Raw genomic sequence first — 72,089 nt, forward strand, 5'->3', positions numbered from 1 at the left:
TGTTTCTTGAGAATTAAATACTATTAAGAAAAAATAGTTCTTTAATATAAGGGTATAGTTGGAGATAATTACTATTTTTGTCTTGAAGCTAAAGTGACTTATTTTGGGACAATTTTTAATACTAAAGCGATACTTATTTTGGAATTGAGGGACTAATTACATGCTTATATGTCTCCGCATCATTTGATATTGCTAATCCAGCTGTTTGGATATCACTCAAAGCAACAAGCTTTATACAATCTTCAACCTAAAGTCATCCTACCTACCCAGTGTCTTTACTTGGTAACATGGAGCTGTTCAAAGTTTTACTCTTTCACGATAAAAAAAAAAAGTTCACTTATCCTTTTATTTTTATCAAAAAAAGAATTCACTTAATAAATCAAGAAAGAATTAACTTTATTTTTTCATATTTGCCCTATTAAGTGTTATATGATCAAAAATCCCAATGCCTATTTAATTCAGGATAGTTTAGTCAAATTACCTATTTTTGTCTAAGAATTAGTATTTTCTTAAGGAGTGTGCAAATGACTAAGTGAACAAAGAGTACTAAACTAGCAATCAGCAAAATCTTTCCCCACGTGGATGATGATAAAAGGATGCCTTAAGAAGCACTATCTTTTCACTTTTCATAATTGTAGTGTCAGAATCACTTTACGTACATTTCGATTGATCTGCCGAGTATTAGCTACTTTCCATCAGTATAAATATACGATAACTCTGTCTACCAAGATTTAGAAAGAATTCACCTAATTGCTATGGTTCAGAAATTTTTTTGCCCAAATTTATCACTTCCAACTCTCCGATAGCTACATCGCCTCCTCGGAGAAAGGATGCCTTAAAGCACTACACAAAACCATTTGCATTAACAAAAAACATGGTAAGAATTAGCAGCTACACAAGCTGCTTGATAAAAACGATAGCTGCATAAGTCCACAACTTTTGTATTCCTTTCATATTTGAATCATCTGTATACAAAAAGGTCCAGCCTCATGAAAATGCACTTATTCTATGCGAATTGCAAATCAGGGCATTTCTCTGTGTGTGTGTGGGGGGGGGGGGGGGGGGGGAGCGGGTGTTAATGTTCAAAAAACAGTCGTCGAAAACGGGGGCACAACTCAGGTCCTTCCAACAGATGAGGAAATTCAGAACAAAGGTGCCAAACCTTGTCCTGTATTTTTCAGGAAAATGTATAACTCGACAACATTTCAAAACTCATGCCTTCCTAATTCGGGAGAGATCTATCTATAGAGTTCAACTAGATGAGACCCACTATGTTTTGAGTGATTAATTGAGATCAGCAAGGCTCTGCAAAGGCGAAGAAATGATTCACTGACGCCCATTTACCAAATGACTATTATGGTTACCCAGTCTCGTATGAGGATTTCTAAGGCCGGGACATTTTTTTTGGAGGACCCGTTTGGGAATGTCGTGCAACTCCATAACCTGAATTGTCCGCTGCCTCTTGCCTGAAGAACAATACCATCAGATTATGGTTAGATCTTGTAGTGCATCAATCATTTAATTACTACATTGCATAAGAAAACAGTCAACCCCTCTCTATAACGGCTCCTGATACCTTTTGGCTACTATAGCAAAATGTTGTTACGGAGAACGTATAATATAATATAAAATGAAAGATCGGTTCAGAAGAAAACATGGTTGTTATAGTGAAATGTTGTTATAGATGAAGGCTGTTATAGAGAGGTCTGAGTGTATATCTACCAGCATTAAAAGTACACACAAAACTTACCCTTCTCAGCTTCTTGGTAACGCTCCTGGAGCTTTCTCTATGTCGACTCAAGTTTCACATGAGCTGCGTCCTCATCTGGACATTTCAATCTCTAATAACACGAAATTATAAACTGTTAGTTAGAGACCGAAGCTCTACACAGAAATACAAACTAATTCCCTTCAAATACTCACATTTTGTTGGATAGGCACAGGCCTCTTTTGAATTTTGCTTTTGTCAGATTTCTGCAGGAGTTTCCTTTCATCACCATTGAGCTTCCTTTCAAATGTTGGTTTTATCGGTCTTCCAGGTCTTGAATCGCCTCGAGAAGGCTTATTTGGTTTGACAATGTTGAGCTGCCTTTCTAATTTTGGTTTTATCGGTCTTCCAGGTCTTGAATCGCCTCCGGAAGGCTTATTTGGTTTGACAACTAATGTTTTTTTCTTTGGTTGCTCGCCCTTCTTGTCCTTTGGAGCAACAGTGACGCACTCGGTAACCCGCTCCTTCCGGACAGGATTATTGTTCTCCACCGATGCTTTCCGGCCATTTTCATGGCTCTTGTTGAATTCCCCGCTGCTTTGAAGATCTGAAAGAAAATTCCCAATCAGAAAAAGAAAAAAAAAGAAAAAAAAGAATAGAAAAGGCTTATACAGTCAGACCTCTCTATAACAATCATCTTTTATAATAACATTTTACTATAACAATTATGTTTTCTGTGGAACCGATCTTTCATGCTATGTTATATTATATGTTCTCTACAACAACATTTTCCTATAGCACCAAAAAATTATCGGAACAAACAACACTGTTATAGAGAGATTTGACCGTATTTAAAATTGTAAGGACAAAATTTCTACTCACTTCCATCGTCATCCATGCCATCAAAGAACTACATTCATCGGGAATGTGCAAAACGAGTCAGTGTCGATCCTGAAGGCAAGATAAAAGATTTTGTAGAAGAAAGGGAAGATGTTAGGCATACTTTTGAAAACTCGATTGAAGTGGTCTGAGTAGAAACGAAAGCTAAGTCCTCCAAGGGCGGGGAAGGAAGTCCTTCCTCCTCTTCATCAACAACAGATGCTTTCATAGACTCAGGGGTGCTTTCTGTACCAATAATTTGCAATTCACCAACAACGACTACAAACATAGAATACAGAACACAGAATTTTGAAGGAGAAATAACAAGAACCTTGAAATGCTGCTATAGCCTTCACCCACTCGTGTACCATAACCTTCCAGTCCCTGTGATACATGAAAAATGAAAAAATATAAGCAATAAGCAGCTTTGCCAAGACATACATAATCAAACACACAGATCATAACAAGGCGGGATGTCAAACAGAAGAAGTAGTGGTTGAACCGTTCAAGTGCACAACTAACAGGTGAGATAAATATGCTTCTGCTTCTTCTGATGAATAAAAGCACCATTAAAGCACTGCACAGATAAGGAAAGGACCATCATCACTCTATGTATTCCACACTATCATGTAAATTAATAGAAGATATGAATGTCAAATAAAAGCCACAAGCGACTAAATCGTGCCATATCTTGAAAAGAAAATACAACTCAAAACTATATTAAGTGAAGCAAGTTGTAAGAGCCGCAAGATAACAAAATTCTCATGTTCATTTTAGGAAGACAATTAATATTCAAATCAACGGTAAAATGAGATACTTAATAACATAAATTCGATTTCAATTGGCAATCATTTTAGGGTTTATGTCGTAGTTCAACAGCAATAAAGCAAGAGTTCCATACTCGACCAATGTACTAGACAGATGCCGAATATTATTTGAGTTGTGCTTTCGGGGAGCATTAACCGACTTCCTGAGAGCAAGACGTTTCCAAAAGCTTAAAAAGAGGGCAAATCAAGTAATACATGTGTAAGTTTTGAAACTTATTAGGAAAACCACAAACCGAATTCTGTAAGTTTTTCTTCGTCTCAATTTATGTGATATAATTTGATTAGATATAGAGTTTTAAATATAGAGGTTTAACATTCTTTTTTCAAACAGATTAAAAAGGTATCACATAAAATGAAACCGAAGGGATATTATTTTAGCCAGCAGAGAATTAAAATGCAAATTATGGAATAAAAGACTCCAATAACTCTTTTTTTCCAGCCATTGACTGACTTGAGGAGGAAAGGGGAAAAAGAAAGAAAAGCGGGTGAATTGACCCGGAACGGATTTGAATCATTGTTGCGAATACTAGGTTTTTCTTTGTCAAGTGGTAATGTACTTAATTGCTTGGTATCTTTTCTCAGGTCCAACTTGAATTGCATTCAGATGGTCTTTTCTTTGGTCTTGGGCCTCAAGTAAGTGAAAATGGCGGTTGATTTACCCAAATATCCCTTTCTTTAGATTTTGTAAGTTGTGCAAATACTCCTTCAGTTTCAATTTATATAAATCTATTTCTTTTTTAATTTATGTCAAAATAAATAACCTCTTTTCTAATATAAAAATAACTTCACTTTATGAATAATTTATAGCCACACAAATATTCAAGACTTATTTTGAATCACAAGTTTCAAAAGTCTTTCATCTTTTTTTAAATGTCTGCCCAGTCAAATAAGTTCACATAAATTGAAACAGAGGGAGTACAATTTCTAAAATTTGACCCTTTCAGATAACTTAGACCCGATTTAATGTTCGCACATATATTTCTCAACCTTATAGACAAAATATCAAACTGTCAACAATAATGACACACCCATGTAATCTCATAAGTTGGGTCTGGAGAGGGTAGAGTGTTTACATAATGGGGTTTGGAGAGGGTAGGGTGTACGCAGACCTTACCCCAACCTCGTGAAGGTTGAGAGGTTGTTTCAGAAAGACCAACACTTAGATGCAGCAAAATCAAAATAGTCGTGAAAAAAGAAATACAACAAAAAATATTAAACTGTCATCAAACATCTGGATAATTACAAAGTTTTAGATCGTAGTTTTACGTTTTCTCATAAGATTTTCAGTTTACTCAAGAGAAATCTTTACACTGGGATCTAAAAGGTTCATAAATTACTATAAAAGAAGCAAAGACCGTGATCTAAAAGATTCATAAATTACTATAAAAGCAGCTACCCAAAAGGGACAACCGGTGAAAACCGCTGGAAAATGACTTATTTCACTTCGACCTTTAGCTAGCAACATCTCTACACGAACTCAAGTTTATACAATCAATGAATGTGACATACACGTGTCTTTTAAAGTTATGGTAAAGATTTGGAGTTTGAGTACAGTAAAAACTTTTTGAAAAAAATAAAAAATTATACAACCTGTTTAGCAATCACACATTGAACGAAGGAGACTTTCCAAAATCCCCTCCCCAATATTCTCTCTAATTTGCATTTCTACTTTGTATCTTAATACTACTCAATCCTTTATAATATCCACATAATATATCATATACTGACAGGGTTTATAGAAGACTGATAATTCATTTCTTCAACAAAAACACTCAGTCCTTCATGGTACCATCTTCATATATATCATATACTAATAAAGTATCCTAGATGGAAAATTCACTGTAATATTACTCAGTCTTTTATGTTGCCTACACGGTATATATCATTTATTGATAGGATATCATAGAGGATTAATTCATTTCTTTAAGAAAAAACATCCTCTATGATACCCACATGGTGTATATCATCCTAACAAGGTAGCATAGAAGACTGGTTCATTCCTTCAAGAAAAACACAACTCAAATTTTTATGGTACCCACATGATATGTATCATATGCTAACAAGGTATCGTAGATGACTGACCTACATGATATATCATATGCTCGTAAGATATCATAGAAGATTGATTCATTTCTAAAAAAAAAAGAGCTCAGTCATCTATGATACCCGCATGGTATATATTATGTACTGAGAGGGTATCATAAAGACTGGTTCATTCCTTAGGAAAACCTTTTTGAGTCTGATATGATATCAACCCAGCATATATCATTTTTGAGTTATATTTTGTAAAAGGATTAATTTTTATATTATTTTAGCAAGTTTTACTTGTGATAAAAATAAAAAACAGAGTCATATTTTAGATTTTAATAAATAAGTTAGAGATTTTAATATTTTTTTAATATTCTTGTTATAGTCTGATTATTTAGTTTTTATGAGTCTAAAAATAGTTAGCTTATATGTTTATCTTTGTATCTTATTCTTATCTTAAAAAATAGACCCAAAAAAAAAAAAAAAAAAACTAAGTTAAGAAAAAGACAAACAGCAAAAGAGAAAAAGACCGAAAGAAAAGAAGGTATTAAAGCACTCTAATGCCCAACACAGTCACAATCGGCGCCGACGGAACATGCATTTTGGGAATGGAACTAAGAAGGGGTACACAGGTAATTAGCTATAGCCGTATGGGTAGTTTATGTTATTTATTTAGGAGGGGGCACAGGAGGGTAAATAGTTTCTTTCTAATGGACATTCTGTGTTGTCTTCCCTTTCCTTCTGGGCAATTTGCAGGATTTTCTTTCGCTGGGTAGTCTTTAATTTTTGGCCCTCAAATCAATAGTCTTTAATTTTTATCCTTCGCTAAAAGCTTTTTAGTTTTGGGTTCAAACCTTCGCCCAGTCAAAAATTAAAAAGAAAAATTACTCAATCAAAAATTTAAAAGAAAAATTACAAGGCATAAGTTGGGATTCGCATGACATAAGTTGGGTTTCAAACTCTGCCCAAGGTAAAAAAAAATTGCTGAAATTTTACAAACCTCTGCCTTAAGGCCTAACTTTGAGCAAAAATTAGGCCCTAAGGTAGAAGGTTAACTTAAAGTCTAATTTTAGATAAAAGTTTGCCTTAAAGCATAAGTTGGGGTCCAACCTCTGTCCTGTTAATCCCATTTTATGCCTTACGATTTTTATTTTTATTTTTTGACTGAGCCTGAGTTCGAACTCAGGATTTCTGGAAACCATCCCAAAAGAAGGACAATCCGCGCAAAACAATATTTCCTTCTTGGTGATAGTGACTGTTGGGCTGCTATACATATTCACCATATGAGTGTGCAGTTTTTGCATGGACTGTCCTTCAAATGCACTGGTCTTTAGTTTTTGACCCTTATATCTATGGTCTTTAATTTTTGGGAAAACAACCTAATCGCCCATATCATTTTATACAGAAATAATAAATTTGTGTGTGTTTAGCTAACCTACAACATGAAGATTGTAGGATAGCAATATACCCATTTTTTGCTTTCCACAAATATCCTAACCAATATAGTACCAACACACTAATAGGAGGGACTTTACAAAATCAATTCTCTTTTTCCCTCGTCTTTTCTATCTTTCTAGTGTGTGTGGGCGCGGCCGCGGGGGGTGGTGGTGGTGGTTAGCTAACCTACAATATTTTTCTATTTAAATTAAAAGAAAAATTATGTCCCACTCAATTAACTTTTATAAAATTCACACATTGAATCCTATATATAAATGTACACCTCTTAGATTAGGCACAATAATATCCACCTAAATATTCCTACCAAGTCCCAAAGCAATGACAACTCTAGCACAACAATATATTGAATCATCTCTTAAAAAAGATTTACCAAAAAGGAGCAAGGTGGCTGACCATTTGGAGCATGGCTACAATTGGAAGGCAAGTGGTGTTTGTCACCGGTGCATCCGCGGGGCTCGGCTGTGAATTCTGCCTTGACCTAGCTAGGGCAGGCTGTAAGGTCGTGGCAGCTGCTCATCGGGTGGACCGGTTGAAGTCCCTTAGTGATGAAATAAATACAATGGCTAGTTCAAATTCACATTTTGTTATAGCTGTGGCTATTGAACTTGATGTTACTAGTGATGGTCCAACTATTGAAGCATCTGTAAAGAAAGCTTGGGATGCTTTTGGCTACATTGATTCTTTTATTAACGATGCTGGTGTTAAGAGGTACATAAAATACATCTAGAGTATGAGCCAACAAAATGTATGTGTTGTTGGTTTATTAAACACACGAGTTTTGGTAGGACGGAGGACTGATACTATATGCACTTTTTTCACTTTAACAAGGAATCCCTTTCTTTGGATTCGCATTTGAGAAAGAGAGCTATTGTATGATCAGTTCCAATATACAACTTTATTAATAAAGGTAATAGTGAACTTCATATAAGTAAGTAGTTCTGTATGAATTTCATAAAATGTTCATATCTGACACTTGTGGCAACGGAGTCAACAATTCATACAAGGAGATTAAAAAAATTAAGATAACACACACAAGATATGAACTTGTAACTTAAAGCAGTCATAGGAAATTCAACAGCTTATTCATAAATAAATAGAAAAATCTTTTACTATTTATAATACTTGTGTGTTCCTTTTTCTCTTAGTCTTGTTTGGCAAGCTACGGTAAGTTTTCCATGAAATCCTTAATAACATCCTAGAAAATTCATGATTTATTCTTGATCCTCTTCCAGGGACCTCAAATGTGGGGACCGTAGGAGAGTTGCCAACTCCAGTTACCATTTATGATCCATATTAGATCTAACTAATTGCCCATTCTACCTCTTCTACTATACATTCTTGACCACTCATGTTTATCTCAGTAGAGTCTAGATCTCCATTCAATCAATCCAACACACTTTTAACACATGTTCTATGCAGTATAATTTTCCAGGTTGCTTTAACTCTATATATACATAGCATCAATCTATTTTGTGTTTATATAGGTGGAACAAAATCTGCAGTGGATCTTTCTGAGGAAGAATGGCATAACACTATAAGGACAAACTTGGCAGGATCTTGGCTAGTTTCCAAGTATGTTGTAAGACACGCAGGCTGCAAAAAGAGGAGGCTCTATTGTAAATATTTCATCTGTTGCTGCTTTAAATAGAGTTTCAATGCTATAGCCTATAGTTCCTCCAAGGCTGCAATGGATTCTATGACAAAGGTTATAACCTAATTTGGAAAATCATCTTACCTAAGGAAAAAAAATTGAAAAATTAATAAATTGATAACTAGGGTACATTTGGTACAAACAAAAATATTTTTCTGTAATTAAGCTATTATATGGAGTTTGGTTGCTAGAATATTTTCTGGGAAAAACTTTGTCCGCTAAAAGGAGAAAAATGACTTCGCTCACTCTAGAAGTATGACAATTATCTTAAATGATAACTATATAACCGTTTTAACCGACATTTGGAGTGGAAGCACCTTGTCTGTCATAACTGTGCTGAGCCTATACATACTTTCATCCTCTGGCTACAATTGCAAGGAAGACTGCGAACCAAAGATCTACTCTTAAAATGGGGCATGCCTGTGTCTGCTTCGTGTGTGCTCTGTTCCCTGAGTCCGGAAACTGCTGATCATTTATATTTTGAATGCCCATACATTCAAACTTTGTCGAGGGAACTGCTACAATGGCAGAAATGCCAAAGGAGGATACAACACTGGGAAGAGGAATGGCAATGGGTGAAACCGAACGCTAAAGGTAGAGGAGCAAGAGGAGTTATCTTGAAGGCAAGTTTTGCTGCTGTTGTCTACTGTGTATGGATTGAGAGAAATGAAAGAGTGTTCAAGAGCAAGGCTAGACCCTGTGATGTTGTGCTTCATCAAGTTAAGCTAGGACTGTGCATCAGTCAGGGGGAATAGAAGGCTGGAGGAATGTATTAGTACTTTTTAGATTTACCTATTCATTTGCTGCTATGTTTGGATAGTTGTTAGATTTGGTGTCATTTGCTGCTATGTTTGGATAGTTGTTAGATTTGGTGTTTGCTGGTTAGTACATATGATGGTAGTTTCTGCTGAGAAGGGAGGATTAGTATTATCCCCCTTGGCTATGTAATGAGCTCACTTGGTAATTATTAAAATTCTTTTAATTGCCACAAAAAAAAAAAAAAAACCAACTTTTGGACATTATTATCAATTATTAATACTCAAAAGTTTAATTAAAAAACTATTCGATTTGCTAATATTATTATCAACTTTACTAATGCTTATTTCAATCAAATACTGGAAAGAAACTTCTAAGAAAATACTTTCAATAAAATACGCCATTGTCTAGAAAATGACGTCCGTCGTACCAAATACCTAAGTTGCTCGAACTCTCCAAAAATGATGTCGGACCCCTGTTGGATTCTCCAAAAATGCTCTACTTTTGAAGATCCGACACACACTTGTTTACATTTTTGAAGAGTCTGAGTAATATAGCCAAATACACTTTTTTTAATCCATTAAATTGTTTAAATCATACTAATTCTTTATGAACTTTGCAGATAATGACATTTGAATTAGGGAAGCACAACATTAGAGTGAATGCAATAGTTCCAGGCTTTTCAAATAAGAGATCACTGAGAAATTAGTGCAAAAGGATTGGCTAAAAAATGTAGCAAAAAGAACTGTTCCACTGAAAAACCTTGGTACCATAGATCCTGCATTAACTTCACTAGTGAGATATTTGATCCATGATGCTTCCAATTATATATCTGACAATATATTACACTGAATTCCCTATCTTTTCTTCTCTATAAGTATGCAATTGAAAAAAAAGAATAAATTATTGATCAAGCAAATATCTTTGTATTTATATATTTCCAGGAAATTATTATGAAATGTTTCCTAGCATGTGTCGTTTAATATTTTTGTTCTCTTTTAGGTGGAAAAAAAGTAAGGAGAAGCAGCCGTGTTTAGCATATTTTAAATAATTTGCAAATACTGGTTATATTTTAAATTGTAGCTCGAAAGAGAAGTATACTAAACTTCCTAGAAGGAAAAGGCGTACAAGCTAATCACATACATTAAGCAATGGACGTATCTAGAGCAAGAGATCTATTCAAGTTCAATATAAATATTTGATGATCTCTCAATCAACATGTTGAATTTGATATTCTATCAAAAAATAATTATAATTTGTTTAGATGGAAAGAACATCATTTTAGTATTATTCGTGTACTTTTAAATTTTGTATTCAAAATGTGATATTAGTTTGGTTCAAAATGTGCTATTAATACAACTCCTTATGGCACTTGCAAAATCCACAAAATGATGTAATAGTAAATGGTAAGTCTTACTATCACGTACTTGCTTACCTCCCACCAGTATAAGTATTAGATAACTATATCCACTAAGATTTAGAAAAAATTTACTGCCTTTATTATGATTCGAACATTTTGTTCCCCCAAATTATGACTTCAACTCTTCGACACCTATGTGTCACACCCCATTTTTTACCCGGAGGTTAATGTAGAAGTATGACGTATTGGAGATTCCTGTTTTTTTGTTATTTGTTTAAGGAGTCGCCACCTAATTATTTATGGTGAATTAGGACACCTAAAGTTTATTAAAGTTATTTTTTAAAGTTAGCTCTGTTTAAGGTCTGCGAAACTTAAGATTCTAGGTAAGGGTTCAATTAGTCTAAAGGGAAGGTATTAAGCACCCTTTAAGACCCATTAACAATGGTTAACCGACCGGACTAAAATTTAATTAGGCTAAGTGTAAATGTAATGTTTTAAATGTTTAAGAAAATATCTTGTAAATATTCCTTAAGTTATTTAAAGTAAAAAACTTGTAGGAAAATAATAGTTGCATAAAGAGTTTAAAATAAACTAAAAGAAGCAGGACATGTGATATGTATTTGAAGGAAAAGTGAGTTATGCCGACTCACAAATCGAAAGAGTTATTGTAACATTAATGTTAAATAAATTTTAAAAGTTTCATAGAAAGACTATTAATTTTAATGTATGTTGTGCGAAGGTTGTTTCAAGTGTTGGAAAGGAAACTAAAGTGAAAAAGTTATCCGTTGAAACTAATTTGCTTTTTATTTCTTAGAATAAGCTGAATTAGTGTAAAATTTGGGGCGTTCTAAAAAAAACTTCTAAAATAGTAAGTATAATTTGGTTCCCTTAGTCAAAAATATATAGTCATGATACTTTGAAAATAAATTATTCTAAAAGATAAATATTATGGATAATAAATAATTTCGACATAAACTAATGACGCTAATTGTTAATTTTCTCTTTGAATTAACTACCCACAACTAAAATAAAATCCTTAATGTTACTAAAGTCTACCTCAATTAGCAAACACAATGTTAATCATAAAATACACGTTAAATGCACATAAAAAATAAATAGAATGATGCAAATGGGCTCAGCCCATTAAAGAATATTGCTGTCCACTACTGTTGTTGTTCACACCGATTGGGCTTTGGCCCAAATTTTATTTCCTGGTTTGGCTGACTTGAAGAGGAGAGTTGTGTTGGGCTTTTAGCCCGACGCCAAAATGTGGGAGATGACGGGTCGTTTGGATTCGTATGCGATGTTCATGCATAAGAATGGAAAGAAAGGATTAGTGTACAATCAATAAACAAAGTCAAACATGTGAGGTACAAACTCGAACAAATCAACAGACTGTATACATACTGCGTATATTTTGGTATATTTGAAATATATCTTATATATACGTAGATATACAACCTCAGTACCTTAACAGAATCGAAGCAATTGTACTGAAAATATTCTAACCAGCTAATTAGGCTGAACACAGAGAGAAAAAAAAAAACTCAATTTATAGATATTTCAAACAGTAACAGTTGGGCTTAACATTGAATTCTCATCAAATGAAGCACCTGCTTCCTTTTAAAACCAGTGGTTCACTTGGCATGGTTTTGACATCAAATTGTAGCAGCCAAATGCAACAAAGAAGGAAGAAAAATGAAGGAATTAGCATATGAAACAGGTGTTAATGTAACGCTAATAAATAGGCAAAGTTAGGTGTATGCAAAACAATAGGTAAAAAATGGAATACACACTGTTACTATATAAAGAAAAGATACAACATAGTGACAGCCTTAATGCAACAGCAAATTAACAGCGGTAAATGGCAATAGAAGGGACCAAAATGCACAGTTGTTCGTGGCATCATCTGGCTGCGGCTAGGTGTATCTTAACACATTTGAAGATTTGCCACATTCAAGTGGGGATGACTAAAGCAGGAGGCAAACAGAAGCAACCACAAAGAGGCAAAGTGACAGTATGAACAGTGATGAATAACAAAGGAACGCAAGCAAGGAACAACAGACAATTAAAGGAAGAAAGTTATACAACCGCGTTAAGGAACAGAGGTGAATACGCAGAAACAGTGAGTGTCCAAAGAAGGAGATACTGCAAATTCAGGCACAGTTTGAAACAAAGCAAATATGAAAGCAGGGAGAGAAGGCAGCAGGGGGCAAGCCATATGGCACATAGAAGGTCAGTCTATCTTAATCTATTTTTTTTAGACTTTCAGAATGAGCAGCACCGAACCCGAACATTTATTTTTCTAATCCTTTTACCTATACCAACCTCCTTCGACAACAATCCCAATTTCAGCAACCAAATAGAAGTAAAGCATATCATCTTTATTAAGACAAATCAAGCTAAACATAGTGTAGTCCTTCAACAGAATGTAACCAGAGACCTATATTAAACATGGAAACTAATGGCAGCAAGTTATTGCTGCGAACAACAGCTATGAACCATCATATGCATGTGTATTGATGACCTCAGGCCACAACAGATTAGAATCAAAGCAACAAACATCGATCCACAATATAAAGATACAACAATTCTCAAGACCCAGGCATTATGTTTTGCAGCAAACAAATCAAAAGTTGAAAGGATAAGTACTCTTAGCTAAATAAGATCAACATATTCAAGATTTTAGATGGCAGGGCTGAATTAAACTTTCAGTGATTCGATGCAATCTTAGAATTTGATTGGTATAAAACATATACGACGTAATCCTCTAAATCACAGAAGAACAAATGATCGATACCCACTGTCACTGCCTCCATATTAGCATTAATCAAACAGAAAATTTATTTTCGAGGTGACAGACAGTTATATGGATGGTTCAGTGCCGGTCTTTTCAATCGCATACAAAATATACCTAAGATATACACGTCCCGGTATGTATATCAGATGTGTATCGAGCGTATATCTTTTCTTATCTCGACGACCACTGTATATACTATGTATATTCTGTTCTAGATAGGTTCTAAATCCTAAGAATTCAGTCTAAAGCATCTAGACTACGGCACATCGTTCGAATTTCTTTTAGCGATTACTATTCTATCCTAACAGATTCCCGAACATCAAACAAATAATTGGTCAGACAAAGAAATTACATAATTAACACAAAAATAACAGAACTAAGCTAAGATTCTGACTAAAACAGAGATTGAAGACTAAATCGATGAATGTGTCAGGGTTCACCTTTTTTGCGCGCAGTGAAGTGGGCGTCGACGGCGTCGAATCTACGCTCGAACAACGAAGAAACCGGATCTGAACCCGATTAAAGTGACTGTGGTTTTGAAACAAAAAAAAGGAAAGGCAAATATAGTGATTGTTGGTCGTTTTGTTGATAAAAATTGATGTTGTGTAGGGGATTTTTGAGTTCCAAAATCCTCTTTTGTCGATTTTGATTGTTGGTTTCTCGCTCAATCCCGTCCCCCCTTTCAAGTTGTAAGCCCCTCTCCTTTTATGGATGAGGAGAGAGAGGAGCGGGGAAGTGAGATGAGTGGAGAAGAACGTGGGCGTGGGGAATGGCAGAGCAGGCGTGGGGGACAGCAGTGGAGGTGGCAGGGAGCACGTGGAGGCGAGAAGATGAAAGGAGAAAGAGACGAGAGAGGGAGGCGGCGGGTGAGAAAAATCAGGGTGAAGAGGAAGAGGAAAAAGAAGAGGAAGGGGTGATTTAGGTTTAAAAGTATTGGGTCGGGTCGGGTATGCGGGTATGGGCTGGTCCGTTTGGGCTGGCCCATTAATTTAAATGTGGGTAAAAATACGGGTTGGGTATAAAAATGTGGGTTGTTTATTTGAGTAGGAAATAATATTGTATTGGTATTTTGGGCCATTAATTTGGCTGAAAATTGTTGGTCCTTCCTCCGCTATTTAATTATTCTTTGGGCTTCTAATTTAATAACTGGTATAATATATATATTGTGTAAAGATAATAAATATGTAAAAATAAATATTTTGCGAAGTGTTGTCTTGTAATTAATTTAACGAGTCCAAACCCGAAAAAATGAAATGATGACGAATCATCTAAAATTTGTAGTAAAGTAATACTTGTAATGTCGAAAACAAAAGTAATGATATTAGTAGTAGTGGCAATAAAATATTTTAACAATAAAGTATTTAGCTCGTTAGTAAATTTAGAAACCCGAGTAAATTAAATAAAGGGGGGACAAAATTGGGTGTCAACAGATGCCCCTCTTCGACCGGAGATGATGTAAGAGTCTTCGGGCGAAGAAGTTGACGTAGTAGCCAATTTTGTTTGGACTGACGAATATGAGTTTGTAAGAAAGTACGGTTTAGGAAAATTGATGGAAAATGTGATGAGGTCCGAAGGAATTATGGAAAATTATGGCCGAATCTTAGTTTTGAGTTACCTGCATATCTAGGGTCGCACTAAGGCCATGTCTAGTTCGAAAGTTTTTGTGGATTCATAATCTAGCGGGGGGTTGTAGACAGTTGACGAGAATGTTCAAGAATGGAACATATGCTTATAGCCTCCCAATTATAAATGTGGTGCACAACACACCCCTAAGTAGGACTCTACTAGACACGACGTAAATTCTTCAAAGATGCCCCAGTGTTGAATTATGGAGACACTGGGGATGTAGAAAGGAATATGAGATTGTAAAAAGAGTTGATTGAAATACAGTTTTGGTGGGGAATATGAAAGAGAAATTGACCTATGTATCACGTGTTTGTGGACATAGGCGGAATTGAGTTCGAGAGTAGATTCGTGACCTTTGCTTGTGAGTTTGGTAATCCTCTTCAGCAAATTTGCCCCAGTTCACTGCGTAAGATAAAGTTCCACGTTGTGTTGCGTCCCTGCAGGTTGTATTTTCTGCCAAAACTGAAATTCATGTCAAAATTAGTAATAGAGTTGAAAGTGTAAAATTGTGAAGAGTGTAAAATGACAGTAAATATGAGCGTGGGAATGAAAGTGAAGCCGTGTGGCTAATGTTGTCTCTGATTGTCTTCAGGGACTTGAATGAATGTGTGAGGCGTATGCCGAGGATGTGATAAATTATCTAGTTGCAGTTGAAGATGATAGTGATAGGGCCTCCGGCTGTCTTCCGGGACTCGATGATAAATGATATCTGCGAAATTTAAGGTAAATTCGTTAAAGTAGGTAAAGTAGATGATGAAATAAAGAAATGAAGTAAGGAGTAAAGTAGGTGTATAGCCGTTTGGCTTATGCAGGTGAGGTCGTGTAGCCATGCGATGTCTCCGGTTGTCTTCGGGGACTTGATGATATGTCTCCGGTTGTCTTCGGAGATTTAATGCAGACTCTTGTACAGTCCGGGGTAAAGTCGTAAAGTGTATGATGTCTCCGGTTGTCTTCGGAGGCTCAATGATAATTCCTGTAAAGTTCAGGGTAAAGTTGTTAAAGTTGGTAAAGTAAATGATAAAGTAGAGGGTAAAGTCGTAGTGTAGCCGTCTGGCTTATGCGTATGAGGCCGTGTGGCCATGCGATGTCTCCGGTTGTCTTCGAAGACTTGATGATATCTCTCCGGTTGTCTTCGGAGATTTGATGCTGATTCCCGTAAAGTCCAGGATAAAGTTGTAAAGTGGATGATGTCTCCGGTTGTCTTCGGAGGCTCAATGATAATTCCTGTAAAGTTCAGGGTAAAGTTGGTAAAGTAAATGATAAAGTAGAGAGTAATGTCAAAATGTAGCCGTATGGCTTATGCATGTGAGGCTGTAGAGCCGAATGATGCCCCCGGTTGTCTTCGGAGACTTGATGATATGACATCTCCAGTTGTCTTCGGAGATTCGATAATGATTCCCGTAAAGTCCAGGGTGAAGTTGTATGATGTCTCCGGTTGTCTTCGGAGATTTTGATGTTGATTCCTGTAGAGTTCAGGGTAAAGTGGTTAAAGTAGGTAAAGTGAATGATAAAGTAATGGATAACGTAGGGGTAAAGTAAAAGTGTAGCCGTTCGGCTGATGATGTTGACGGTATCGCGACAGGCTGAATTAATGACGCGTAATCCTGATTTGATTCGTCTTTAACCTGCAAAACAGGTATATTCGTTAATGAAGTCATAAAGTTGTTCTGATAAAATAAAATTAAAGATAAAGTTAGAAATAAAGCCGTTTGGCTTTTGAGGCGAGGCCATATTGAGCCAGATGATGCTTTTTGGTTGTGATAGACTTGACTTTTGATCTCGCGGTCTCTTGATTCCTGCACTCAAAGAAAAATTCTTAGTTTGGGAGGGGGAAGTTGATTCGTGTTGGCTCGGAGCTTGACGCTGTTGGCGTTCCATTCGTCTTGTTTGTTTGGATCTCGTGATCTCCGTTCAAACCTCGGTAGGTGAACAATAGTGAAATAATTGCACGAAAGTATTTGATTTGAAAGGTAGGTATGTAAGTATATGTATATAAAAATGTAACTATATGTATATAGGTTGTGAAATATGTATATGTAAATGTATGTATGTAAGGAAAGATATATATATGTAAACGTATACATATATAAGTTGTAAAATATTCTGCCAACTTTAGATTGTGACGCTTCTAAAGTAATTGGTCTATAATACTTCCTGTCTGATAGCCTAAATCTTGTCGATGTCCAACCGTTCTTTCGTCTATATCTTTTCCAAAATATGCCCCAGTTTTGGGTTCAGAAGAATATGCTAAATTTATGTTGTGGTGTGACCGAACCTTATATAGGTTGCCTACGTATCCGCCAAGGAATCAGGTCAGAACGTAGTTCGTAAAATACATAAAGTGGTCTGAGTTTTCTAATAAAGGGACCGAACCCGATGTGGATTGCCTACGTATCCCACCAAGGGAATCAGGTCGGCGTAGTTCTGCTATATAAGTGGTAAAAGATTTTGTTGGATTTTATCTAGGTGTGACGGATCTGTATGTTAATAGTCTATGAATCCCGCCGAGGGAATCAAGCTCTGTGTGGTTTTCTTTGTGTAAGGACTTTGGATTTTCTGTTATAGCGTAACCGAACCTTATGTGGGCTGCCTACGTATCCCCCATGGGAATCAGGTCAGCGTAGTTCGTACGGATAAGATTTTTTGGTTTTTTTTTTTTTTTTTTTTTTTTTTTTTTGTTGTAAAGCAACCGAACCCTTTGTGGGCTGCCTACGTATCCCACCAAAGGAATCAGGTCAGCGTAGTTCGTATGCATGCCAATGGGAAAAATTCTAACCTAGTATGACCGAGTCCCTATGTGGGCTGCCTACGTATCCACCGAGGAATCAGGTCAAGCGTAGTTCGCACTGGTTGTTAAAGGAAAGGTTGCAAACTAATGTCGTCGTTTGATCTCTTTTTGGATTGCTAGCTTTCAGGCTTATGTTATCACCTATCGGCTATTTCAATTCTTTTGAGTGGAATCTTGTCTTGTCCCCTAGTTTGTTTGTCACTCTCTCAGGATGTATGTTGTCTATTCGTACATTTTATGTCACAATCGTAGAGTTGACAGTTTTGATAAATAAAGTAGAAAATAGATGGTTAAGGAAAATCAGAAATGCATTCATAGTTTTGCAATTCAAGCTTCCACAAGGTGAAGCAAAACAAACAAAATTTTGAGTACGGTTCAAGCATCAATGAAAGAAAACAAGTTCACTACATGTTCATGCTACCAAGGCTCCTGACGGATCGAGGACGGAGTACAAGTCCAATTCTTCGGAGTCTTTCCTGGTTAGGCGCCCCATATTGTCAGTGCCTTGGTGTTGCGAGTAGTTGTATTGGATTGTTCCCACGAGAGCGACAAAGTTGTTGATCTGACTCTTTCCGCACTGGACTCCTCTAAATCTTGGCATTTCCGTGAGCAGCCAAAGGATTGTTGACCACATTGGGCTTAGCTTCAGCGAGCTGAATTACTCCTTCCTTAATCAGGGCTTCGATTTTGTTTTTAAGCCCATAGCAATCTTCAGTGGCGTGCCCAACAACTCCAGAGTGGTATGCGCAACTTTTGGAACCATCAAACCATTTTGGGATAGGCTCGGGAATTTTTCCTTCAATCGGTTGTATTATGCCTGCTGCTTTCATTCTTTCGAACAATTGAGCCAAGGGTTCAGCGATCTGAGTGTAATTACGGGTGTTTTTGGTGTCAGGGTTTGGACGGGCTCTAGGTATAGTATGTGGTCGATTTTGGTAAGTTGGAGCTTGGTTGGGTTGATACGGGCGTGGGTTTTGATGCGGAGGCGCTCGGGGTTGGTAGTAGTTTGCTTGGGTGTTGTAAACGGGGTAAGGAGGTAGTGGAGCTTGGTAGGGTTCAGGGTAGTGGTAAGGGTGGAAAGTTTGTTGTGGGTGGTTAAAGTATGGAATGGCTTGGCTCGGCTCATGTCCTTGAGCGTTCATGACTGCAGCGACATCTTCCTTCTTCTTTTTAATCCCGTTGATAGAACCAGATTGTATAGCTTTGTTCATTGCTTGTAAAGCAATAAGATCCTGAATTTTCCCCGATTTGATTCCTTCTTCCAAGGCTTCTCCCATTCGAACAACTTCTGTGAATTTTTGTCCCATCATACCTATCATTTTCTCGTAAAATATGCCAGCCTGGCATTCAATGAAGGTAGCAGTCATTTCCCTATCATTCATCGGAGGTTGAACCCTGGCTGCTTCTGACCTCCAACGTAACGCATATTCGCGGAACGTCTCAGTTGACTTCCTGGTTAACTTAGTCATGTAAACTCTATCTGGTGTGATATCGGTGTTAAAACTGAACCTGTCCATAAAGTCTTGCGCCATGTCACTCCAACCACGCCATTTACGGACATCCTGTTGTGTATACCAAGTAAGTGCTTCGCCAGATAAGCTTCTTATGAAGAGCTTCATCCTTATGCTCTGGTCTCTGCCCACTCCAACCAGTTTGTCACAATAAGCCCTTAAGTGTGTATGAGGGTCGCCTGTTCCATTGAATGTATCAAATTTTGGCGGTTTGTAGCCTACGGGTAAATCGACGTCAGGTTGGACACAGAGATCCTCATATTCTACACTCTTAGTTCCTCTAGCAACTTGAAGGTTCCTCATTGCTTCTTTGAGACTGTGGATCTCTTTTAGCAGTATGTTATCTGCCCCTGCCTTTGCATCCCTTTCCATTTCTTCGTATTGATCTACCTCGGGTTGGAACCTGACCGTTACTGGGTTGGTAAAGGTTTGTGTTTCTGTGGCGTATACCGGAGGAACACATTGTGCATTTGGGGTGACAAAGTGTGCCCCGTGCATATGCTGGGTTGGATAAGTTTGGATGATGGGGGTGTTTTGGACAAGAGGTGGTGTGTTGTAATTGGTGTTTATAGGTGGTTGATTCGGTGGGTTTAGAGGAGTAGTTATAGGTGGAGGATTAGTGTTGGTGGGCAAAGGAACATAGGGAGTGTGTACTAGCGATTGACTTGGTGGGTTGACGGGTGGTGGATTAGGAGTAGTGTAGGTAGTGTAGGTGGGTGGTTGATTTTGTGGAGGAATATAGTTAGTGTAAGTGGGTGGTTGACTTTGTGGAGAAGTATAGGCGGATGATGGATTTTGTGGATTTGCGGGGGTGATCGGAGGTAAGTTGTTGTTGGTAGGTGCATTGTTTTGGGGAGGAAAATGCTCAGCAACTGGGGATTCGAGTGATGGGAAACGAGGTGGGTCTGGTGCAGTATTTCTAGGTTCAGGAGGTGAATTTTGGAGCGTGATGGATAAATTGGTCAAGTCCTTAACCCGATTTAGTTCTCCACGTAGATTCTCAATTTCTTGAGTCAGGCGGGCGATATGTTCATCCCGTTGAATAGCAGTTCCGTGTTCGGAAGTCTCGGGCGGATCGCTAGCGATCACGATGTTTTCTACACCAGTTGGAACAGATGCGGCCGGATCAGACATAGTAATTTCATTTCCTTGGACAACCCAACTACGTTCAGGTAACGATGACGTCTTTGACCTCGTGATGTAAGGATGGTCGGCCATCGAGTGTCAACACGAATCAACTCTCTGTTTTGGGAATAAAATAGACATACAGTATAAACGATGTTAATCTCATGAACATATCTAGGTAAAGTCATGGTCACGTAAAGTCGAGTAAGGCATGTAGCAAATAATTTATCAAGTAGTGTCAAACAAGTTGTCAAACAGATGTAAATGATTATATCAAACAATAATAATGCGTCCTAAGATGCATGTGACCTCTTTGTGCCAGAGGTAGGCCTAGCGTTTGTTTGAAGGGTAAAGTGTGCCATAATATGTCATCCCGTTGCTTTTAATTAATTAGACAAATTCTATTTCTCAAAAAATAAAGTAAAAAATAATATAACATTTATTACACGTCAAATGAATACAACGTAAAGTGTTTCCTAATCTAAATAAAATTTCCTAATTTCTAAATTTCAGCTCCGTTTTGCGATGTCCTTGATCTTCGTCATTTGTTGCACTCCGATGCAAATGCATACCTGTCATAGAAATGTTAATCATTCCCTCCTTCCTAAAGTTTAATTAATTAGAGCAAGTAGTCAATATTTAGGCACAGTTATCCTTCAAACATGCACATAAAGTATGATTGGTGTCACTCGGGGTCGTGAACCCGCTTGGACGTTTGGGTAAAGTCGTCTAATGGGTTTAATACACCAAGGGCATTAAACCTCCTAGGATATGAAATGTATGCTCTTAAATAAAGGTGTTGGTTTAGCTCTATCCTAGGTTGACTAGGAGTGGGTTTACTAGACGCAAGGTTCCCGAGTGGACTACTCGAGTGAGAAGGCTACGCGGTCACCGTTATTCGGACACCCCCGCGCACGCGCCAACTCTCCTAAGATTTGGATTCTACGAAGAAATTTGCGGGTGCGCTAAGCACACCTCGCGTGTACGTGTGATAGTGTGAGATTTCCAAAAGTGGAGGAAATATGAACGGAATGACAATTTATCGAAGCAGTAACACATAAACAGTTTATATCAAAACAAACAGTTTATATCAAACAAATAATTAATAGCATGTAAAAAATAGTTAACAAATAAATAAAGTGATTCCAAATAAACACACAAAGCCTATTTAAACTAAGTCCGTTATGGTTAGAACCTAATTGATTCCCCAGCAGAGTCGCCAAGCTGTCACACCCCATTTTTTACCCGGAGGTTAATGTAGAAGTATGACGTATTGGAGATTCCTGTTTTTTTGTTATTTGTTTAAGGAGTCGCCACCTAATTATTTATGGTGAATTAGGACACCTAAAGTTTATTAAAGTTATTTTTTAAAGTTAGCTCTGTTTAAGGTCTGCGAAACTTAAGATTCTAGGTAAGGGTTCAATTAGTCTAAAGGGAAGGTATTAAGCACCCTTTAAGACCCATTAACAATGGTTAACCGACCGGACTAAAATTTAATTAGGCTAAGTGTAAATGTAATGTTTTAAATGTTTAAGAAAATATCTTGTAAATATTCCTTAAGTTATTTAAAGTAAAAAACTTGTAGGAAAATAATAGTTGCATAAAGAGTTTAAAATAAACTAAAAGAAGCAGGACATGTGATATGTATTTGAAGGAAAAGTGAGTTATGCCGACTCACAAATCGAAAGAGTTATTGTAACATTAATGTTAAATAAATTTTAAAAGTTTCATAGAAAGACTATTAATTTTAATGTATGTTGTGCGAAGGTTGTTTCAAGTGTTGGAAAGGAAACTAAAGTGAAAAAGTTATCCGTTGAAACTAATTTGCTTTTTATTTCTTAGAATAAGCTGAATTAGTGTAAAATTTGGGGCGTTCTAAAAAAAACTTCTAAAATAGTAAGTATAATTTGGTTCCCTTAGTCAAAAATATATAGTCATGATACTTTGAAAATAAATTATTCTAAAAGATAAATATTATGGATAATAAATAATTTCGACATAAACTAATGACGCTAATTGTTAATTTTCTCTTTGAATTAACTACCCACAACTAAAATAAAATCCTTAATGTTACTAAAGTCTACCTCAATTAGCAAACACAATGTTAATCATAAAATACACGTTAAATGCACATAAAAAATAAATAGAATGATGCAAATGGGCTCAGCCCATTAAAGAATATTGCTGTCCACTACTGTTGTTGTTCACACCGATTGGGCTTTGGCCCAAATTTTATTTCCTGGTTTGGCTGACTTGAAGAGGAGAGTTGTGTTGGGCTTTTAGCCCGACGCCAAAATGTGGGAGATGACGGGTCGTTTGGATTCGTATGCGATGTTCATGCATAAGAATGGAAAGAAAGGATTAGTGTACAATCAATAAACAAAGTCAAACATGTGAGGTACAAACTCGAACAAATCAACAGACTGTATACATACTGCGTATATTTTGGTATATTTGAAATATATCTTATATATACGTAGATATACAACCTCAGTACCTTAACAGAATCGAAGCAATTGTACTGAAAATATTCTAACCAGCTAATTAGGCTGAACACAGAGAGAAAAAAAAAAACTCAATTTATAGATATTTCAAACAGTAACAGTTGGGCTTAACATTGAATTCTCATCAAATGAAGCACCTGCTTCCTTTTAAAACCAGTGGTTCACTTGGCATGGTTTTGACATCAAATTGTAGCAGCCAAATGCAACAAAGAAGGAAGAAAAATGAAGGAATTAGCATATGAAACAGGTGTTAATGTAACGCTAATAAATAGGCAAAGTTAGGTGTATGCAAAACAATAGGTAAAAAATGGAATACACACTGTTACTATATAAAGAAAAGATACAACATAGTGACAGCCTTAATGCAACAGCAAATTAACAGCGGTAAATGGCAATAGAAGGGACCAAAATGCACAGTTGTTCGTGGCATCATCTGGCTGCGGCTAGGTGTATCTTAACACATTTGAAGATTTGCCACATTCAAGTGGGGATGACTAAAGCAGGAGGCAAACAGAAGCAACCACAAAGAGGCAAAGTGACAGTATGAACAGTGATGAATAACAAAGGAACGCAAGCAAGGAACAACAGACAATTAAAGGAAGAAAGTTATACAACCGCGTTAAGGAACAGAGGTGAATACGCAGAAACAGTGAGTGTCCAAAGAAGGAGATACTGCAAATTCAGGCACAGTTTGAAACAAAGCAAATATGAAAGCAGGGAGAGAAGGCAGCAGGGGGCAAGCCATATGGCACATAGAAGGTCAGTCTATCTTAATCTATTTTTTTTAGACTTTCAGAATGAGCAGCACCGAACCCGAACATTTATTTTTCTAATCCTTTTACCTATACCAACCTCCTTCGACAACAATCCCAATTTCAGCAACCAAATAGAAGTAAAGCATATCATCTTTATTAAGACAAATCAAGCTAAACATAGTGTAGTCCTTCAACAGAATGTAACCAGAGACCTATATTAAACATGGAAACTAATGGCAGCAAGTTATTGCTGCGAACAACAGCTATGAACCATCATATGCATGTGTATTGATGACCTCAGGCCACAACAGATTAGAATCAAAGCAACAAACATCGATCCACAATATAAAGATACAACAATTCTCAAGACCCAGGCATTATGTTTTGCAGCAAACAAATCAAAAGTTGAAAGGATAAGTACTCTTAGCTAAATAAGATCAACATATTCAAGATTTTAGATGGCAGGGCTGAATTAAACTTTCAGTGATTCGATGCAATCTTAGAATTTGATTGGTATAAAACATATACGACGTAATCCTCTAAATCACAGAAGAACAAATGATCGATACCCACTGTCACTGCCTCCATATTAGCATTAATCAAACAGAAAATTTATTTTCGAGGTGACAGACAGTTATATGGATGGTTCAGTGCCGGTCTTTTCAATCGCATACAAAATATACCTAAGATATACACGTCCCGGTATGTATATCAGATGTGTATCGAGCGTATATCTTTTCTTATCTCGACGACCACTGTATATACTATGTATATTCTGTTCTAGATAGGTTCTAAATCCTAAGAATTCAGTCTAAAGCATCTAGACTACGGCACATCGTTCGAATTTCTTTTAGCGATTACTATTCTATCCTAACAGATTCCCGAACATCAAACAAATAATTGGTCAGACAAAGAAATTACATAATTAACACAAAAATAACAGAACTAAGCTAAGATTCTGACTAAAACAGAGATTGAAGACTAAATCGATGAATGTGTCAGGGTTCACCTTTTTTGCGCGCAGTGAAGTGGGCGTCGACGGCGTCGAATCTACGCTCGAACAACGAAGAAACCGGATCTGAACCCGATTAAAGTGACTGTGGTTTTGAAACAAAAAAAAGGAAAGGCAAATATAGTGATTGTTGGTCGTTTTGTTGATAAAAATTGATGTTGTGTAGGGGATTTTTGAGTTCCAAAATCCTCTTTTGTCGATTTTGATTGTTGGTTTCTCGCTCAATCCCGTCCCCCCTTTCAAGTTGTAAGCCCCTCTCCTTTTATGGATGAGGAGAGAGAGGAGCGGGGAAGTGAGATGAGTGGAGAAGAACGTGGGCGTGGGGAATGGCAGAGCAGGCGTGGGGGACAGCAGTGGAGGTGGCAGGGAGCACGTGGAGGCGAGAAGATGAAAGGAGAAAGAGACGAGAGAGGGAGGCGGCGGGTGAGAAAAATCAGGGTGAAGAGGAAGAGGAAAAAGAAGAGGAAGGGGTGATTTAGGTTTAAAAGTATTGGGTCGGGTCGGGTATGCGGGTATGGGCTGGTCCGTTTGGGCTGGCCCATTAATTTAAATGTGGGTAAAAATACGGGTTGGGTATAAAAATGTGGGTTGTTTATTTGAGTAGGAAATAATATTGTATTGGTATTTTGGGCCATTAATTTGGCTGAAAATTGTTGGTCCTTCCTCCGCTATTTAATTATTCTTTGGGCTTCTAATTTAATAACTGGTATAATATATATATTGTGTAAAGATAATAAATATGTAAAAATAAATATTTTGCGAAGTGTTGTCTTGTAATTAATTTAACGAGTCCAAACCCGAAAAAATGAAATGATGACGAATCATCTAAAATTTGTAGTAAAGTAATACTTGTAATGTCGAAAACAAAAGTAATGATATTAGTAGTAGTGGCAATAAAATATTTTAACAATAAAGTATTTAGCTCGTTAGTAAATTTAGAAACCCGAGTAAATTAAATAAAGGGGGGACAAAATTGGGTGTCAACACTATGTCGCCTCCTTGGAGAAACGATGCATTAAAGCACTAGTCAAAACCATTTACATTAACACAAAGCATGGCATGAATTAACAGCCACACAAGTTGCTTGATAGAACAATAGCTGCATGAGTCCAACTTTTATATTGCTTTCATATTTGAATCATCTGTATACAAAAATCAACTCCAGCCTCATGAAAATGCACTTATTCTTTGCAAATTGCAATTCAGGGCATTTCCATGAAATAAAGGAAGGTTAATGTGCAAAAACAGTCATCGAAAACAGGGGCACAGATGAAGATATTCAGACCCAATTTTCCAAACCTTGTTCTGTATTTTCTGGAATATGTCTAATTAAGCATTGCTCAACTTCGAAAACATTCCAAAACCTGTGCCTCTCCTAATTTTGGAGTGGCCTATCAAGTAGACGAGATCCACTATATCTTGAGCTCTTCCACAAGATTGACTTGGAAAGGCGAAGAAATGACCCACCGACATCTATTTACCAAATGCCTATTATTGTATTATGGCTACCCGGTCTCATATGAGGATTTCTATGGCCAGGACCTTGCTTGTGGAGGCCCCGCTTGGGAATGTTGCGCAAATCCATAACCTGAATCGTCTGTTGCCTCTTGGCTGAAGGACAATAACGAGATACTAGTGCATCAGTCATTTAGTTACTACACACTACAAGAAACAAAAACGAACATTATATATCAATCAGCATTAAAAGTACCCATATTTGAGAAACAAAACTAACTCTTTTCAGCTTCTTGGTAACGCTCCTGAAGCTCTCTTTGTCGCCTCAAGTTTCACATGAGCTGCATCCTCATCTGGACATTTCTATTTCTAATACAACGAAATTATGAACTGTTAGTGAGGGATCAAAACTCTACATGAACTAGAAAATGAATCCCTTCAAATACTCACATTTGCTGTGTAGCAACATGCCTCTTTTGAATTGTCCTTTTGTCAGATTTGTGCAGGAGTTTCATTTCATCGTTAGTATCCATTTTCAGGAAGTCCTTCATAACTGATGCTGTCATGGACGCTGGTGTGCTTTCTGTTTTTATAGTAGAAAAATAGAGTAAGCATATTGTATTGTTCAGCATCCTATAATTTGTGTTCCATAGTTGCTAAAGAGAAATGAGTACTTAAATGACTTCCTCCCATGCCTGACTTACGCTGATGATCGGAGATAAGAAGCTTGTATAGGAATAGACTTATTCATACTCGTTTTTACATCAAACTAATATGCAAGAGATGTTTCTTTCATATGCACTTTTACGACTACTTATTATGCTATTTTTGCACTTTAATTTTTCACTAGTAAAGTTAAATTACTTGGTTTCTGCAACTTTCTTCCTTTAAAAGGCATATATGTATAGTCGCTACAAAACTCCATTTCCCTTTAACTGCATTTATGTTGTTATATCCTCTCTCCTTTTTTCAAAGAGATCACATTTTATACTTGAACAGGTAAACTCTTCCAAATTTGAAATGAAATATTATGAAAGCCACATTTGAGAAAATAAAACTTAAATCAGACATAACATGTGCACTGCGATTCCCTGTCAGTTTATAGGCATACATATTATACTCACTCTTCCGGACAGACAATTTTCATCTTTCAGTTCATAGGATGGAGGTGAAAACATTGGACATGCGACCTAACATCAGCAACTAAAGATTCTAGAGTCATCATTTCTTGTTCATAAACCACATGTCCAAGATTTTGAAAGAGTAAAAGTTACAAGTACAACATTGCTGCTAAGTTAACCTATATTACCAACTTGGCAATTACTTGAAACAATCAACAGTTTGAGGCAATAGTATAAGTACAATGTCACAAGCCAAGTTAGGGGTCACGATCGGTGCAGTGGACTTAGTCCCAACAAGTGAACCACTTCAATTACAACCAACTCAACCTGATCAACCTCAAGCAGTATCATACAAATTCAAAGTACCTCACAACATATCTTTATTACATTTTAAAAAGTTTAAGCAGAATAACTATCCGGAGAAAGCTTAAAAATGGTGCCGCAAATACTAAATACAACCCCATAAATCTGCCATGGAATCATGGAGAAAACACAAGAACAGGAAAATGCATAGTAGTCTTGGAGACTTAGACAACAACCAAAAGTAATTAAGACAAAGTAGAACGACTCCAACGGAAGGACATATGGGGCTCACAAGTAACAAAGGTGCAAACTGATCAGCTAACAAATGTAACTCAGCTTTCAGGTCAACATCAACTCTAGAATCTGAAAAGTATAAATTAACGATTAGTCTAGTGACTCAGCAAGCATAACCTTAGTTATTCATAGCCATTTACACAAGTTGTAACTTTTAAAGAGATATGCATGAAATCAAATAAGTATACTTAAACTCAAAGTAATTACATCTATATGCTAATAACGACAAGCTCACAACTCATAACTCAAAACTTGGACGGTTACTCTTTATGACCAAGGGATCCGCATATGCTAAATTCAGTTTCCCTATCCTGTTCAGCTAAGGCAGCTAACTCTAACTTTAAGGTAACTCAATTGTCACTTCTTTTTCATACTGTCTAGCTTAGGGCCAGTAACCCGTATTATTTCCAATCTTTGGCTTCCTTCCAAGCCTTTCTGAGAAATTAGCCTTCTTATCGTTCATACTTTAAATGAAAAGTAATTCACTTCGACGTATACATACACATACGAACACAAAAACACAGACATGCTTTAAAGTGTATATTAAGTATCACTCTAGAACATGCCTATAACAATAGGATTGCTTGCTTGTGAAAACTTCTAAATTCAAATTAGAATTCATCATGGATAGTTAGACATTCATAGGCATTTCAAAAAACGTATAGCACATATTCACCCCATAAGTTTGTCCCAACACTCTTACTTTATAAAACTTGCGCATATGTAAGGCTCAAACTTAACAAAAAAGTCAATTCATTTGAAGATAATGATGTGTACAAAACTCATGAGATTTGACCAAAATTAGCTACGAGTAGAGTTATTTCTTACTTCAACTCCATTTGGATCATCTAACTATGACAATTCTTCGAATGATCTATTTGAAATTTTTTAGGTTAGAGAAATTGATCCCTTAGCAAGGTCAGTGGCGGATCCAAGATTTTCATTCAGGGTGTTCGAAAAAATAACTAGACCTAAATATACACTGTAATATATGTTTAGAGTTTTCAAAAGTTAATATATGTATATGAACACAGAAAACTTACCCTAAATATACACTCTAATTTTTTGTCCAGGGTGTTCGGGTGAACACCCTAGCCTCTTACTGCATCCGCCCCTGAGCAAGGTACATGCTTAGTAACTCTGTAATAAAGTTAATGCTTCCCTAAATAGAACTAAACGTTTCAAAAAAGATATGCCATTATTTTTTGGAAAAAAGAGATAATTAGCTGAAGTCTAATTCAAGACTGTCCTTAAATGTGTACAACTAAGCTCATAAAGAGCAATCTAATTAGGTATCCAACCAGCAGGCACAGGTCTTTACGAGAAGAAGCTAAAGGAGTATAAAGATTAGCGAACTGTTGTAATATATAATTTTTTTCAGAAAAGAAAAACGGTGAAGCTTACACGAGTTAGAATACGTGATAGACTTGTAGGATTCCTCTTCTGCACTTTCAATTCTTGTCATTGAAAATATAGTTGCGACCATGATCAGTTGTTAATTATTTGCTCTGCTTATTCTTCCATTATTTCTTTTTTCTCATCCTCCTCTACTTCAGCTGTTAGTTGATCTGCTGCTACTTCTTCCATTTCTTCATCATTTGCATGCTAGAACAAAGCGTTGTTAAGAAAATAATAACAATAGCAACAACAATAATACAAATAAATGAAATAAAAACCAACACGATTACTTGATTAATTATGTCATAAAACTGGCACTGATAAAACTCAAATAGATACAAGAAATGTGAAAATAAAGAAAGCTAGCTGTGAATTCTTACAATATCCTGCGGCACATCCTCCTCCTCTTCTTCCGTGACTATTGTTTCTGCTACTTCTTCCCTTTGTTTTGCATGCTGGAGAAAAGGGTGGTGAAAAAAAGAGCCAAGATAAAAATGAATATATTAAATAGAAATCAACACGATAATTTGATTAGTTATTTCATATAATCGGCAATAATAAAACTCAAATAAATATAAAGAATTTGAAATAAAACAATAGACCTTGGTTGATCTAGTGGGTATTTAATTTGTCATGGAGAAAAGGGGTGCCTTATGAAATTGAAGCAATACAATACATTAGTACTATCTCTATCCAATCATAATAGACTTTATGCTCTTAATAATTATAATTTCAAAATGTCCAGTTATGAAGCAAGATTACAAAGTGTGCACTTTCTTGAAGTTTGAAAAGGAAATTTTGCCACATGGATGAAGTGGAACAGACCAAATAGACTAAAAGACAAAGACAAACATCACTACATTTGATTGTAAGTACCAATTTAAGGAATTGCACAACCAACCTGTTCCTCAAATTGATGGCACAAGGAACTATTTATGTCATTCTCCAGAACGGGCTCATGATTTATTGTAAAGTCCTGCAATCTTGGTGTGTTTATGTATCCTTGAGCAAAGGTCTGCTTTTCACCGCAATCGCTGATCGACAACTTCTCCAGCGAGGGAAAGTGTAGAGCATGTTTGCTTTGGCTAAAGCTTCCCAACTTTGGTAAGTCAGTCAGATATAAATGTTTCAATTTAAGAAATAGAGGCTTCATGCTCATTCCCTCTCCTTCTTCATCATCTACAATTACAGCTTCAATCTGTGAGCAGTTCCATATAGCGAGGTTCTTCAGATTCACCAAGGCCCCGATTGAAGAAGAAGAAAACAAGTTCCTCATCTTGTTGCAGTTTAAAATGCGTAAAATTTCCAATTCTCTGAAGGACTGTGTGCTTGAGAAAAGTTGGTGGAACCATAACTCACTGTCTAAGTCACGGAGTTCCAGATGCTTCAAAGTTCAAACCTCCAAATGAGACCTGAAATTCGGTAAACATTAAAGAAATTAAAACTCTTGACGACGTACACACATTTTGCATATATTGCAACATTTAACTGCAAATGGGGTATTGCCCGTCAGGTCATTTCTTTAGTATTTCCACGAAAGGTGCAAACTTACCGAAGTTCAACTTAATCAACTACCAAATGCAATGAACTTTTAATAAGTTCTGCACTCTTCACATATACATAGAAAATGAAATTTAAGTCGAAGCAGTGATTTATTTAATGGTGCAGTACTTACAGGGTAAGTTCCAAACTAAATGATCTACTGATAATTCTCACGGGCCACGGCTTATTTGATGTTTAGAATTTGGTCTTTGCTAGTTAATAGGATTTATATTCAAAATAATATTGGAATTGGTTTCTAGTTTTTAGTTAAAGTAGGTCTTGCATTATAAATAGGGTATTACTATCTATTTTCTTGTGTAAAGAAAATTGGAAAATGTCTTTGATATTATGAGATCATGATTGAATTATTTTTGGGGTAATTACATCCTTCAAATTGGTATTAGATCACCTAGGTAGAGACTCAAATAGCTTTCGCTATAGGCATATGCCGCTGCCCCGCCAAGGTTGATGCAAATTTTAAATGTTGAATTTGAGATTCAAAAGATGAAAGAATCGGAAAGAATTGAAGTTTATGTTGGTAAACTCGCGCCAATTGACAATAAATTAGACAATTTGTTGAATTGCTGAGAGTATTAAAGGTGCAAGCAAACATATCACAAGAGGAAGAAATTCTTTTCTAAAAATTGGAGAGAAGTGCTCCACAGGAAAGTCAACGGAAGATATTGATGAGAACTGCATCAACAATTGAAAATTTGTATCAACCAGTGAAAAAATGTGCTTCATGATGTCAAGTTTGATATATACATTGGAGAGAGGTGCTCCAACAAAAATAACAATAATAATCAATTGCATACAACTTTGATTTACATGAGAATATTGAAGACTAATTCAAAATTGGAGCAGGAAGCCTAAATTGTTTAGGATTTGAAATTTGCTACAGTAATTTCTTTAGTTAATGTCTAAATTTGTATTCAAAATAATATTATACTAGGTTTTATAGTTTCAAGTTAAAGTAGGTTTTGCACTATTAAAAGCTTGAGGTGCTACTACCTATTTTCTTGTGTCAAGAACATTCTGAGATGTCTTGAGATTTATGAGATTATGAGCGAATTATTTTTTTGGGTAATTGCAACCTTTAGTTATGCTTTATCCTGAAACTTTTAGATCTTTCCATCTAAAGTAAATTGAAATTCTAAATAATTAATCTGCACTGCCAAAGCTATTATTGTTAATTTTTGAAATAACACAACGTCGAGTCAATTTCAACTACTAACCTACTCCCTTTGTTCATTTTTACTTGTCATGTATACTAAAATAGTTGTCCATTTTTACTTATCTAGTTTGAAAAATCAAGAGATAATTTCCCAATTTGTTCATATTTTACTCTTATTATTAATTGTTGAGTTGAAAACTTCAAGGAATTGTTAGTTAGTGGTTACATCACTTTTAAAGTATGTTTGATTAATTTCAACCATTAGATGACTTAATGGTAATTAGGGGTGATATGATAAAATTGTAATTCTATTTTCGTCTCTTTAATAGGCGTGTCAAGTCAATACATGACAAGTAAAAATTGACGGAGGGAATAGTAATTTTATTCATCATTGGATAGCACAAACTTGTATAGGTTATTTATTAACTATACGTCGAATTGATAGTATTATGCGTGCTTATTTTACATCATTGCTTTAAATTGCCAATTTCTAGAAACAACACTTTTCAATGTTTTAAGAGTAAAAAGGCATTGTTTACGCACCTTAGTTCCAAAAAGGAAACGCATGCCACTGGATTGCTCTCCATTTGTGGGAATCACTAGACCTTTTATGTCGTTCAAGTCAGAAATTTCTAAGTACCTCAAACTTGGGAACTCAATGTTGTTAACCCCCTTGCAAAAACTCGTGAGTGCTGGTAAATTGCAAAGCAATAACTCCCGCAACCTCGGGAACTGGATGCCAGGGATTTGACTTTGATCAGCCCCATCCACTTCATTTTCCTCTAAAACAAATACTTGTTCCATCTCCTTACAATCCCTAAATGACAATATTTCAACGTGCTGCGAAAAAATCCTGGCTACAGATAGCGAAGAGAAGTGAAGTAGTCTCTCGCAGGACTGTACATGAACTGATTTCACGTTAGCAAAAGGAACCTTTTGCATATTCAGTGAAACAACATGCCTCAAATCTGACAGTCCATATAGAGCCAAATATTTCAAATGAGGAAATAGCAGGGAGTTAGCAGTCACGTTTTCTCCGTATTCTTTTTCCTCTTCCTCTGCACTAATAATTCGAGCATCATTCACAGGATCAATAAACAAATAAGGAGGGAGATTCTTGCAATTCCGGATGCTTAAATACTCAAGTCCTCTGAAGCAGCAATGGGAAACTAATTGGTAGCATAACAACATTGCATCATCCATATCACTGAGTTCCAAATTCTTCAAGCTTGCCAGTGCGTCCTGCCAAATGAAATCATTTTTGGCTAAAATAAATTATTTGTATAAAAATAATGGAGTTCCTAGAAAAAAATAATTATTTAATTTTCAAAAAAAGAAAAAAAGAAAAAAAGAAAAAGAAAGAATACAGTGAAATAAATAGTCGTTGCATCTACAGATAAATAATAAAAATAAAACTTGAGGTAAAATATATGTGTCATATCAAGAAGACCAAATACACAATAACGAATAAATCATTATATAAATAAAACATATGACCATTTTGTGAAAATTACTCCACTTGGAAGTTGATAGTCCATTTTCCATCAACCTCACATGCCCGGTCCAGGGGGTAACAACTATCAAATAGCCACATATAGGGGGTTTTTAGGACAGACTATAATTTAGGTATACATAAGAGGTCGTTGGACATGCAATTTGGACTTCAAATTTGAAGTTTTGATTTAAAATTTGTGCTTATTTATGATATTTGAACGAAACTTCGACTTCAATTTGAAATTTTAATTTCAAAGCCCAAATTCACTTAAAAAGTAGAAATTCAATTCCAAGTTTGTGATTTCAACTGTTTTAAAATTTAAAACTTGACCCATAAGTTTATGTGTCACAAAAAAAAAACCCCATAATATTAAATTCTAAACAAAACACTCATGCTCGACATGAAGAAATTGTTTGTACGATGTGGGAGTATTACAGTAAAGAATAGCTGGTTACTACTATTGATTGGACCAGTGGATCTTTATAAAGTTCTGTGTATTTGAAAGTTTGTGATAGCATGTAATCACAAAAGTTTATTAATAAAAGGAATATAGAGATATGCGATTTATTAACGAGGCCCCTTAAAATAGTCTAATACCTTATTTATGAACTATAATTTACTAATTTGATATGATTTTATAAGCCCAAGATATTATGCCATAAGGAAAATCTAAAAATGGACATGAATATTGATGCCAAACACTTCAAGCAAATATGACTAGAAAAGCTAGAGTCAAGTTGTACATCAAAGAGTCTAGACACATTCGTAACATGTTAGCCTTATTTCAATACTTCTACTATTAAATTTGTTGCATACTTTCATTCTGGACAATGCCTAGTCAGCTAGTCTAATCGAACAATTTAGTGGTCATGTATGAGAAAAATAATCATGGTATATAATTTGGTATAATTTTATCCAATGATTGGTTGTAATTTGAGTCATGTAAAACTTAATACACCAATTGGTGTATTATTTTATACTACCAACAACATGAAATAACTAATCAATGTATAACTTATACATGAATAAAGTACAAACAGGACAAAACTGCAAAGAGCATCCAAGGGTATAATTATAAATTTATTATTTTTTAGTTTAAAAATAAATAAATATATTAAATAATATCTTGTATATCTAATTTTAGTGCAATGAGCCAAACACCCAACAAAAAATAATCTTTATATTACTAATCCACTAATCCTTACTTAACTAATACTTGCATTATAGTCCCAGTATAACTTGTCTTCAAACCAAACACCCCCTTATACTTGCGAAAAATTGTACCAATTGAACACTTTTAGCTAACCAGTGAAATCAGTACAATATCATTTTCATTTTTTCCACTCCAGTACTTGAATTCCTTTATCTCACTTCATACTTTCACCTATGACTTTCTCCCAGAAGGGTCACTAGATGGGGAAGCATATCTTGAGTAATTCTTCGAAATTGCAAATTTGCAGGTATAATTAATTTCTAAGCTTTTAAATGGCCAAGGTGTTAAATAGAGACCATGACATGATCATTACCATAATTTGCTTCACAACTACCAGAATCACCCGGGGAAGAAAAATTAGAACACAAGATGAGAAGAAAAAAGAATGGAAGAGAATAAGAAAAATAAAGAGGGGAAAGAAGGAAGCTTTTCCGGATGTAGTTTGGGAAGGAGAAGGGAGCAGTGGGCAAAGGGCCAAGGGCCAAGGAAGGAGAGGCCCGGGGGGAGGGGGGGGGGGGGTTGTGAGTTCTTAAAAAGATTTATAAACGGAATGTTTTCTTTATTAAAATAAAAATTTCCAGGTTTCCCTTGTTGATTGGTTATTTTTTCATATAATATGCACTTGGAAACACACAGTAATCCTTTACAGCCGAATGTTTAATAGGCATAGATCTTGAGTGGTACAAGTGATCAATAGGAACTAATCCTCAGGAGTCAAAATCGAAAGTATCAAATAAGTTTAGGGGCCGTCTATGAGTTTGGCCTTAACACTATGTCTAAAACTTTAATCTCTAGATTAGTAACATGCTCATACTTATATTTGCACATATGAGATTAAATAAATCCACCATAAGTTTTTTTTTCTCTGGAATGATGCTACTCTAGGAGCGGCAAATTGGTGGGTTTGACAGGTTGGAAATGGTTTGAATAAAAATGGGTTGGGTTTCAACCCGCCCATATTTTATGTGGGTAAAATATGAGTTTGGATGATAAATGGGTTGGTTGGTTATGAGTTAGCTCATATTATATGAATGTAATATTATTTTAAGTGTAATGTTTATAATTTTTTCACATATTCATAATTAAATATTATGAAATAGAAAATTTGACGGGGGAAGGGGTGGGGGTGTGGTGTAAGAAAAAATTTCCCACTTTTTATAAAAAAAATTATAAAAGTAAAGATAAAACATTATGAAATAAAAAATATAAAGAGGGGGGAGGGGGGAGATCTCACTTTTTTAAAATAACTTATAAGCTAAAAACTAAAATTTGAGAATATCCGACTTTTGACTTTTAACTTATTTTTATATTTTTTTTTTGTCTAAAAATAAGTATTTAAAAACACTTTTATCTTTTCGAAACGCTTAAAATAAGCTCATCCAAGCACCTTCTTAATAAATATTAGACCCACTCGTTAAGAGGCAGTCAACTGCGATTTTGCGCATAATTACTAGTGGTATCTTTTGTGACTAAAATTAATAATTGATACTACTAAGTAAACTAGGGTTAAGTTACGCACCTTTTCCCCGAAAAGGAAGTGCTTGTTAGCACTTTGGTTGAGTTCTGCAGTAAGGTTGTCATTGTTGGAGAAGAATCCTCTGATGTTCGGTAAATTGCAGATATGCAAGGTACTTAAGCTACGGAGCTCGATGTTGTAAGTCCCATTGCAGAAACCCTTTAGCGCCTCTAAATTTTCAAGCTCTATTCTCTCCAGTCTAGGGAACTTAACCTTATCAATCTGGCTAATTCCATGCCCACCACTCCGATTATCTTCCTCTAGAAGGAACACATGTTCCAACTTCTTACACGAGTTTATTTCTAGACTTTTAAGAAGTGGCAAAGTTGTGGACGCCACCGGCATAGGGAGAACATAAACAATTTCCTCACAATTGCTGATGCTAAGGTCTTCGAGGTTGGCAAAACAATTAGTATATTGACTTGGAGCCTCGCAGGGATAGATCAAATTTGACATATTTGCAAGATACAACAATTCTTTACAATCACTGACAACTAAGAACTTCACATGCTGGAAACTTTCTCTCGCCAATAAATCAATAACATGGCTTGTTACACTATTCCTCAACTCGACTTTTTCAGCACGCACTACAACGTTGCTTAGCCAATCCGCTACATGCTCTGCATTAGAACTACACAACACCGTCTTGGAGAATTCACGATAAAAATTTGCAGAGGGTCGAAAATCAGATATTCCAGAACTATCAGACGACACTATGTGTATAAAAAACCTCGTTAGCCCACCAGGAAGACTTGTATCTTTTGGGATAACTCTGTCAGATATGACAATTCTTAGCGTGGTTAAATTCTGCATCACCTGCAGTTCAGCAAGTGAGACGTTTTTGACTTTGCTCTGTTCCACTTTATTTTCGACTTCCCATTCAACTCCACGACATCCTTCCATATCAAGTTCTTCTAACTCAAGAAAACTTGATAGGACTCCTGGTTCAATTCTTTCAATAATATCACAGTTCAAATCCAATAACCTGAGCTTCTCTAGCTTTCCTAGTTCAGCTGGAACAACTCGAAACTGTGAATATCTCATACTCAGGATCTCAAGGTTAACTAACTCACCTATCAATGATATATCCTCCATCTCGCAGTGTAACAATGTTAACATGCACAAATTCTTTAACAATCCAATTGACGACGGCATAAGTGAAAATCGCATGCGAGATACTTCGATTGTTTTGAGGGCTCTTGTACCATGGAAAATATCATCATGCAGATAAGAAATACCCCCTGCTTCCATTTTTATTTCTAAGAATTCCAATCTTGGGCAATTTAGCGTCTTTGGATGCTTTACAGCTGTCCTTGACTGTACTGAAATGCAAGTCACCTCTTCATGATGAATATCGTTTGGCCATTGATTTACCTTCAAACAATGGTTTATCCCAAAAATATGTTGTTCTCTGGATGTAATATATATTGCTAAATCTCGAAGAGCATCGTGCATTATGACCGAGCTATTATCCTTGTCTTTTTGTAGCAGGAAACAACTTTTGAGCTGATCAACCAATAATTCCACCCTTATCCTAGCTTCTTGAAGACTATTAATGTGTGCAAACATGCCCAAACTCATTCCACGCCTGGCAAGAGTTTCCAGGGGTATAGAGTAATCTTCTGGGAATAAACAACAATGCAGATATAACTTCCTTGCTTCATCATTTTCTAGATGATCGTAGGACAGCTTCAAGGATTTATATACTTTTCCCAATCCTGTGATGTTTTCTGGAAGGACTGATTTTAGCTGTGTAAGTGCACCTTCCCATATTTCCTGACTTTTATCTTTCAACGCTTTTGCAACAGTTATTATTCCAAGGGGTAACCCCCCACATTCCTTTGAAATTTCTTGTGCAATTTGATTAAAGGCAGGATTAATAGCTCTATCACCAGCTTTTCTTTTAAAGAGATTCCAGGATTCTTCATCATTCAATGAATCTATGGTGAAAATTTTCTCTGTATTCTGAACCATAAAAAGGCATACTTCTTTTTTTCTCGATGATAGCATGACTTTACAACCTTTGTGGTCATCCCCCAAGGGAATTCCTATTTCCTCTAAATCCAGTTCTTCCCAAACATCATCTAATATTAGGAGAATTTTATACCCTCTCTTCAGTCTTGTATTTAGTTTGATAGCTCTCATGTTCTTATCCTCTTCATTAAGTTCTAGACCCAATTGTTTTGCAATTGAGGCTTGAAGCTTTTCCAAGTTGAATTGTTGGGAAACTACTGTGAACACAACCTTATCAAACAAGTTTTCCCCTTCGACCTTTGCAATAACCTTCTTCTCCATCCTCGTCTTCCCAACACCACCTGGACCACATATCCCAATCATAGTGGTCTCCTCATCATTTAGAGCTTTAATGATATCTGTCATGATTAATTGTCTTGACATACCATCATTCTCATCAGAGTCTTTCTTGCTTACAATGCAAGCCTTATCAGGAGGAGCAGAATAGTAAAGTTTCGCATACTCTCTCCCATCATTTTGTCGTTGGATGACAGTGTCAATTATCTTCTTAGCTTTCTTACTCAACACCCAACACGAAATCAAACCTTGACTTGGACACCCCTTTCCAATATCAGCTTCACTTGGCAGAATAGTGTTGGTCTTTTTTAAGATGTCATCTGTTTCTTTGAGCCAACCCTCAGTAACGGTTCCGACACTTCTCAAATTTCTCTCCTCCTCCTCCTTCAATTGAACCACATCTGCTCTAATCTGATCCAACTTCTCCATTTCATCTTTTAGATTCTGGATGTTTCTCCTGTAAAACATCAGATAACCAAGTTGTCGTCCAATTGGTTTGACTATGTAGTTCACAACTGGCTCTGTAATTAATCCCACAATTTCTAAGGCCATTTGCTTGCCAACCTTGCTTGCTTCTTTTTTCAATTTTTTTACCGATCACTCTTTCCGTTCAGTATGGTTGCTTTCCTCTTTCTTCTTTTGTTTATTTGTTCCTGCATAATAAGAATCAAATACAAATAAGACAACATGAAGTTGTTTGTCCATGAAAATTTTCTCATATTTCACAAGCAACAAGACTTCTATACTCCTAGGACCCGTTTGGCCATGAAATTTATTCACTTTTTTCCTAAATAATTATTCACTTTATTTAAAATTCAGTGTTTGACCATGAAAATTTCAAATCCAACTTGAAGTTGTGTTTTAAATTTGGAAAATAATTTATAACCTATTTCCATCTCACTTTTACTTTTGAACTTGAATATTACACCAAATATTCTTTACAAAAAGTATTACCAAACACAACTCCATCTTCAACTCCAACGCCATAAATTTCCAATAAAGTGAAATATTTGGAATCTGTGGCCAAACGGCTACTTAGTAAGTGGATAGAACCTAGTTTTCATATAACTAAAGTTGGAGTTGGCTCGTTTGAGTTTGAGTTGAGCACTTGAGTTCATCATACAAAGAACAGCTCATTATTATGGACTTCAAAGTTTAGCCTTAGAGGCAAATGGCAATTGGATCTAGGAATACTTCAAGAAAGTAACAGCTCATATTTAAGGACTTCAAAGTTTAGCCTTGAGGCAAGTGGCAATTGGATCTAGGAATGCTTCAGTTCATATTTATGGACTTCATCCAATTTCTAAGAACATAGGAAGCAGTTGATTACACACCCTTCCTATCTTCTTTGCTGAAAATCCATCCAACATTCTACGTCTGACAGCTTAAACCATGCTGTCAGGTTTCATCTTCCTATTCGTACTCATTGTTTTGTATATTAGCATTCTTTTCCTATTCTTATCCCTTGTTTTGGGTTTTAGCAATCCTTTCTGTCATGCACCTGAAGCTATATATTGGATGGATTGGGAAGAAGGGTCACAAAGCAGCCTGCCATGTTCTAGTTAAAATGGAAAATGTGTTGAAATAAAACAACGAATGAGATATCTCAAAAGGAAATGTCCAAATTCTTCTTTACTATATTATTATTCTCTAAGATATTTCTAATTTTTGTCTTCCAGTAGTAACGGACTCTAGCTATTATGATTAGCCTTTTAATCCTCCTTATTGCTATTAACTTTGAGTATAGCCGTTGGAGTCGTTATTACTATTAGCTATCAGATTGCGCTCGGACGTTTGTTTTAAGCTTTTTTTTTAATTTGTGTATTTTTTCGAGATCTATGCGGACAAACGGCCGCAAGGCGGTTTGGCCTAGCCGATTTTTGAAAAAACGTCTTTTATCCCATTCAATTTTGAAAATAAAACTGACTAATTTTACCGTTTTTCGGACTCCGGACTCTATAACAAATACCCCTCCCCCCCCCTTTTTTTAACTGTTTTTCTGCTCTTCATATGGCTATGGTTTTAATTTTATTTTTTTGTTCATTTATGTTCCTATAGTTTTTATTGGTTTTTATTGACAGTCAAGATGGTAATGGACAGCACATGGTGGATGCTAAAACAGTAGCAAAAAAGTTGAGCACTTAGAACAAACAGAAAACAGATGGAAACAAGATATAACGAACGTGGATGCATACAATATATTTTACAAATATATGAAGGTATAACGTGGACATCACCACGTTATACAAAAATATTTTGTATAACGTGGGCTGATCCACGTTATACAATATATATTGTATAACGTGGTGATGTCCACGTTATACAATTTATTTATTTTTTAAAAATTTTCGTTGATGGCTTCTGACAACTGAAAAAAAAATTTGGGGGTATAACGTGGATCAGCCCACGTTATACCCCTTTTGGTATGTAAATTTTTGGATATCACCTTTTAGTTTATATCATATATTTTTATACCCTTTAGGCTCCGGACTCAGCAATTGAAGCTGGTGACGTTGGTTTGTTACCAACGGTTAGTCTATTGGTTAGTCATCTTCATCTTATATATATAACCTTCCTGTGCTTATGTTGATTATAGAAATACCAAGAGACATATACAAAAACATATTTTTGTCATAAATTATAGTGTGCTGGGTTTTCTACTTTGTGAAATCTTTGTTAGATTCTGGCTCCTAGTTTTGTACTAAAAAAGCTTGTTGAATCCTGGGGGATACATCCATACTGGGTGAAATATCCTTAAGGACAATGTCTTAATTGACATGCCTCAAGCTTTCAAGAATTTTCTGCAAGGTTCGTGATTAACTATTTTCCGACAAGATTTGTGATCAAGTATTTTTCGTAAGATTTCCAACAATCTTAAGGATATTTTATACTATAATTTTATGGAGAATACGATTTACAATATAACATGCATGGATGGATTACTGTCACGCCCCGAACCATGGCCTGGACGTAACACGGCACTCGGTGCCTGACTACATGTGACCGAGCGAACCACATGACTTGCTGAATCATCATGATGCATAACATAAGCGGAATATAACGTGAATGCATGATGAGCCTTTATAAAACATAATAAGTCATAATACTTAATAAAGTACTTGTTTAAACATGAGTGAGCCAAAATGGCTATGCGACTTCGATTATCTGACATGACATAACTGTCTGTTCTAGTCTATGAAACCTCTATCATGAGTCTGACTGAAAAACATACTTACTGGGACAAGGCCCCCAGCATACCTTTAAATGCATAACTAATCATAAGATAAAAGTTGACTAAACCCCGAATGAGATGGGGCTCACAAATAAGCTGATACGAATGCTGTCCTACTGAGCAGATGTGTCGTCCTGTAGATCAGTACCTGCATCGTGAAATGCAGGCCCCCGGGCAATAAAAAGGGGACGTCAGCACATTGAATGTACTGGTATGTAAAGCAACCGGAAGAAACAACATGGAACATGGAATAACATAGTAAGAACTGAAACTGAAAACTTGGACATGAACATGAGCATGAGCATGAGTACAAAATCATGAAATTTAAAACTGAAACTGAGTACTGGAAGCATGAGATAGTCTGTAGTAATCTGTAATAATCTGTAATACCGACATAAACCACCACGGGGAGGAGCGTGGAGTCTGATCTCTGCCCGATCAGCTAAGCCATCTCGTACCTTGCCGGGGCACGAGACATGAACATAACATGAATGGATCCAAATCCCTCAATGGGGAACATATAAAGGAATCGTCCTACTGGGCGGAACGATTCTTATCCTACGTTGGCATACGTAGTTTCAGGCTATCTGAGCCTTCTCGGTATTATTACAACTCCCGAACATGAAAATAATATAGTTGGCTAAGAAGCCCATGACTTTCGTGAATTAACTTGTACTTGTCTTGAAATCATGATTTCACGAAAGGACTTGTAAACATATTTTCATGAAATAACTTGTAAACTTGATCATGAGAAATACCATAATGCATAATCATACGTTTGTAGCTGACTTGAAATGCTTGTAATTTGTAAAATAACATTTTACAATTTCATATAAACATCATGAGAACACATGAGGAAGAATTCATGATTCATGGATTAAGCTAGGATTCCTAATGTCCGAAATGGAGGTTTAGGAACACAATAACGAACATATATACGGAATTCATGTACATACATACATACATACATAATTACGGGCTACCAATACATTGGGTTTAATGCCCTAGGAGTTGAACTTCATAGAATTTACTAAACGGATCATGGGGAAGAACATAGAAGTTCCCACATGTGGATGGAAGTTCTACATACCTTAACCTTCCGCTTTTGGGCGTATCACAATGTCCTTCACCCCCTTCAACTTCAATCTATAGCATACAAGTCATAGTGATTCTATATTAGCAACAATATCCATGTTTTGTTCATCTAAGCATTTTATCAAACACTTAGTGGGCATGAAGCTCTATAACCCCCATTAATGGTGTTTTCTTCACCAAATACCCATTCTTTTACTTCTAACAATTTCTACAGTCTCAATTAGGTGCAATTAACATCATTCTTCATAATCCATATGAATACAACAATCCCAAGTCATCAATCCAACAATTCTAACATAGTTCATATAATCATCTTCAACAAACCCAATTATTATACTCCCAAGAATTCATCAATTCATAACTATAAATGATTGGGGAGTAGAAATATTACCTTTTGGGTAGTCACCACGAAATCAACACCCCCAAGTCCGATCTTGGGCTTAAAATGACGACAACGACTTGTACTACACTTTTTCCTTCACGAGCTTTGGGATTCGGGGCCTTAAACTTGGTTGATTTTCTACTTTCTCTCTCTAATTTCCCTTCTCTCTCACTTCCTCTCTCTAAAATCTGAGTTTTGGAGGAAAAATGGGCTGTTAGGGTAATATTTTCTTTATATACCAAGGGAAAAATGGGTTGACCCAACTTGAAAACGGGTTGGGACCTTGCTGTCTTAAAACATCCATATCTCCTTATCCCGACGTCTCCTGTGAACCCACAACCTATGGTTGGAAAGGTTTTTCAATTATCTACAACTTTCGTTCTTTGAGTTTTCCCAAATTCCCAAGTTATGATAGGGTTATGGCCTCCCGAAGTCAGGTGACCCGAAACGTATATACGGACCAAGATACGGTCACTGTTACGGTCCCGTAACACGAGATACGGACCGTAACTTGGTACCGTATCTTGGTGAAAATTTCCAGTGAGTTTCTGGAAATTTTCGGGACGTTACGGTCCACTGTTACGGACCGTAACACGAAATACGGCCCGTAACGTCTCCGTTACGCTGGCAGAATTTCCAGCGAACAAGCTTCAGTAAAATGGGCATAACTCTTTGCACAGATGTCCGTTTGATCCCCGTAAGATACCGTTGGAAAGCTATTTCAAAGGGATACAACTTTCATCAAGGAAGTTTTCTCAAATTCCCAACGGATGTTCATGAAATTTTACTGGAAGTCAGACGTATCAAAAACTTAGCCGATTCTATAGGATTTCAAGTGCCTTACTATTAGCCATATTGAGACGATCATATCTCCTTGCTCCGATCTCTGATTGGCTTGATCCTTATATCGTTAGAAAGGTATTTCTACATACTACAACTTCATTGATAGTACCTTCCAAAATTCCAAACCGATCAAGGAGTTATCGCTGCCCGAAATAGGCCTATCAACCATTTTCGCAAAACGTTCAAACCTTCCATGTTTCCACTAGAACTCTAATGATATGAGCTTAAACTCAGTCCTAAAATGCGGGGTGTTACAATTACAATAGTTGATGAGGTAACAACTTTTCAGTTATGTTAATGAAGTTTGTAACGATACTATAAATTCTATGTTTTAATAAATGGTTAAAAAAAAAAAAAGACATTGTTACAAGTCCAAAGATAATAATCTCGGTGTTAGTGGAATTAGCATGCAAAGGGGTTAAGTTTTACAAATAAAGAAGCATTAGTTGTTGTCTGGGCATCGTGCATGTAATGAATAAAGTTTGTGTTTTTACAAATAATTTTGAGGCCTCTTTATCTTCTATTAATTTGAAGAACTAGTGCTAGCTAAATATATTTGATAATAGCTACTTTAATGGGTGAGGCAGTTAATTAAAAAAAAAGTGTTTATTATAATTTAGACCTTACAAATGTGAGATTTTTGTGGTAACAAATTATATTTGAAGACCTTGGTATATTGTATTTTTTGAGGAAGTACTAATATTTGCTTAGCTCTTGGTCATTTGACTTAGTATTGAATAGTGGTTGGTTTTTCTTGTGTGGCTTAATTTGACTTTGATGGTTTAGTTGATTGAACTTTTGACTGATAGTTGACACACCCTTCATGGAGTTTAGAGGTAGTGGTGCACAATATCAAAAGCAATATTTCAACTACATACTGTTATGTATTGCCGTCAATAATAAATCTTTTAATGGAAATTATAATAGTTTTGTGCGTGGCGCTAAGCCATCATATATTCATCAATATAGAAGAAGATTTAGAGAAATGATAATCCCGCTAAGTAAAAATAAATTTCGCTAAGCGGATGATATAATTGTTTTATTCATTTCTCAAGTGAATCTTGTGGTTAATATGAGAGATTGAGTGTTAGGCCATCAGCCATGGTGTTACTAAGCATGTTTGTGCTAACAAATTAGTTTTGTATTCTACACCCTACACCCAAATTGAAGAAGAAGAAGAATGATTTATTTATGTTGGTGATTCAAGAACTAATCAAGTTCTTAAAATGAAAAAGTTCTTAAAATAAATATTGAAATTGCTAGTGTCTGTACCTACTATTCTCATCTCATGTGTATTATATAAACTATGCAAATTATACTCGTTTTAGGAGATCATTTATTAAGATTATTATTTCTTATCCAACTCTTAATAAAGATATTACTTTCCTTAAAATATTTGTTGATGATGACATAGTACGAGTAACTTTATATAATTATTTGGGTGAAACTATATTATTAGCTTAATATTTTTAGGCATACTACATAAACAGGCCTTCAAACTTGGTCTCAGCTGATACGTATGTCCTCCAACTTTAGGTGTGCACAAGTAGGCACCTTAACTTGTCTTCACTTTGTCAGTTAAACACTCAAACTTACAAAATGATCATCTAGACACCTCCAAATTTATGTGTCATGTCAATGTCACGTCAGTGCCATGTCAGCATTTGTGTTTACGTGTTCAACTTTATACAAGTTGAGGTGCCTACTTGTGCACACCCAAAGTTGGAGGGCATACTTAACAGGAGGCCAAGTTTGAGGGCTTGTTTATGTATTGTGCCTTATTTTTAAGATGAGATATCTTATGAGAAAATAAGCAATTCTTCTTATGAGTTATGGAGATATTATTCCCTTATCTTAAAAGTTTTGAAAATGTGGGGGTTACGGTGTCATGAGTTATGAAAATATTATTGTCTGTCTTAAATTTTTGAAAATGTGGGGGTCATGGTGTCTTGCTAGAGTTATGTCGAGAGAATTTTTCAAAAAGAGATAATATTTTATTTGGTCTTGTTATTCATAATGTTTCTGAAAAAGTTTTGGAAAAAAGCTATTGATGATGAGATCAATTATAATTTTGAAAATTAATTGGTGGACCAATAAACTATGGCCACGTATTAATGAAAAAGCTCATATATTCCACATCATCTTTCGTTAAAAGGAAGGACAATTTTAGACTAAAATCAAACGTTAAGGGCATTTATGAACTAATAGATGGATGGAAAGGGCATATATTAACTAATAAGTGGATGGAGGGCAATTTTGAACCATTTCCAATACGTTAAGGGCATTTTTGACCCTTTTTTGAATTCAAAAATCATAGCCTAAACTTATGTACACTAATTAATTACATTCCAAGTATAGATCCTTCGTATAGGTTAGATAAACTGCATTTTGTATTCATTGTAAAACAGAAAAATAAGGAATAAAAGGTTGTCGTTTTAACATTTGTCTCCATAAAATGTGGTGGAAATCAAGAGGAGATGGGATAAAGTTCACGTGAGAGAGGAAAAGACATACTTATGTTGTTGGCTACAATTTGCAAAGTTTTTTTATTAAGATTGGCAATTTGGCATAAACGAGCAAATTTCGATAAGTTGGGTCGTTTTGTGCTATGTATTCATCTGTATGGTTATGTGTCTTAATTTGCCCTTTTTTCTCTCAAATTTTCTTAATCAATCAACAAATGTGGATGAGATACTTATGAAGGAAGAAAAAAGTCAAATCTGGATGAAATAAGAAAATATAGCAAGAAGAAAGAAAAATATCTTAAGCATACCTTTATCAGTAATGTCGAAGAGATCTAATGTATTGGGAATGAAGTTCTGCTAAAGACAATGACTCCAATTGGGAGATTTATTTGTTTTTTTGTCTTTTCCCGTAACACAAATACAGAAGGTATTTGGAAAGAAGAAAAAGTAACATGTGGATGAAATAAAGAAAGTTATATAGCAAGAGCAAATTTTAAAAAGATTCTTAAACATACCTTTGTCAGTACTGTAGAAGATATCTTATGTACTGAAAATGAAATTCTGTAAAAACAAAATGATGACTGCTAGTAACGGAGAGATTTTTTTGTTTTTTGTTTTTTCCAAAACTCAAATACAAAAGATATCTGCAGAAGGAAAAAAAAAATCCAAATGTGAATAAGATAAAGAAAGTTACATAGCAGGGGTAAAGAAAAATTTCTTAAACATAGTGGAATGAAGTTCTACTAAAACAAAACGAGGACTGCTATCCAACTGAGATTTTTTTTCCCAAACACAAATGCGGAAGGTATCGGCAAAAGACAAAAAACCAAATGTGGATGAGATAAAGAATGTTAAGTAGCAAGGACAAAGAAAAATTTCTTAAACATACTGGAAATGAAGTTCTACTAAAACAAAACGATGACTGCTATCCAACTGATCAGAGATTCTTTTTGTTTTCTAGCCCGAACACAAATACGGAAGGTATCTGCAAAGAAAACGAGACGCTGAGATAAAGACAGTTACATGCCAAATGTGAACGAATTCTTGAACATATTATGTATGGGAAACAGGACAACAATGATATCGAGTGTGCTAATAAAGTCTCGTATTGAAAGCTGAAAAGAGAAGAAGCTACATATAAGCTCGTCCAAAGTAGATAACAATAATAAAGTCTATTTGCGTTGTTTTAGGCCAACAAATAACTCCTAGCAAGCTGAGAGATCTAAGACTTTTCTTTTTATCTTTTTACCAAAAAGAAATGTGGTTAACTATTTCCAGTCTTGAGGGGAGAAGCTTTGTAAGTGTTGAATGATTTGAAATATTATGGGAACCGAAATTCAGTGATTACTAAGTTCGTGTGCCAAACGTACAAGGTATTAAGGACTGCACTTCAATCCTGTTTTCTAGCTGAAGAAGTTAGACTCATACATTGATGTTAGGTGTATTTATACACTTTTCCGCCATCTTTTACCCATACTTATACTGTATTTTAGAGCTAAATGCATTAAATACACCTAACATCTATTAACTATGTGATATGGGACTAATTTGTGCTTTATTGTGGAATCTAGGTCGTTTATGTTGAAAATGCTAAAGTGTGAAGATGAAGAGATTTAGAGCAAAATTGAAGAAGAGGACAAAGAAAAGAAGGTCACGTTGAAGTCTTTTGGGTACAACAAGGACCAATGAAGGGTAATCCGAGCAATTCTGGCTGATTCTGAGACAGTGCGGGTTAGACGAGTGAGCGGAAGGAGGTTGCAACACTTGAAGGCATAATACGACCATTGAAGGGTCCCATGCATTGGCTGTGCGTCACACACCCAGCGCACAAAATACCCCTTTCTGATTCTCAGACCTGTTATGCATTGGTTATGCGGAGCACAGCGGATGCACAGACATAGTCATGCGATGGCCATGCGACGCATGACCAAAGCACAAGACGCGTCAGTTCTCCTAAGTTGATCGGGATCGGGCCCACTTATCTCATATTTGCCCTAGCTTATAAATAGTCGTTTTTACATTAGAATAGAGGACTTTTGACCTAGAGAGAATAGGAGCCGCCGTGGAGGCTGGAAATTATTGGGTTTTATCTTTTCTTCTCCTTATTACTAGTTTGTATATTTTCTTTGAATGATTTGTTATTTTTCCTCCATGTCTATGTGGAGCTAAACTTCTCATTCTAGGGTTGTCGTAAACCATGATTATTGATGTTTGGTGATTATTTCTTATCTTAATATGAGTTGTTGAGTTTGATTGCTTCTTTAATTCTGTTCATAATTGCTTGATTGTTTGGCCAACAGTTAGGTTCTATCGACTATCTAATATACATGCTTGAGAAAGATGTTGTTAGATTAGAGAAGGATTAAAGAGGGCGTGATCTGATTATCCCTACAGTTGAGCTAGGATTTGTGGCTAGGATAGGAAAATACCTAGGCGCCGCGTTCAATTAAATACCATAAACGAATTGCGTTCTTAACAAGTCAATTCCATAGGAATATAGGCGGCAAACTGTTTTGAATAGGCGAGTAGTAGTTCGGGAGAATACTACGAGAGTTAATAATCCAGTAAATTAGCAATCGTCGACAATTCGGATTAAAGGGAAATAGTTCGAAAACTCAACAGGATTGGTGAACCAACCGCAACCCTGGAACATTCGTCTCATTGACAATATAAAACCCGCTCTTTCTTTGTTGAAGTTCACTATTTGTCTCTTTTATCTTCAATTAGTTTATAATCACAATCTTCGAATTTCATCGCTTGTATAGATAATTTGGATAGTTTAATTTAGTTGACGGTTAATCATAACTCCCTGTGGGTTCGACATCCGATTTCTAAAATCACTGTATTACTTGTACGACTACGTATACTTGCGTGTGCGTTTGGACGCAACATACATTATCATACAACTTTTATAGCACTGCCCGATCGACTATAATAGAATGAAGTTCTAGCTATAGTGTACACTTAAGATCCCTTTTAGTATAATAGAATGAAGTTCTAGCTATAGTGTACAATTAAGATCCCTTTTAGTTGAGAAATATTTCAAAGATCACAACAGTGGGATCAGAGGCGAAGCTGGAATTTTTAGTTTATGGGTTATGAATCATAATCTTTTTGCTTACTAGGTTCTGAACAGATTACTTGCACACGACACATACTAGATGAACTTTTTAATACAAATACAGAATTTGAGCCAAAGTTATCCATAGCTACTACACTAGCTCCGCCCCTGAGAGGGATGTAGGGGCGGATCCACAGTTCGGATACCGGTCATCTGAACCCGGTACTTTCTCACAAAATATTATTTATGTGTAAAAATCTACTAAAATTGTACCCCTCCGTTTCAATTTTTTTGTCTGGTTTTGACTTGGCATGGAGTTTTTAAGAAAGCAAAAAATTTGAATCTTGTAGTCTTAAACTAGAACGTACCAAAATATCCTTTAATCTTGCGGTCTTAAACATAACATATGAAAAGTTGAAATTAAAGAGTTATCACAAAAGGAAAGAGTCATTCGGACTAAAAAAGAAATGAATTGAAACGGAGAGAGGAACAAATAATAGGTATAAATCCATAACTTTATGTGAGACTGTGAGTCTATGCCACAAAAATAGGGTAAGGTTTGCGTACATTCTACCCTCTCCGGATCCCAGTTGTAAGACTACACTGGATATTTGTTGTTGTTATTGTTGTTACATGAGATTGTGAGTCATATTCTCCAGCACTAGAAGAAAACAAAGTAATGAGATAGATGGAGATGTGCTAACCTGTTGAAGAGTTTTGTCACCAGTAGTAAAGGAAGCAAGAGACTTGGTTTTTAGCCTTTTGGTCGCTGGAGAGATGCAATAAATGATGAGATTGCGGGATGGCTGTTCAAATCCTTTTTATAGACAAATGAATCACCAGTTATGTTTAATATTAATCCATCTATACAATTTTAAAAGCATGAACATAAATGTTGATTGACCAAAATATTCTTCAAATATTGAATGACTTTTATACCCTTAATAAGCTCTAATCCTATTTCTTTTCTATAATATCAATGTAACAAAATGTAAAATACTTCATTAGTTGTATAATCCAAATCAAAATGTAAAATGGTGTATTCTTATCTATATAAAAAAAAAATCGTAACATAACATTCCAATCCTATTCATAATCAAATTCTTGGAAACTGTAGTTTTCGGATCAAACTCCCAAGGTCGGAGATCATATATAGTTCTTTTAGACATTAATTAAAGTTCAATCGTAGTTAAATATCCACTTAAATTAATAGTCATTAATAGCTTTATCTCATTTAAAGTAACTAAGTTTAAATAAAGAGATATTTACACCCAATGTCAATGTGGTATAGTTACAACATCATTTAAACCCATATAGTAATTTTTATCTATCTATATTTTATTAAAATAGTAAATGTTGAGAAATGAAATATTCCCCAAGATGTTGATGGAATTTATTGTGAAGAACATTAGCATTTTCTAATAACATTTTTTACCTCACTATTAAATTTAATGTCTAATTAACATTTTTTGTTATATAATGTAATTACAAGTAATATTACCTAACATTTTTCTGTGTGATAAACTAATAGGGAATAATGTGCAACGCACATTCGTAGAGACTAGTACTATATTAAACGCACGAATAACCTTAGAAATGTTGATTGAATTTTTTGTCCTTCGTTAAAAGACTCTGCAATAGACAAAATTGTCATTTACTATTTTCCTCAAAATATTATTAAATTATTGAAATAGACGCTTAATTACTTCCTAACATGACACTTAATTACTTCCTAACATTTAAGACTTAGAAACTAATTAAATTAGAAGTCTTTATATTTTTCTTAGTGTCCTTTTTTCAAAAAATTTCCATGCAAAATATGTTTCCATGTTGGATAACAAAATACACTAAATTCTACCTTAATTACGTTTGCGTCTATTAAACACGTTGGAGTCTTTTCAAAATAGGAATTCTTCTCCAAAAAAGTCAATATATTTACATCCCTTTTTGGTATAGGAATTATTGTTGACAAATAATGTCATTTAGGTTTAGAATTTTTTTTTATCAAAATTACTTTATGATACAAAAGAAAAGGAAGACCTAACTATTTATGTTGCCATAGGAGTCTTAAGTACCGTGTTCGGTGCTTCTACTTCTAATTCCTGGTTCGAGCCTTTTCCTAGCTTATGTTGTGATCTTTCATTTTTCGTGCTTTTCTTTAATGCATGTGTTAATTTGGAGTTACGACTGATTTTTTTTTTTGATTAATTTTTTGGTTACATTATATTGAAGTGTTTTCATTAATTTTTTTTAGTTTTTTGATTGCTGAAATTGATAATTATAACTCAAAGGTTCTTGATTGTAGGGATTTTAAGTATTCCTAGAGCCATGAATGAGAAATCCGACAAGGCCAGACGCTAATCCGAAAGTTTAAAGAATATTACAGATAAATTCAGGTATTCAATTTCATTCTGATATTTTTAATTAGCTTAATCTTTTGATATGCTTGTGTCTTGTTCAATCACTTAGTACCAAATCATCAGTGCTTATGCGTTTGTGGTCAGGTTTTTTTAAAATTTTTATTTTAATTTTTTATCTTTGTTTGTTTAGTACCTTTCGGTATAATCTTACATTTTTAAGTCGCTCTCCCTCTCTCTCTCTCTAGGAAAACTAACGGTCTTCTCCCCACCCCCAACTCCCTCACCTACCCCCACCCCTACTCCCCAACTCCGGCCACCCCAAACTACGGCCAGCAACCTCCCGGTGGCCTACCCAGGTAAGTTTTCTCTTTCTCTCTCCTAGGGTTTGTGACAGCCCTATACCCACCCCCACTCCTCTTCTTCTCCTATCTTCCTTTTCTTCTTTTCTCTTCTCTCCTCTCCTTCTCTCTGGTCCGACAGATTCAAGCTTCCCGCCGTGAACAGTGTTTCCGGCGTGAACAGTGAACAGTGATTCCGGCGTCAGCAGGTTCTATCTAACTGGAGTTGGTACCTCCGGTTTTTTAATTTTATTTGTTAAATCTCTGTACTTTATCCTTGATGCTAATTTGCATTCTTGCATTACTTGTTTCGTTCTTGTCGTAGTAGTTACACTTTCATCTAGATTAGTACTAACTTGTGCTTTAGTATTGATTACTGCCTAGTCAAGTAGTTTATATTTGCTTTACTGGCTTTGGTAGACGATGGTGGACTAGGGTCATGTCCTCGGATAGGGGTGAGGGTTAGAAGGGGTAGGTGGTTTAAGGGAGTCTCTAGTCTGCGAGTAGGGTCTTGGAATATTGGGACTCTAACGGGGAAGTCCATCGAACTAGTTAAGATTCTTAAGAAGAGGAGGATTAATATAGCTTGTGTCCAGGAGACTAAATGGGTAGGATCCAGGGCTGAAGATGTGGATGAGTATAAGTTATGGTTCTCAGGTAGGTCGAGGGATAGGAATGGGGTAGGCATTTTAGTAGATAACGACTTACGAGAATAGGTGGTAGGGGTTAAGAGAGCCAGCGATAGGTTGATGACGATTAAGCTGGTTGTTGGAGGGTTTATTTTGCACATTATTAGTGCTTACGCGCCGCAAGCGGGCTTGGGCGAGGAGGAGAAAAGACGTTTTTGGGAGGATTTGGACGAGATGATGGGAAGTATACCGTCCACTGAGAATCTATTCATCGGAGAAGATTTCAATGGGCACATTGGGTCAATTTCAGGGGGATATGACGATGTGTATGGCGGTTGGGGTTTCGGGGACAGGAACGGAGGAGGAGTTGCACTGTTGGATTTTGCAAAAGCCTTTGGGCTGATGGTGGCCAATTCGAGTTTCCCGAAGAAGAAGGAGCACTTGGTAACCTTTCGTAGTTCGGTGGCTAAGACGCAGATAGACTTTTTACTCCTTAGGAAGGATGATAAAGGTCTTTGTAAAGACTGCAAGGTGATCCCGAGTGAGAATCTAACGACCCAGCATAAGCTCTTGGTGATGGATTTGGAAATCAAGATGAGGAAGAGAAAGAGGGTCGTGGACGACAGGCCTAGGATCAAATTGGGGAGTTTAACCATGACGGGTGCCCTGGAGATGGGGGAGAAGCTGAGATCTATGGGAGCCTGGGAGAGTAGTGGGGAGGCGACCAATATGTGGAATAGGACGGCCAGTTGCATTAGGGAAGTAGCTAGAGAGGTGCTGGGGGTCTCGAAGGGTAGCCGTGGTCGGCACCGAGGGGACTGGTGGTGGAATGGAGGAGTTCAAGAGAAGGTGGAAGCAAAAAATGTGGCGTATGCGAAGTTGGTAGACAGCAAGGATGATGAAGAGAGGCGAACGAATAGGGAATTGTACAAGATGGCGAGGAGGGAGGAAAAGTTAGCGGTTACGGCGGCAAAGACAGCAGCTTTTGAACGCCTGTATGCAGAACTACAGGACAAAGGCGGGGATAAGAAGTTGTACAGACTAGCCAAGACGAGGGAGAGGAAGGCGCGTGACTTGGATCAGGTGAAGTGCATCAAGGACGAGGATGGTAGGGTACTAGTGGAGGACGCCCTCATTAGATAGAGATGGCAGTCATACTTCCACAAACTCTTGAACGATGAAGAGAACAGAGATATTGTGTTGGGAGATTTGGAGTACTCCGAAAGGTGTCGTGATTTTGGATATTGTAGGAATATAAAGGTTGAAGAAGTTAAGGGTGCTGTTCGTAGGATGAGTAGGGGAAGAGCGACCGGGCCCGATGAGATTCCGGGGGAATTTTGGAAGACTGCAGGTAGGGCAGGTTTAGAATGGTTGACGCGGCTCTTTAATGTCATATTTAAGACGACTAAGATGCCCGAAGAATGGCGATACAGTACAATGATTCCATTGTACAAGAACAAGGGCGACATTCAAAGTTGCAACAACTAAGAGGGATCAAGCTGCTAAGCCACACTATGAAAGTGTGGGAAAGGGTGGTGGAGATGAGGGTGAGGAGAGGCGTGTCTATCTCAGAAAACCAGTTCGGATTCATGTCGGGGCGCTCAACTATAGAAGCTATTCATTTTGTACGGAGACTGGTGGAGCAATATAGGGAGAGGAAGAGGGACTTGCACATGGTATTCATCGACCTAGAAAAGGCATACGACAAAGTGCCGAGAGAGGTTCTATGGAGATACTTGGAGGCTAGAGGTGTACCTGTGGCGTACATTAGGGCGATCAAGGACATGTATGATGGGGCCAAGACCAGGGTAAGGACTTTGGGAGGAGACTCAGAGCACTTCTGATACGCTCAAATTACACCTATTAATGGTATAACGCGGACGTTGTCAAATATAGTAACCCAACAAGGTTGGGGTCGAATCCCATAGGGAATATGGAGAGAAAAGAGTACTAATCATATGCGATACCAATCTTTAAATGCTTTAATACTATTCCGGATAGTTTGAATTGATTGTTGAATAATGTAATTGAATACTTTGACTTAAAATGTAATTAATGTGAGAGAGAGACTAAGGTTGTGTTCTCCAATTTGATTAGATATTATGCTTCAGGTTTCAAAGTGATATACTTCTAATGGTTGTTCTATGAATATGCACTTGGTCTCTTAAAGACTTCTTAATGTTTCCCAACAGTTAAGCAGTATTTCCTCTTTATGATTCTTCCGAATATAAAAGAGTTACAATCGAAGAGCGACCAATAATGCCAATTTAGACTTATTCTTATTCCTAAGTTAGTCTATTAAACGAGGGTTAACGCCTCGAGTCATTGTTATTCAATCTTACCAATATTGACTCTCTTTCCCAAGAAAAGTCAATATAATGGCTTCGGCTAATGCTTGCAATCATTACCCAACGTTACAACGCAAAGATAGAATAAATAACAACAACCATTATGCATATATCAATAATAGAACCCATTCACATAATACCCATCATGGGATTCACAACCTTAGAATTGAAATTAGCTACTCATAATGTTTCTTGACAGAAAAAGCTTAAAGATTAACATAATACACTTACAATGCTAATACAAGATGGAATGAGAGTGAAGTTGTTACCTTAAATGCTCCAACCACTTCAAGATTTAAGACCTAGGGATTGTGCCTCTAAAATAAAATCTGAATTATGATTTAAAACCCTACATTAAGTATTTATAGAGCCAACAATCGCGCCAAGTTTCTGGACAAAAATGCCCTTACGCCGCATCGTTACGGACCGTAACCTGTGTTACGGTCCGTCCTTCAATTCGTCATTTGTCAGCTTTGACGTTACGACCACCATGCGACGGACCGTACCCTGTGTTACGGTCCGTCCTTCTGAAGCGTAAGTGGTGACAATTACTTGGCAACTCTCTGGAATTTTGGCTGATGTTACGGTGCAGTGTTACGGACCGTAACATGAGTTACGAACCGTAACACTAAACCGTAACACTGAAGGTTTTATTGAAACTCTCTGGAAATTTAGCTCATGTTACGGTGACATGTTACGGACCGTAACATGAGTTACGGACCGTAACACTCCACCGTAACACTGATGGTTTCAATGAAAACTTTCTGGAAATTTAGGCCCTGTTACGGTTCAAAGGTACGAACCGTAACATGAGTTACGGTTCAAAGGTACGAACCGTAACATGAGTTACGGATCCTGTTACGGTCAGTAACATGAGTTACCGATCGTCGCTTAGCTCCAATTTGTCCGTTTTTCAGCATTACTTCTCATTTCCGATCCTTAGTTAATCAACCCTATAAAACACAAAAATAACATAAGAAACAATGTAAAAACACTTAAAATCAAGCAACATGTCTAGTTACAAAGGCATAAAATGTGCTAAAATTCACGGCACATCAACACCCCCAACTTAAGCTTTTGCTTGTCCTCAAGCAACTACAACAATATTCGCTACTAACACACGACATCTTAGCAAAATAAGAATGACTACGGTGGGTTTGGAATGTGTTTCTAGCACGGACTCTTCAATCCAAGAAAAATATTTAGGCTCTTATCTATCTCCTGTTTGTGACACAAGACGCACATTTCAGAAAAATTTCAATTAACTATGCAACCTCAATTAATGACACAATCATAGTACGGGGGTCTCTATGCACATGAATTTCAACTTCCGGAAAGCCAGTTACTTTGAAACCTACAATCCTTATGCCCTCACATAGACCAAAGAATGTCCCAACACACATTTACGACATAAATGGGACAGAAGACTAAAGAGACAGAAGAACACTCACACTCACAAAGAAATTTGCATACCATGCGTGCACAAACCATAGGCTTGCCTTTATTTTCCATGCATTCAACTTTGAACAATTTGATCGTGATCACATTAGGACTTTTTGGGCTTGTAACATTGGCTTAGGGACGGGTAGGATGAATATTTGGGTATCGGTGACTCACTCTCCTCGACACTTCTTTTTGACTTCATTCACCATTCTTCCTATCATTTCCGATCCTCCATCTTTAGCGTGGATTTATTTAGAACTTATATACCTATATATCTAAAAAAAAAATTATTTTTTTTTTGTTATTTTTTTTTTTATATATATCCACGCTGAATTATGTCCCTTTATATTCGTGATCACCCCCAACAGGCCTTTGGCCTCATTTTCCGCATCTTGACTTATCACCCCCAACTTAGGCTTTTAGCCTCATTTTCCGCACTTTTGACTTGTCACCCCCAACTCAGGCTTTTAGCCTCATTTGTCATTCTTCCGTGTCAAGGAGGGACTTGGTGCCAAATGGGTTTATTCACAGAAGGGAAATAGGTTAGTTCATGGTTAATCGAAGAAAAAGTCTATAGGCTCAAAAATGGGAGACTAGGGATCATTTTCTGTACGGGCCAGGCTCATTTAAAATACTTGGGGGTTAATACAAAGAAAGTCTAAGATCACTTCACAATCAAATTCTCCTTAGAATTCACGCACGACCAACCGGGCAAGTTCTAGATTGCAAGCATTATATGCAAATAGAAGCTAAAAACTCACCACACAATGGTATAAGGATTGTTTAAATATTCCGACTTCATTTCCGTTTGAAGATTTCATATGCATAAACACCCTTTCTTTGCAATGTCATTAAAAGAGCCATACATGTCAATATCAACAACTCATTTTTGATGTATATCACAAATTATTTTTCGGAGGGATATCATTGAACTTGTAAAAACCATTTATATCTATGCTAGAAACACGGACCACTACCACTTAAGTCATCATTACTTTACTTCTATATTAAACATCCTAAACATGCTAGGTTTAACATACACATAGCATTCTTCGGGAATAGAACACATAGCAAAGAACAGCCGAAGAACGTCCTAACACATACTTGCTAATAAAAATAATACCAACAAAACAAAACAATAACAAACATGCTTATTATCACAATTTTGGGATAAAATACCCATCAAAACAAAAACAATAAAAACAATATCCAGTATACTAAAACAGCAATCCCAACAACCAATCAGCAAATACCACACCCCCAACTTAAAAGCATGCATTGCCCTCAAAGCATCAATATAACGCATTAAAAGAATGGAGGGCCTCCCTGGAGCGCACTAGGCACTCGAATCTGTCGCAGCATCATGGGGTGGAGCAGTGGGTGGGGGAGAAATACGGTGAGCCGGCTCAATGGGCTGAGCTGAGCTAGAAGTAGCTCCTGCGATGTCAGAACTTAACCGGGACTCCTGGCGGATTCTTTTCAAAGTACGCCGCTCCTCTTCCTCATTCTGTGGGCGCAACTCAGCATATGGATCAAGACTTTGGAGAATGGGCTCGAGATCTGGCGAGGCTCTGCTTCGCTTCCCTTTATCCAAAAAGGGGATATCCTCCTCCAACTCCTCGTCGTGCTGTTCCTCAACCGTGTCTTCGTTGTCATCATCCCCTAGTAGGCTCTGAACCGGCTGGTATAGGCTCTGTACCAACTCCGTGTGTACTTTAGGAAGCTGGTCTGTCGCCACAACCACTTCCTGGGCCTTCAATTTCTGCACATCATCCTTGACAGACCGCAACTCACTCCGAATAGCGCCCAATTCCAATGTAGGGTGTGTCCTAGTCAGCTCAGTCATCCTACTCTTAATACCATCTATCCGGGAGTGGATTTGTAGGTGGTTCGCAGCCATTTGTTCTTTTATCGGTCGCAGCGCTGCATCAATAGCCCTTTTTGTGTATAATTTTAGCTCAGTCATGATCTGCTTGACCTGCCTATCTGTGCGATCCGCTTGCAGGACCACTGCCCCAAAATTGTCCCGGTTGAACATCATTTTTCTCGCAAGCTCGGGTGGGACTCCTGGTATTGCCTGCGGTGGTGCTGGGCTTGCTCCAGTGGAAGAGGTAGGACCACCCTAAGTAGGTGCGGCTGGAGGTGGCATAGGCTGTGTAGCATGATCAGCCGGTGGAGCCTCAGAATCTGTGGGTTGATCCGCAGCAGCTCCCTCATCACCCATGATAGCCAAGGGTATAACATCTGACCCCGTAGGCCCCTCCGGCACCTCAGAAAACGATGCAGAGGGCACTGAACCCTGGCTCAACACATCATCTTTCCCTTTTGTGATGTCATAAATATGGCTGGTAATCACACTGTGATCGATATGGGGTAGGGGTTCTGGTTCTGCACGCAAGCATAGTAGCGTAATCAGGCATGGATGAATGAGGGAAGTGGCCGGCTGGGTGGCTCTCTCTCGGAGATCTTCGGCTATCAGTCGTCCGAAGTTGATCTTATACCGCGACATTATGGAAGCCACAAGAACAACCCTGTCTGGAGTCAAATAATTATCTAATTGGGTAGGACAGATGCTGAACAGAACAATCTGCCACCAAAACTTTGCCACTGGCGTTAGGGTGTTTTTCCAAATCCGCGTGGTGGCTGTCAACTTTGGCACTATGGCCCATTCAGGATCTGTTGTCCGTGCAATAACAGAAGCTACCCATTTTCGGACGGGGATTGTATCCTTCTGTTCAATTTTGTAGGCAAACTCCCCTTCTTCCGCTGTTGTAGGCTCTACATAATCTTCCCCGAATAGTGTTTTATTTATAGCCGACGGAGAGACATCTATCTTCTTTTTTCATAATACTACCTCATTCATTGCCGGCACTTGAGTTGTTCGCTGCCCTTTTTTCACAGCTTTGAATACAGCAGCCCCATACGAAGCGTAGAATTCCCTAACAAAAACCGGGATGTAGGACCTCACGGGGTTTTTCAAAAACTCCAGCTTGTGGAATCGGATAGTATCACGAATGCCCGTATATCCTTCTAGACCATCGAAAATGACATTCCGTTCCTCGAAAATACTCCGCCTTGGGTCCTTCCTCTCATTTTTTACCAGCTCACACCCTTTGTTGTACCAATCCTTAGATCCTTCCACAGAAAACCGGAGGGCCTGCTCATACACAGCCTGCATTCGAATGTCGGTTTCTCGCCTTTCCTGCGCGCGCGCTCCTCCGCAGCAGGCTGTCTGATGGGTAGTTGAGGTCGGAGTGTTGGTATGACAGCCCGCTGGGGATCACTTTGGCTCGACGAACTCGACGAGCTCGACTCTCTCAACTCCTCAGCCGAGGAGGAACTTTCTGATTGTGGGTCTGGCTGGCTGGGTGAAACTGGTGGGGGTGACTTCCTAGGTGCGACTGACCTCTTTTTAGGCCTGGTTTCCTTAATCAAATCGTCGTCGCGTAGCCGTGAGGTAACTTTGCTTGCAGCACGACCTTTTCCTTTTTCCGCGACTTTAGGTGAAGCCTTCTTTGATTGTCGTGGTTTACCCATACCTGTGGAAGGAAAAGTTAGATATGATGTACGAGAAGTTGGTCAATTAGACACCTTATGACTTTAAGTTAAGGACTTTAATTAGGCCAGGTACCGTAACACAGTCGACGGACCGTCGATGGTGTTACGGGCCGTATCTTCAACCATAGCTCAAATGGTTCAATTAAGCAAAGGGACCGTAACACAGTCGACGGTCCGTAACGTAGGATACGGTTCGTAACCTCTCACCGTAACATGACCAAAATTTCCAGAAAAGTTACTGGAAATTTGAGAGATGTTACGGTATGATGTTACGGTCCGTCACTTGTGTTACGGTCCGTAACACCACACCGTAACGTCTCTCCAAATTCCAGAGAATTTTCATGCAATCCATCGATGTTACGGTGTGGTGTTACGGTCCGTAACATAGGGTACGGTCCGTAACATCCCACCGTAACATCAGCCAAATTTCCAGAAAGTTTTCATGGAATTTATCGGTGTTACGGTGAGATGTTACGGTCCGTAACATACGTTACGGTCCGTAACACATAATGACGGGCAACATATTTGCAATCAAATGGCTTGGCCAAATTTTCTCGTTTTAAGCACGAGGCCAAGATTTTTGACTTAATGATCTATGAGTATGGTGTAAAACAACATTTTACCCCCTCACATACCTTGGGTTACTCAGACTTCACCCAGTTTTAGCAAAATTCTCATTGAGGACTTTCATCAAACAGTTGGTGGGCAAACCGATTTAATAATTTCACGAATGAAACTTTCAATCGGATTTGCCCTCCAATTCAGTGGGAAGCAATTGCTTGCACCCACGAATGTTGTAAACAGCACCAATACCAATCCCATCCCCCTACCATTGTCAAATCCCCCATAAATGATCAATTGAAATTCAACTTAACTCAACACAGCCCAAAACACGAATTTCAACACATATTATACGAAATTACTCATGAACATCATAGAACTCGCATCGATAGCTAAAAGAAACGAGTAAAGACATGTAATACCTGATCGTTGGCGATTGTAAGGATGAAAGTCGAACTTAAAACAGTGATTGTTGATAAGAAAATAGTAATGAGATTTTAGAGAAATATGGGGGAGAATGGAAGATGAAGAGAGGAGGATGTGAAGAAGAGAAGAGAGGATTTATGAGGGAGAGGGAGTTGAAAAACGTGTGAAGAATCCTTTTAATTTGAAATGGGAACCGTCGGTCATGTATTTAAACATTTCCGATAATTACGTTACCTGTTAAGGACCGTATCATGGGATACGGGCCGTATCTTGTGTTACGGTCCATCAAACGACCCCGTTTCACTTATTCATTAATGACCTGGCAGTACAATCGACGGACCGTAACTCGTGTTACGGTCCGTATCACCTGGCGTAACATGTTGAAAATTTCCAGTGAAGCCCAGATTTTGTATCAAAGTTACGACCCCGTGTTACGGTTCGTAACACGTACGACGGACCGTAACTCGTACCGTAACACTCTTCCTCATCCTTCAGTGATTTTTTTTATTTTTCTTTTTGCCTGTTACGCTTCATGATACGGACCGTAACATGAGTTACGGGCCGTAACATGGAGCATCTCGCCTTGGATCACTCAGCAGTTATTTGGCCCCTTCAGTTCTCAAAATCCCACCACATTAGCACATCAACAACACAAAAGAATACAAGGAAAATACAAACTTTAAACTACTTACAAAGCGGTAAATGTGGGTTGCCTCCCACACAGCGCTTGGTTTAACGTCACAGCTCGACGTGGTATCTCATTTTCGAGTTCAGGAGCCATATTTCAAACGATACCTATCCACGACCTTACCATCATCAATACACCAATGGTAATGCTTCACTCTTTGTGCATTCACCTTAAAAGTCCGAGTGCCATCCTCGGATTTCACCTCAATGACGCTTCCATTTGGGGACACACTCACAATTTCAAAAGGACCAGACCAACGAGACTTTAACTTGCCTGGAAAGAACTTCAGGCGTGAATTGTACAACAAGACCAAGTCTTTTGGCTGAAAATCCCTTTTTAGGATCTTCGAGTCATGATAGTATTTCATCTTTTCCTTGTACAGTGTTGCACTTTCATAGGCATTGTACCTAAATTCATCCATCTCGTTGATTTGAAACAACCGCAGCTTGGCTGCTTCATGCCAATCCATATTCAGCTTTTTCAATGCCCAAAGGGCTTTATGCTCAAGCTCAATAGGCAAATGACATGACTTCCCAAATACCAACTTATACGGTGAAGTCCCTATAGGCGTTTTGAATGCCGTGCGATATGCCCATAAAGCATCATCCAACTTTTTAGACCAGTCAGTGCGATTCACATTGACCGTCTTTGCCAAGATGCTTTTTATTTCTCTGTTTGAGACCTCAACCTGACCACTCGTCTGAGGATGATATGGAGTGGCAACCCTGTGATGCACGCCATATTTTTCAAGAAGATCAGCAAATGGTTTATTGCAGAAATGAGATCCACCATCACTAATAATAGCTCTAGGAGTGCCAAATCTAGTAAAGATGTTCTTTTTGAGAAACGCATTGACTCTCCTACCATCATTGTTAGGCAAGGCCACCGCCTCCACCCATTTGGAGACATAATCCACTGCGACAAGAATGTATTTCAGGCCGTAGGAGCTCACGAAGGGCCCGATAAAATCAATTCCCCATACATCAAATAGCTCCACCTCAAGAACAAAGTTCATCGGAGTTTCATGCCTCCGACCTATTGTGCCCTGGCGTTGGCATTTATCACAAGAGCGTGCCAACGTATTTGCATCACGATAAATGGCTGGCCAGTAGTAGCCACACTCTAGCACCTTGGCTGCGGTTCAATTTCCACTGTGATGTCCACCAACTGGAGAATCATGGCACGCTTTCAAAATGTCCATCACCTCAGATTCCGCCACACATCTCCGGATCATATTGTCAGCACACGTTCTGAATAAGTAAGGCTCATCCCAACAATACTGTCGGCAGTCTCTCAAGAACTTCTTCTTTTGATATGTCTTCAACTCTTCAGGAACGATGCCAGTTACCAAATAATTGGCAATATCGGCATACCATGGTGCCACATCATTGGAAATGACCAAAACTCTTTCATCCGGGAAAGTGTCATCAATATCTAGCACATCACTCGGTCTCCCTAGTGCTTCAAGTCTGGAAAGATGGTCAGCTACTTGATTTTCTGACCCTTTTCGGTCTTTGACTTCAAATTCAAATTCCTGTAGCAACAAAACCCATCTTATCAACCGAGGCTTAGCATCTTTCTTCGCCATCAAATAGCGCAATGCAGCATGGTCAGTGTGTACCACTACCTTGGCACCCAACAAATAAGCCCGGAACTTTTCAAAAGCATAAACAATAGCAAGTAATTCTTGCTCCGTTACTGTATAGTTCAGCTGAGCTCCATTAAATGTTTTGCTGACATAATAAATTGGGTGCAGGATTTTGTTTAGCCGCTGACCAAGCACAGCGCCAATTGCAAGACCACTGGCGTCACACATTAATTCAAAGGGAAGTGACCAATCTGGGGACACAACAATAGGTGCGGAGATTAATTTCAGCTTCAACTCGTCGAACGCCTTGATGCACTTCTCGTCAAAATTGAATTTGGACTCTTTTTCCAAGAGTTTGCACATGGGATTTGCAATTTTGGAGAAGTCTTTGATAAACCTTCTATAGAATCCGGCGTGCCCCAAGAAACTCCGAACTCTTTTTACTGAAACGGGCGGAGGGAGTTGTGAAATCACATCGATTTTAGCTTGATCAACCTCAATCCCTCTTTCTGAAATCTTATGGCCAAGGACAATGCCCTCCTTGACTATAAAATGACACTTCTCCCAGTTGAGCACGAGGTTGGTTTCCTCACACCGTTGTAGCACCCGATCAAGATGACCCAAACATTCATCGAATGAATCTCCCACCACAGAGAAATCATCCATGAAAACTTCAAGAAAGTTTTCAACCATATCAGAGAATATGGACATCATGCATCGTTGGAAGGTAGCTGGTGCATTCCAAAGACCAAATGGCATCCGGCTGAAAGCGAATGTCCCATAGGGACAAGTGAAACTAGTCTTTTCTTGGTCTTCCAATGCAATGTTGATCTGGTTGTATCCTGAGTACCCATCCAAGAAACAATAATAAGATCTTCCGGCTAGCCAATCAAGATGCGGTATTCAGCTTCCGGTAGTCCATACACACTCTCCAACCGGTGACAGTCCTTGTTGGAATCAACTCATTTTTAGAGTTAGGGACAACAGTGATGCCCCCTTTCTTTGGCACACACTGAACTGGGCTTACCCATGGACTGTTGGCAATCGGGTAAATCACCCCAGCATCTAACCACTTGATAATCTCCTTCTTCACCACCTCTTGCATCGGTGGATTTAATCTTCGCTGATGCTCAACACTCGGCGAACTTTCCTCCTCCAACTGTATTCGGTGCTCACAAATTCCGGCGGGAATCCCCCGGATGTCTGCAATAGTCCAACCCAGAGCTCTTAAATGTTTCCTCAAGACTACGATGAGTCTTTGAATTTGTCCCTCATTCAGAAGTGATGACACAATGACTGGAAGAGTAGCATTTTCTCCAAGAAATACATATTTAAGATGGGATGGCAGTTTCTTGAGTTCCAGTTTCGGTGGCTCAATAATTGACGGTTTTGCTGGAGGAGTTGTTCGTTTCTCTAAATCAAGAGACAATTTCTTGGGCTCATAAGAATAAGATCCCAGACCGGTGAGTGAATTCACTGTCTCATTATATCCCTCCATTTGTTCGGCATCAAAATTTACCAAGATGGCCAATAATGCTTCGCTCAAGCATTCTTCCTCCATTTTAAATTCCACTGCTTTATCCACCTCATCAACAGAGTTTATGACTGAAATACTTTGATAAGGACTAGGTAATTTCATGCCTTTACTAGCGTGAAAAGTCACCTCCTCATCGTTCACCCGGAACTTTATTTCATGTTTTTCGGAGTCCATAAGAGCCCTCCCTATGGCAAGGAAAGGTCTTCCCAGAATAATAGGGATTTCTTGATCAATAGCACAATCAAGAATCACGAAATCTGCAGGCAGTAGAAATTCCCCGATTTGAACCAGCACATCATCAACTACCCCAACTGGCCTTTTTATCGTTCTGTCAGCCATCTGCAACCTCATGGTAGTTGGCCTTGGCATCGCTAGCCCCGATCTCTTAAAAATTTCCAGGGGCATAAGATTTATGCTAGCCCCGTTATCACACAAAGCCCTGGCAAAATTTTGCTGCCCTATGGTGCATGGAATTGTGAATGCTCCCGGATCTTCCCTCTTTTGCACTGTAGTTTTGGAAAGAATGGCACTAACGCGGTGAGTGATACCCACAGTGTCGTGTTTCAATGGCTTTTTCTTCTTTGTTAGGAGATCTTTCAAATACTTAGCAAAGCCAGGCATTTCTTGGACAACATCCGTGAAAGGAATGTTCAAAGTCAACTGCTTGAGTTGATCATAAAATCGCAGGCACTTCTCATCTTCTGTTTTTCTCACCAGCCTTTGAGGAAAAGACGGTGAAGATTTAAACAATTGGCTCAAAGGGCGAAGAGCACCGAAAATTTTTGCCTTCCCCTTGGCCTGGTTTTCCACCGGTGCCTTGGGGTTATCAAGATTCTGCTCTTCTTCGGCTACAATGGGGACTTCCTCCCCTACTTCTTCCTCCACGATATCATTTGATACATCAGGCTGCCCTTCTTCTTCAACAATTTGCTCCAGCTCAATCACCTTTTTATTAGCCTCTTGAAGTATTTTTCCACTTCTGGTGCTAATAGCAAGTACATTCTCCACAGAGTTTACTCCACTACCTTTTGGATTTGGAACTGTATCACTCGGTAGTTGTCCCCGATGAGGAGTATGCACTTCTCGGGAAAAGTCTCTGAATTGTGCTTCAAGCTTCTGAATGGAGGCTGAATGAGATAGTTGGACCTGAGACATTCCCTTGATTGTGCTCTCTGTTCTGTCTTGATTCATCAGCATTTTTTGTGCATCATACTCTTTAATTCAGCAGAGTCATTAGATGTGTTGCCAGCAGAGTTGCTAGCTGAATTATCTCTCCATTGTTGGGAATTGGATGCTTGCCCCCTAGGTGGAATGTAGGGGTTGGAGCTCTTGTTGCCATAATTATAATTGTTGTAATTCCCTTGATTAGGATTGCCCTGATCATTTCTTCCATAATTATTCCCTTGGAATTGTTGTTGAGGTTTTTGCCAGGGGTGATTACCGGGACCTTGATAGTTTTGTCGTTGATAACCCCCTTGCGAGTTATTGACATAATTAGCATCCTCATATTGTGGCTGCCCTTCTATGTAAGTTTCGTCAGAGACTTGGTACATTCCGGGCGCATGAGGTGGCATCTCGTCGACAACATTCACCCCTTTGGCTTCTTTCTCCATAAGCCTTTTCGATAATAAATCCACGGTGGTTTGCAATTGAGCGAATGCATGATCTCGCTCATGATTTTCTTTGGCCACCGCGGCAGCAGAGGGACTGCCATATGATAGAACTTCGCTATCACTCGAATGCCAGGCTTGATTGTGGGTAGTAAGCTTATCAAGCAACCTGGTGATGTTGACAAAGGATTTGTCCATGAAGCATCCCCCAGCTGCAGTATTGACAGCTATTTGATTCATGGTATCTAGCCCCTAGTAGAACTTCTCGGTGAGGATTGCATCCGGAAATCCATGAGTCGGAGATTGAGCTAGATAATATTTGAAACGCTCCCATGCTGCATATAACTGTTCCCCCGGAAGTTGTTTGAACCCAAAGATCTTGTCCCGAAGCTCAGCCTTTTTGCTTGGTGGGAACCATTTTTTTTAAAATATATTGGCCAACTCGTTCCAGGTGTGAATAGTGTCACACCCCATTTTAACCTGGGTTAGAGCGGAGTACAACATATTAGAGATTCTTTTCTTGCTTGTTTTAAAGAGTCGCCACCTAATTGATTTTTACGGTGAATTAGGACACCTAATTATTAACTAAGATAAAGTTAAATCTAAACCTCTGTTAATAGTCTGCTCAAGCAGTATGATTCTAGGTAAGGGTTCTATATTATCCTAAAGGGAAGGGGTTAGGCATCCTTTAGAATCCGTTAACTCACGGTTATCCGACTAAACTTAAGTTAATTAATCAATGTTGGATGTAATATTTAAATTCTAAAAGAAAGCTTGTGCAAATAAGACTTGTAAAAAATGTGACAATTTATGCAAAAGAGGATTTTAAAAACGTCATTTTTTATATAAAGAAAGAAGATTTCAAATAATGTCGTAAAAAATGGGATTAATAATTCGCATAAGAGGGGGGATTTTCGAATACTATTTGAAATAGAAGTTCGTAAATGTTGCTAAGATTTAAAATGAGATACTAATAAAAAAAAAAAAAAATAATTTATATGAAAGGAGATTTCAAATGCCATAAGATTTATAAATATTGATAAGGTTTAAATATATAAAAAAGTGTTGTTTAGAACGAAATTTGAAAAATATAATAATTCGCGTAAAAGAAACTGCGAATGCCATATAAAAAATAACTTATAAATGTTGCAAAATTTAAAATGAGACGCATAAAGTATATAAGTAAAAAAAAAAAAAAAAAAAAGTGAGTTCGTGCAATTTTCTTTAATAAACAAGCTGAAATACCGGATATTGATTGATTTTTGCGTTTTAGAAATTCAAAGATCTTTAATTCTTATTTGTACGTCAGTGGCGTTTCAAAATTCTCAAGATAATAATATGCGAATCCTTTAATTTAGAACATATATATGGCCATATCATTTATTTTTTACAAATTGATTATTTTAAATAAAAAGCGTGAAGAGAAGGAAATAGTTTATGAAATTGATTGTCAGTTCTTTCTTAAGTTAACTACCCACTACTAAGATATCTATACTACTTTTCGATAATTCAACTAAGCTAAGGAAGAACAGAAAATATGAAAAAAAAAGTGTTAGTCAAATCATACATACAAGTTAAAAGCATAAAATAAAGCAAAGGAACAAATAAGATTAAATGGGCTCGGCCCATTTTGAGGCTGCTGTTTGCTGTTGGGTTTCGGCCCAGCAGTCTCTTCCCTTTTTGTGGGACCTGGGTCACTGCTGGGCTTCGGCCCAGCAGTCCTTTTGTTACTAGTTTGCTGCTACTGTTGTTGTTTACTACTGGGCTTCGGCCCAGAATCTCGTTTCCCCCTCTTTTATATGCTACAGATCTGTCTTGCTATTGTTGGGCCTCGGCCCAGTAGAGATTTTGTGCGGAACTACTGTAGATAGGCTGGACACGGAGAAGATATCATTGGGCTTTCAGCCCAACACTGAATATGGGAGAGAACGAGTCCCTCGGACTCGTCCGCGATGGCCATGCATAAAACGAAAAAAATAGAAATTAGTACATGATCAACAAACAAAGACAAGATATATAATGCAAGTTCAACATACCAGTGGTTCATGTATATATCATGAATATTCGAATATATTTCGTATATACATGGTCATGAGGATGCCTAGAAGGTTAATTATCGAAAAGTTTTATGGGTTCAGGATTGAGACCAACGTAATAAACAGGACATGCCTAGTCGAGTATGCATATAATTGAACAAATTGAGACATTTCATTGGCACAATCTAAGTTTAAATGAGGAGAGGAAAGAAGAGAAAGAGATACACTTCCGCAGAAAGTTTTAAAGGACAGCTTATCAAAGTATTAGGATCGTTTCAGTCCTTGAAAAAAAAAAAGACTCACCATTACTTGCAATTTCTTATATAAATTCAAGCGGAACAGATTCGGTTTTCCACATAGGAGAAAAACAAGGTCAACTATGGACTTTCGAGTTCACATACACAAATTAGTACAAGCAAGAGAGAAGAAAAGCAGGACTAGTTACTTCAAAGTCTATTTTTTAAAACACACAGAGGACCTGGAGACTTTCAATATTGGTTTGATAGGAAAAAGGTTCAGTTTACGACAATAAATTTTAAATTTAAATGGCATGTGTACATGTAGTTAAGAAGGTGAGACAGTTTAAAAACATGAAGGACCATTTTAAATAAGAAATCATAGTTTTAGATAGTTTTAGACTCAAACAATGAATGACACAAGAGGGTATCTGGAGGATTCGTCAAAGTTTCTTTTGAATTATGAAGCCAAGCGAATTATACAGACAAGGAATACAAGCAAGTTCCGAACAGTTCTGCAAATAACTAAGCCAAGTGATTGAGAGACAGTATGTGATGATTTAGAGCATATCTGCAGGATCAGATTCACAACAGTGCAAGTCTTATAAGGCAATACAGGACATAAAGTGAGGAACAAAATAAAAAATGGATGAAACATGAGGGATTTGAAACCTTAAATAAATAAAATGGCCAGACAATATTGGCAGAGGCACAGTTTCTCAAGTCAAATAAGCTAATACATAACCGACTACCCAACTGGAATCCAAACCAATCTAAACATGAACACACACAGCCAGAAACATGTCTGATAGAAAGGGTGTATGATGAATGAAGTAGCAGGACACCAAAATGCTTCAATTTTCAGTGGAATCAATTTAAAGCAAAGGAAAAACAGCACTATCCTGGGCTTCAATTTACTCAAATAACACACACACACATATGCATTCCTGCTCGCTTAATTATAAGGATATAAATATGATTAATCAAAGGTTAAATCAAGTGACAAAGAGAACAGACCAATGTTTAAACTGATATACATTTAGCCAAATAGCATTTGCCTAAACTGATATACATTTAGCCAAACAGGCATGTCCAATCAGTCCCCCAGATCAATCAGGTTGTCCAAATATAAAGCCAAAACAGATTAAAAGAGGGGAAAAAAAGAAGAAGACAACTAAACACAGCCGACTTTAAACATGTGCAATCCAATTTAAACTAACAAATAACATGACTATATTAACAACTTCAACATACCAGACCAACCATTGAACAAAAGAATGTTAAAAGGAAGATGTTTACTGAGTAGGCCAGGATCCATTAGCAAATCAAACTAGACAAATTTAAGCAGTTGACACATTCCCATTTCGATGCATAAGAGAACTATACAGGCATTTTACAACCATGACTAAGAGAAGGGATAAAATTGACACATGCATACAGATCTGGAGGGAAACACACAACATGTAGCCATTATATCTGCCAATACAGGGTTTCCAGCATGCATAACAGGTTTCCTAGAATACCAGATGAATTTACAGATCCTACAGGCTGCCTTTCAAAATCTCTTGAGTCTTTCCAACACACTCTCAGACTTTAGAGCTAAACCAATTCGGACTGAATTCATATCATGGACTTTATACTTCTGAAACAGAACCATGGGGAACATATACCAGCCTTGGTAACTCCCACAGCAAATAAGTGCCATTTCAGCCTTAGCAGACTCATTTTTACTATCACAAGCTCACGGATTATACTTATCATCAAGGGAACATTATGAAGGCAGTATTGAATTCAAACAACACATCGTAGAGGAAATAATCATGTTATATCCAGATAAGGATCATGAATGACTTTAAACTCCAACAATCGAACAGAGATATAGGCATGCTTCAACCCCACATCAGTCTAAAAGAGAATTAAACTTAACCAAACTAACACAATATGCTTAGTTAAACATACTAATCTATCAGGCATATTTAACCAAAATTAAACTAAACAAGGGCCGATATATACACACGTCTCACTATATGGAACCACTAAACAATCCTTCTGAAACAAGTTAAACCTATCTTGACACAGGAATATGCTTAACCCCATAGATTTAATCACACTAACACATAACATGCTTGACTGATGCTAAAATTAATATCAACAAATAGGGACAGATAAATTTAAACTAAAACACAAGGAAAGCAAGCGAAATAAAAGGGACAGGGGATTACCTGATTCGGGGGGCAGCGAAATAAGGCGAAGAATTTCGATCTAGTCTCGAACACTTCGAATCTCTTTGAAACAAACTCGAATCTTCGATTTATATGTTCTCAGATTCGTGGAAAAAATAGAACAAAAAAAAGCGATTTGGACTTGGATGAGATTGCTAGTTGTAAAGGGGTTTCGATTTCTTTTTTTTTTTTCTTCTTCGTTCTCCTTCGATTGTTGTTTTTCGATCTGTTTTGTTTTCTTTCTTTTTCGATTTGCAGAAGGTTTCAGATGACAAAATAAGCTCTTTTTTTTTTTAAAAAAAAGGGGTTTCAATCTTTTCTTTTCTTGCCGTCCCCGATCTCCTCCCCTTTTCCCCCTCCTCTTAGTGAAACTGGGAACAAGTCTTTATAGGAACGACTAGGGTTTGCTAAAGAGAAGAGTGCGAGGAGAGAGAGGAGCGGGGGGACAATGGTGAGTGGAGAGCGGAGAAGAAGGAGGGAAAGAGGGGTGAGTGGGAGCGGCGGCGAGGGTTTCGGGGTAAAGGGTGAAGGGAGGCGGAGATGAAGGAGAAGGGAAAAGGGGGCGGAAATGAAGTGAAGGGAAACTAGGTTTCCCTTATTTTGCTGAGAAATGAATTGGACCCGGTCCATTTGTGGACCGGGTCAAATTTTAGACTGGGTATTTAAAAGAATGGACTATTAAATTAAACATGGACTGATCTAAAAATTGAGATAAAAAATATGGTCTAGTCCAAAAAATATTAGGAACTAATCGGACTTTGATTTGGGGTCCGGTAAGTCAATATACGGACTAAGTGCAAGAAATAGTTTGGCCTCTAAATT

At 37.3% G+C, this 72,089-nt stretch overlaps 2 protein-coding genes, 1 non-coding gene and 1 pseudogene across 3 annotated transcripts; 2 read left to right on the forward strand and 2 right to left on the reverse strand.

Moving 5' to 3' along the window:
* Nucleotides 1-924: 924 nt before the first annotated feature.
* On the reverse strand, nt 925-4,036 carry LOC132607571 (probable mediator of RNA polymerase II transcription subunit 26b). Its single transcript, XM_060321598.1, has 8 exons — nt 3,489-4,036; nt 3,090-3,164; nt 2,919-2,971; nt 2,712-2,833; nt 2,591-2,618; nt 1,924-2,315; nt 1,751-1,841; nt 925-1,466 (listed from the first exon to the last, which is right to left on the reverse strand). The coding sequence occupies exons 2-7, from the start codon at nt 3,155-3,157 to the stop codon at nt 1,788-1,790; spliced, it is 717 nt and encodes a 238-aa protein (XP_060177581.1). The 5' UTR covers nt 3,158-3,164; nt 3,489-4,036; the 3' UTR covers nt 925-1,466; nt 1,751-1,787.
* Nucleotides 4,037-7,303: 3,267 nt separating this feature from the next.
* LOC132608380 (uncharacterized) lies at nt 7,304-10,159 on the forward strand (annotated as a pseudogene).
* A 15,733-nt stretch (nt 10,160-25,892) lies between these two features.
* Nucleotides 25,893-50,481, reverse strand: LOC132608381 (probable disease resistance protein At4g27220). The gene is made up of 11 exons (XM_060322406.1): nt 50,392-50,481; nt 46,935-47,611; nt 36,303-39,262; nt 32,619-33,317; nt 30,261-30,743; nt 29,740-29,814; nt 29,366-29,566; nt 27,960-28,030; nt 26,694-26,826; nt 26,500-26,612; nt 25,893-26,399 (listed from the first exon to the last, which is right to left on the reverse strand). The coding sequence occupies exons 3-7, from the start codon at nt 39,159-39,161 to the stop codon at nt 29,474-29,476; spliced, it is 4,209 nt and encodes a 1,402-aa protein (XP_060178389.1). The 5' UTR covers nt 39,162-39,262; nt 46,935-47,611; nt 50,392-50,481; the 3' UTR covers nt 25,893-26,399; nt 26,500-26,612; nt 26,694-26,826; nt 27,960-28,030; nt 29,366-29,473.
* A 16,578-nt stretch (nt 50,482-67,059) lies between these two features.
* LOC132608433 (small nucleolar RNA R71) lies at nt 67,060-67,166 on the forward strand. The gene has a single exon (XR_009570356.1). It is a non-coding gene; the product is annotated as a small nucleolar RNA R71 (small nucleolar RNA).
* Nucleotides 67,167-72,089: the final 4,923 nt, after the last annotated feature.

This window comes from Lycium barbarum, chromosome 8, assembly GCF_019175385.1.
Source record: "Lycium barbarum isolate Lr01 chromosome 8, ASM1917538v2, whole genome shotgun sequence".
In the NCBI taxonomy this organism is placed as follows: Eukaryota; Viridiplantae; Streptophyta; class Magnoliopsida; order Solanales; family Solanaceae; genus Lycium; species Lycium barbarum.

Bases quoted from the DNA above. Each gene is read 5' to 3' on its own strand.
- LOC132607571 (XM_060321598.1), bottom strand. From the start codon at position 3,157: ATGGTGCTTTTATTCATCAGAAGAAGCAGAAGCATATTTATCTCACCT. The intron at 2,834-2,918 runs GTTCTTGTTATT...TTATTGGTACAG, and splicing joins GGCTATAGCAGCATTTCAAG to AAAGCACCCCTGAGTCTATG. The intron at 1,842-1,923 runs GTGAGTATTTGA...TCGTGTTATTAG, and splicing joins CTGTGCCTATCCAACAAAAT to AGATTGAAATGTCCAGATGA.
- LOC132608381 (XM_060322406.1), bottom strand. From the start codon at position 39,161: ATGGCCTTAGAAATTGTGGGATTAATTACAGAGCCAGTTGTGAACTAC. The intron at 29,815-30,260 runs GTTGGTTGTGCA...CCTTTTCTCCAG, and splicing joins GCCATCAATTTGAGGAACAG to CATGCAAAACAAAGGGAAGA. The intron at 29,567-29,739 runs GTAAGAATTCAC...GCTTTGTTCTAG, and splicing joins AGGATGTGCCGCAGGATATT to CATGCAAATGATGAAGAAAT.